The sequence below is a fragment of the Chelonia mydas genome, chromosome 18 (genome assembly GCF_015237465.2).
Source record: "Chelonia mydas isolate rCheMyd1 chromosome 18, rCheMyd1.pri.v2, whole genome shotgun sequence".
In the NCBI taxonomy this organism is placed as follows: Eukaryota; Metazoa; Chordata; order Testudines; family Cheloniidae; genus Chelonia; species Chelonia mydas.
Window position 1 is genome coordinate 2,186,741 of NC_051258.2, and position 69,625 is coordinate 2,256,365.

The following is a 69,625-nucleotide window of genomic DNA, read 5'->3' on the forward strand; positions in this document are numbered from 1 at the left end:
GGGGAGAACCCAGCTCTCTGACTGCCCCAACCCCTAGGCTTTGCCGCAAGGAAGGCAAAAAGCCCCAGCCAGTCTGGGGATATGGGGAAAAATTCCTTCCCAGCCCCAAAGTGGTGACGAGCACAGCCTGCTAGATAAGAGACAGAGGGTGGAAAGGCTGCTGGAAACCAGCAAACAGGAGGTGGCCCTGTGCACAGGCTTCTCTCATGGCGCCAATTCTCATGCCAAATCCCGCAAGACCTCAAGCCTATGCTGAAAGTCCTGTGGGGGCTGGAAATCTCATGGGACCTGGCCCATCCTGTCCTTTAGCCCTCACCCATCACAGGAGCCACCAAAACACCCCCCATGCACACTAGGCTCAGGGTCCTCTTAAACCAGCTAGGGCCATAAAAAGTAACAAGAAAACATTTTACAAACACAGGAGAAGCAAGAGGAAGGCCAAGGCCCCAGAGGGCAGGACAAGAGGCAATGGGTTCAAACTACAGCAGAGCAGATTTCAATTAAATTTCAGGAAAATCTTCCTAACTGTAGGAACAGTCGGCCAATGGAACAGACGCCTCGGGAGGTTGTGGAAGCTCCTTTGCTGGACAGCGATCTGTCTTGGATGGTTTAGACACAACAAATCCTGCATCTTGGCGGGGGGTCAGATTAGATGACCCTTATGGTCCCTTCTTACCCTTTGGGTCTATGATTCTACGATTCAAGGACAGGGCAGGCCCATTACTGAATGAGGAGAGAAAGACAATAACAGAAAATGCAGCAATGGACGAAGTGTTAAATGACTTTTTGGCTTCCGTTCTCACCCAAAAGGGTAGCAGTGACCGGACAGTTCACATAGTGAATGGGGTAGGGTCAAAGGGAAAGAACAAGTGAAGAATTACTTAGGTTATGTCTTCCCTAGAGACTCTGCACCTTTGCCACTGCAGTGCTTCAGTGTAGACAGTCACTACAGTTATGGGAGGGGTTCTCCCATTGCTGTAGTTAATCCAGCTCCTCATGAGACAGTAGAGAGGTCAGTGGAACAATTATTCTATCAACCTAGCGCTGTCTACACCAGTGGTTGGATCAGCTTAATTACATCACTCTGGGGTGTTGATTTTTCACACCCCTGAGCGATATAGTTGGGTCAAACTAAGGGCATGGCTTCACTTGGGAGTTAGGGTGCCCTGGGCTGCTTTGATGTGCTGTAACTCACGATGAGTCCACACTGGCAAGGCACGTAGAGCGCTCTGACTCCATGGCGACAGCGCTCCTGGTACTTCACCTCGGTGAATGGAATAACGTTTGGCGTGCCCCCCGCTGGAGCACCATGGCACCAGTGTAGATGCCCTGGTCTGTTAGTGCGCTCTGATCGGCCTCCAGAAGTGTCCCACAATGCCTCTGCTAGCCACTCTGGTCATTGCTTTGAACCCTACTGCCCTGCCCTCAGGTGACCACCCATCAGACCCGCCCTTTAAATTCTCTGGGAATTTTGAAAATCCCCTTCCTGTTTGCTCAGCCAGGCGTGGAGCGCTCTCAGCACATCTTTCCAGGTGACCAAGCCTCCACGCGCCAGCCGATCCCCAGTATGGAGCAATGGCGAGGTGCTGGACCTCATCAGTGTTTGGGGGGAGGAAGCTGTCCAGTCCCAGCTGTGCTCCAGCCATAGGAATTACAATACCTTCGGGCAGATATCAAGGGACATGCTGGAAAGGAGCCATGAGCGGGACGCACTGCAGTGCAGGGTTAAAGTGAAGGAGCTGCGGAATGCCTACCGCAAAGCCCGCGAGGCAAACAGCTGCTCCGGCGCTGCCCCCTCGACCTGCCCTTTCTACAAAGAGCTGGACTCTTTCCCTTGTGTCCCCATGTCACCTCCAACCCACTTTCCCCAACATCCGGGTTCTTATCGCCACCAGCTGCCTCCAACACCTGTAGCTTCTCCACCCAGCCCTGAAAACTACGACCCCGACCCGCTGCACTCAGCCCCATCACCAGGCAGTAGAGCCGTCCTGAAGTGCAGCACTCTTTGCACGGCACTCCAGACAGAAAGGCTGAGTATGAGAACAGGACATATGCAAACCTGTGATTGTACCGTTCCCCCACCCCCTTGCCCTTTCCGTTTCCCAAGCAGCTGTGTTTCTTTTCAATAAATGGATGTTTTTGCTTTGAAAACATTCTTTATTATTGCCTAACGTAAAAGATACCTTAGCCCAGGAAAGCAACAGGCACTGCAAGTCAGTGTATCATATGTAGCAAACACAGATTCCTACTAACATTGGAACCGCTGCTAGAAGTTCCTACTAACTTCGCTCCCATGCAGGGCACCAGACATTACTGGTGTCTTTCAGCCTCAGATTGCTCCCTCAAGGCATCCCTAATCCTTGCAGCCCCGTGCTGGGCCCCTCGAATAGCCCTGCTCTCTGGCTGTTCACATTCAGCCTCCAGGTGTTGAACCTCCGAGTTCCATGCCTGAGTGAATCTTTCACCCTTCCCTTCACAAATGTTATGGCGGATACAGCACGCGGATATCACCGCAGGGATGCTGTCATCGGCCAGGTCCAGCTTCCCATGCAGAGAGCGCCAGCAGCCCTTTAAATGGCCAAAAGCACACTCCACAGTCATTCGGCACCGGCTCAGCCGGTTGTTGAACCGCTTCTTGCTGCTGTCAAGGCTCCCTGTGTAGGGTTTCATGAGCCACGGCATTAAAGGGTAAGCAGGGTCTCTAAGGATCACAATGGGCATTTCGACTTCCCCTGTGGTGATCTTCTGGTCTGGGAAAAAAGTCCCGGCTTGCAGATTCCTGAACAGGTCAGTGTTCCTAAAGATTCGTGCGTCATGCACCTTTCCGGGCCAGCCTGTGTTTATGTCAATGAAACGCCCACGGTGATCCACAAGCGCCTGGAGAACTATAGAGAAATAGCCCTTCCGATTAACGTACTCTAAGGTTAGGTGGGCTGGTGCCAGAATTGGAATATCTATCGCCCCTCCGCAGTTAGGGAAAGCCATTTGTGCAAAACCAGCCACAATGTCACGCACGTTACCCGGAGTCACGGTTCTTCTGAGCAGGATGCGATTAATGGCCCTGCAAACTTGCATCAACACGATTCCAACGGTCGACTTTCCCACTCCAAACTGCTTAGCGACTGATCGGTAGCTGTCTGGAGTTGCCAGCTTCCAGATTGCAATAGCCACCCGCTTCTCCACCGTCAGGGCAGCTCTCAATCTCGTGTCCTTGTGCCGTAGGGCGAGGGCGAGCTCCTCACACCGCCCCATGAAAGTGGCTTTTCTCATCCGAAAGTTCTGCAGCCACTGCTCGTCATCCCAGATTTGCATGACGATGTGATCCCACCACTCAGTGCTTGTTTCCCGAGCCCAAACACGCCATTCCACGATGGTGAGCATGTCCATGAATGCCACAAGCAATCTCGTGTCATATGCGTTAACTCGAGTCAATATCATTGTCGAAGTCCTCACTGTCACTTTGGATCTTAAGGAGTAACTCGACTGCCAAACTTGATGTGCTGGCGAGACTCGTCAGCATACTCCCCAGCAGTTCGGGCTCCATTCCCGCAGACCGAAAGGGAAGACAGAGCGCGCAGTACAAAAAACATTGAAAGATGGTGCCAAATATGGATGGAAGCACAGGAATTGCTGGGATGCGAACTGATGCATCACGGGGCGCTGGGACAGGACCCAGAATATCCCGCACTCCCCGCCCCCTTCCCACAAGCCACAGCGCCTGAATGGGAAGAGGTGCTCTGGGGGATAGCTGCCCACAATGCACTGCTCCCAACGCCGCTGCAAGTGCCGCAAGTGTGGCCACGCCAGTGCGCTTGCAGCTGTCAGTGTGGACAGGCTGCAGCGCTTTCCCTGCTGCGCTCTCCGAAGGCTGGTTTAACTCAAAGCGCTCTGCATCTGCAAGTGTAGCCATGCCCAAACCATGCCATGTTTAGTGTAGACCTGGCCTTAGACAAGTTAGATGGCTTCAAGTTGGAAGAGCATGACAAAATATATCCTAGAATACTTAAGAAACTGGCTGGGCTGGAGAGATCTCTGAGCCACTAGCAATCATCTCTGAGAACTCAAGGAGGACAGGAGAGATTCCAGAAGACTGGAAAAGAACAAATATAGTACCTACCTATAAAAAGGGGGAATAAGGACAACCCAGGGAATTATAGACCTTAGCTTAATTTTGGTACCCAGAAAGGTAATGGAGCAAATAATCAAACAATCCCTTTGTAACCACCTAGAACAGAGGTGGTCAAACTACGGCCCGCAGGCCACATCTGGCCCACGGGACCCTCCTGCCCCACCCCTGAGCTCCTGGCTGGGGAGGCTAGCCCCTGGCCCCTCCCCCACTGCTTTCCACCTCCCCCGCAGTCTCAGCGTGCCGCTGTTGTGAAGTTACCTGGTGCTCTGGGCAGCGCGGCTATAGCGCCACCAGCCACCGGCGCTCCAGGCAGCGCGGTAAGGGGGCAGAGGGCAGGGGGGTTGGATAGAGGGCAGGGGAGTTCGGGGGTGTGGTCAGGGGTCGGGGCGGTCAGAGGGCGAGGAACAGGGGGGTTGGATGGGGCAGGGGTCCCGGAGGGGGGGCAGTCAGGAATGAGGGAGGGTGGATGGGGCGGCAGGGGGCAGTCAGGGGTGGGGAGTCCGGGGGTGGTCAGGGAGCAGGGGGTGGTGGATGGGGCAGGAGTCCCGGGGGGGGGGGGGGATGGGGCAGGAGTCCTGGGGGAGCCATCGGGGACAAGAAGTGGAGGGGTTGGATAGGAGGCAGGGGCTGGGCCACCCCTGGCTGTTTGGGGAGACACAGCCTCCCCTAACCAGCCCTCCATACAATTTTGGAAATCCGATGTGGCCCTCAGGCCAAAAACTTTGTCCGCCCCTGACCTAGAAGATAATAAGGTGATAAGAGTCCACATGGATTTGTCAAGAACAAATGATGTCAAACCAACTTAATATCCTTCTTTGACGTGGTAACAAGCCTTGTGATGGGGGGAAGCGGTAGATGTGATTTATCTCAACTTTAGTACAGCTTTTGATACTGTCTCATATAACCTTTGGAGAAGCAAACTAGGGAAATATAGCCCAGATGAACCTACTATAAGGTGGGTGCACAACTGGTTGGAAAATTGTACTCAGAGAGTAGTTATCAATGGCTCACAGTCAAGCTGGAAGGGCATAATGAGCGGGGCCCCACAGGGATCTGTCCTGGGTCTGGTTCTATGCAATATCTTTATATATGATTTGAATAATGGCACAGAGGATATACTTGTAAAGTTTGTGGATGATACCAAGCTGGGTGGGGTTGTAAGCATAGGCGCTGACTCCGTGGAAAATTGGTGAGTGCTCTGCACCCACCGGCAGCCAAGCTCCCCCCCCACCTCCGCCTCCGCCTCCTCCCCTGAGCGTGCCCTGTCCCCACTTCTCCTCCCAGCACTTGCTGCCCCAAAACAGCTGTTTTGTGGCTTTACAAGCTCTGGGAAGGATGGGGGAGGAGCGGGAACATGGTGCGCTCAGGGGAGGAGGTGGGGCCAGGGTGGGGATTTGGGGAAGGGGTTGGAATAGGGGTGGGAAGGGGTGGGGGAGGGCCGGGGGCAGGGCCGGGCGCAGAGGGGGGTCGAGCACTCTCCCACGCCAGTAGGAGTCGGCGCCTATGGTTGTAAGCACTTTAGAGGACAGAATTAGAATTCAAAGTGATCCTGACAAACTGGAGAAATGGTCTGAAATAAATAGGATAAATAAAAATTCAATAAGGACAGATGCAAAGTACTCCACTTAGGAAGGAATAATCAGTTGCACAAATACAAAATGGACAATGGCTGTCTAGGAAGGAGTACTGCAGAAAAGGACTGGAGGTTACAGTGGGTTACAAACTAAATATGAGTCAACAAAAGTAAAGGACAATGTACTACTGTTGCGCAAAAAAAAAAAAAGCAAACATCAAACATCATTCTGGGATGTATTAGCAGGACCGTTGTAAGCAAGACATGAGAAATAATGCTTTCACTCAGGACTGATAAGGCCTCAACTGGAGTACTGTGTTCAGTTTGGGGCACCACACTTTGGGAAAGATGTGGACAAACTGGAGAAAGTCCAGAGGAGAGCAACAAAAATGATTAAAGGTGCAGAGAAAACATGACCTATGAGGAAAGATTGAAAAAACTGGGTTTGTTTAGTTTGGAGAAGAGAAGACTAACGGGGGGGACATGATACCAGTCTTCAAATACCTAAAAGGTTGTTATAAAGAGGAGGGTGATAAATTGTTCTCCTTATCCACTGAAGATAGGAGAAGTAGTAATGGGCTTAAATTGCAGCAAGGGAGATATAGGTTAGACGTTAGAGAAAATTTCCTAGCAGTAAGGATAGTTAATCGCTGGAACAAATTACTTAGGTTGTGGAAGCTCCGTTACTGGGGTTTTTTAGGAACAGGTTAGACAAACACCTGTCAGGGATGATCTAGATAATGCCTAGTCCTGCCTCAGTGCCGGGGACTGGTCTAGATGACCTAGCACGGTCCCTTCCAGTCCTACATTGCTACGATTCTAGGATTTACAGTCTAACAGGGTCTTCTTTAGCCTTACACTGAGATTCTGGCAGGTTCGTTCTTACAAAGGTAGTACTTGATCCCTGAACGCCTCACTTGCCTGAGGAAGGGACTGCTGGACTGGAGCGCTGGGTGGGGAACGGGAGTGGTAGAAATGTGATGGAAAATATCCATTGCATAGTGATCAATAGCCATATTTTAAAGGCGATTTAAAAATCTTTTGACAAAATAAAATGCCCCATGGATTAGAACATTCTGTAGCAAGTGGCAGCTGAGCGGATACTCAGAATGGGGTTCTAATAATATTTTGTGCTTATCCAGCACTTTTTAATTAATTCTGGATGCCCAACTCCATGCTCAGCCCACTATCCCACAGCTGGAGCTGTGAGCATGCTGAGAACCTGAGACAGACACTGAAAATGCTCCAACAAGCAAACGGAAACCTACCTTTCTCTCTGCCACAGTGAAGTGCATATAATTACTTTGGTCAGAGTCTTTCCCAAAGGAATTCTTTAAACCTTATAAAATAAATTAACGCCACCCTGCCTGCTCCATGCCCATCCACCCCCAAAGAATGTCCCTCTGATAACTACCCCATGTGGACAGTAAGCAGTGCACCCATGGACAGTAACAAAGCAGCCGACAGAGGAAAGAACCCATTTGGAAGCATGTGGCTGCAGATGGGCACAGAATTTTGCTCCTTTGAAGATAATTTGCTGTGATTCTTAACTTTCTGGCTTAGCACCTGCTTCTGTGGTAGCTAGCACATTTTTTGCACTAGACAAATACTAAATAACAAAGCCAATACAATGCTCATGAATAACAGTGCACAGATATTGCAGTGATGGAAATGTAGAGAGAGAGAGAAACTGATTCAGACTGTGGCCCCAATCCTATAAGGAACTGCACTTGGGGGGGTGCGGGCTGTGCCCATGTGAAGCATAAATTAAAGTGGATGGGGCTTTGCATGGGCTTGTGGGTTTGCTTGCCAGGAGTGACTTTGCAGAACCAGGACCCAACTCTCTATCCAACTTCCCAAGCAGGTTCTAATGAAGAACTGTGCAGGGAAAATTACTTTTAAAATTTATGCAAATTACTTTGACTATATCTTTCCAACAGTAAGAGAAGCTGGGACAGTGCCAGGAAGGGCGTCTTTCATCAGGACTAAAATGGGCAGCATTTTCTCATGTTTCAAATAGAGCTGGGGAATAGGGGGCAGGACACCTGGGTTCTATTCCCAACATTGCCACTGACTCCCTGTGGAGAAAATGCTTCAGTGCCTCATTTTCCCCATCTGAAAAATGGGGATAAGAATGATTATTTAGGTACTAGCAGTGGCCCAGGCCCCCACTCTGCTAGTGCTGTAGGACAGTCACAAAGGGTGTCCCAGCGTAGCAGCCCTGTTAGTCCTATTCGCAGAAAGAACAGGGCTGTGCTCGCCAAGAGCGTGTTCACTTCCCCTCTTTGGTGAAGCGCTTTAGGCGCTGCGGAAAAGGGGGGCTATTGTCATGCAAAGCGAACTGTTCTCATGGTGCATCAGGAGGCGACATGGAGAACCGTGCACAATCCTGGCTTCCCAAGACTCGGGGCGAGGTGACAGATCAGCGCTCCGCTGTGGTCGGCTTTGGCTCTAGGGCCAGGAAGGGAAACACTGGGCAACTTTTTTTTTTTTTTTTTTTTTGGGGGGGGGGGGGGGGGGATAATCAAGGAGAGTCAAGAGACTGGGAGGGGGAGCCAAGCCCGGCCTCCACAGCCCTGCAAACTCTGCCGGGGCACTGCTCGGCTGCAGCCCCCCGTCTCCCCCGCTCGCAGCACCAGCTCCCCCCCCCCCCCCCGTTTTCTTTCCCAAAGGCTCCCTCCCCCATCTCTTACTAGAATATTGTGTCTGCCCATTTTTGGGAGCTCTCTGCCAGGCTCCGGAAGGAGGGATGGGGGGGGCGAGGAGGCTCCCAGACACCAGCGGAGAGGGAGGAGGAGAAGAACCCCCCGAAACCTCCCCCCCAAAGGGGGTCCGTGCACTTCCGACCGCGGCGGCTGGAGCTGCGCGGCTCTGGTGCTCGCGGAACCCAGAAGTGAACGGCAGGCGACCCGGAAGGTTTGAACTGAGCCTTTCAGACACGGCAAAGACCATCCCAAGCGCGGCTCGGGGCGGGGGGCGGGCGGGGGACGCGGGTTCTTTTTTTATGTCTGTTTGCCAAAAACCAAAACAAAATCCAAAAAACCTGCAGTTAAGGCAAACCAAGGTCTGTATGCAACAACCCTCCCCCCAGGAGAGCCGTGGGGGCGGGGGTGGGGGCTCCCTGCTAAGAAAGGAGCATGGAGGGGGAGCCGCAAAGAGGGGGGGGATTTTTTTAAGATGGGGTCGCAAGAAAAAGTTGCATGTCGCTCTTGGTCTCCTTTGCAAACTGCAATCGCATGCCAGTCTCCGGCGAGCGCCGCTGGGCTCGGGCTCCGGCTGCTGGAGTCCGGCAAGAGGAGGGCTGGAGGGGCTTTTCCCCCTCTCTCTCCCTTTTTTTTTTTAAATCTGATGCATGCATTTGATCCCGATGAGTGTCGGCTGCGTGGGGGGCTCTGTCTTTTCAGTGCCCCCCCCGCACTAAAGCCTGGGCGGGTTGAGGAGGAGGAGGAGGAGGAAGAGAGGAAGCTAAAGGGGGGAGCTCATTTTCTTCCTTGCAGACGGATCGCTGGCTGGATTGCAATTCGCCAAGGGAGCATGATTGTTGGTATAGGAAGTGTCTGCTTTTTTTTTTTTTTTTTTTTTTTTTTAAAGCCGGGTTATTCAAAAAACCCCTTTGGTGCAATTCTCCGGTAAACAATGATTCATGGGGCTTAATGCAAATAGACGGATTGCAAATGGAGCTTTCCCTTTGCACTTTGCAGCTGCCTGATTGTTTTTGAGTGGCCAAGCCTCAGATTTCTGTCTTTTTTTGCAGATCTGCAGAATATGGCGTCCCTGTCCTGTTTTAAAAATAAGCCAGGCTGCCATTTTTGTTTTTCTTTTGTCTGAAAATTTTAATAAAACTGTCTGAGAATGTGGGAGAGGCAGCTGAAAGGCAAAAGGGGCACCTAAAGGGGTGTTTTTTTCTTTGCTTTGCGTTTTTGTGTTGTTGCAAAGATCTTCGCTTGCACGGGGGGGATACAATGTAATTGGATTTTTAAAAAAGGAAACAGTCAAACATTTCTGTGGAAGGGGGCTTAAGATTTAAAGTTAACTTATGCAAAAGTTTTTTTAAACAGCCTTTTAAAAACAAAAACGCAGTGAAAAACCCTGCTCTGTATTTTCTCTTTCTCCCTTTGGATTATTTAATGGAAAAGTTAATTGAATCTGAATGTAGCTATTTTTTTAAAAAACAGATTGTTGTGAATGTTGCGTGTTGGTTAAAAGGGATTCAGTTTTTGGGGGGTGGTAATGAAAAAGTGTTTGTTTTTTTAATTTCGATGGAAGGCAATATTCTAAGCGGAATGTTTAACCAGGAGTATTTTGCAATTGCACTTTAGCAGGAATGTGGTGTTTTCAGAGTGTGGAATCTGCAGTTTTAGAAACTGACACAATTTTTCGTGCCGTTGTCTGGAGAGGTCTGTGCATATGTGAACATGTATTTAGCGTGTGCTGTGTGCATCGTGTGTACATGCACTTACTCGAATACACACCTAATGTGAAGTGCATGTTGGATTGTACATACGGTCTGTTCTAGAATCTTTAAAAGGGAGTCAGACTAGGAGAAGTATTCGAGGATATAAATTATTTATTTTTAGACAAGCTGCTCGTTCAGAAGTATTGTACCAAGTGTAGTCAAGAGCACACATCCTTCTTATATGGTATTGTAATCTTGCACTTTTATTTGCTGCCCGTCTTGGAAAAGTGAAGGACAATTTCTCAGCTGCCTGTTTGAGCTGTTCTGTGACTGATAGCAGATGGGTCAGCTGAAACTAAAGTCACATTTTGGGGAAGAGGCAAAAGTTTTTTAAATTCTGATTTAGAAGATTGGAGGGGGGGTGGATGAAATCTGGCCCCAGCCCTACGGCTGGTTCTGCTTTTGTCCAAATATTCCTAAATAGTTTAGTCCAGTCCTGTTCCTGGGATAACTCCTCTGACTTCTGGGGAGCTACGACAGGGAGAAATTTGGCCCTTCGTTTATTTTCTCTGAAGAGAATGCGGCATTCCCAGGGATGTGTTAGTTTGAAGGCAGTATCTGTTGTCCCCAGGTGTGTCTTTCTGGGCTCATTTCCGGGGTGTTTTCTGTGTATTTGGGATGTGTGTATTGGGGTGTGTGTGAAGTTGTCCTCCTTGTCCCCTATAGAACAACACCTTGCGCGCAACATCTGTGCTCTGCTATCTCTGGAGATGGACAGATGTCAGGGGAAGCACCGACAGTACATACAGAGGTGGGCGCACTGAGTTATGCTCAATGACAGATTTCTGTGTGTCTTAGTAACCCACCAAAGTGCATGAAGCTGTTCAAAAGTAGGGCTGTGACAAGTCAGACCCCATGTCCATGCTGGAGATCTTCCCAAGCCGCCCACATGTGGACCTTGGTGAATGTCCATTGAGGGCTTCCTGCTGATTGCTGGATCCAGCCCCTCTAGGAATCCTTTTCATTGAAGTCTGTGGATTGTTCAAATCTTGATCCTAAAGCTGTCTGAAAAAACTATTTGGAATGAAACAAAACACCTTCCTCAACTGCAGAAGTACATCAAACTGCAAGTTAGCCATCAGCACATCTAAACATTACCCACAAGTGCATGTGTGTATAATGTCTGTCTGTCTGTCTGTCACAGAGCTGGGAATCGGTGGATGTGGGTTCTAGTCCCAGTTCTGCTACCAACTTCCTGTGGGACCTGGGCAAGTCATTTAACTTCTCTGGACCTCAGTTTCCCCATATGTAAGACTGGTACAGTGATACTTGTCTCTTTGTAAAGCGCCTCGAGCTCTCTGGATGAAAAGGGCCTCTACAAGTGCTAAGTGTTGGTGGTGTTATCTATGCACTGTGCAGCTGTGGAGAACTACCGTGCTGCATCTACACACCCTGTTGCTAGATAACATGGCATTGTAACTTCACCCACTGTCCTGATTTCTGCTGTGTCAGCAGTGAGCATTGGGAATTTGATGTGTCCAAAAGACGCTTTCCTAATTAGCACAAAAATTCTGCGTGCAGGGAAGTTTTTGTGGTGATGCAAATTGCTAACGAGGCCTGGTGCCCAGAGCTAGACACTAACATGGTGTGGACTTCTTAGATGGCTTTGTTGTTGTAATGTTCAGGGCTTAGGCAGGAGTTCTGCCTTGTCAGGAGTGTGATAGAAATGCCTGTGTGTGTGTGTTAACTTTCCGGGGAGCACCCGAGGGGAGAGAACAGGGCTAAACTGGAGGGTTTGCTTTGGCAGAGAGGGCGCTGTAATGAAGATTTCCCTTTGGCCTGTGCACTCTGATTCCACTAAGCGTTTACACTTCCTTGTTGATGTGGGGTGGTGGTGTTATTTATTTCTATTACAGTAGCACAGAAATAGTAACACCTTGAGTGTGATACACCCTTGCTCTGTCATTCTGCTCCAGTAGTGTTTTACACCCATGTTGTATTATAAATAAATAAATATATAAATCATAACTCACCGGGGAGCAGCTTTGCTGGTAGTACTGGTAGAAGCACTAGTGTAGACAGGGCTCAGGTGTTTTTAGCGGCTTATTGTCTGACCTTGACAGTATGGTGTTAGCCAGCCTTACCCGGTTCGTACCAGTGCTTCTGCTGTTGCCAGTGGAGATACACCAGGAGTAAATGGTGCTGCAGCCAGAGGGAATCGGTGTGAGGGCTGGGATTAGGACCCAGTAGTTCTTGGATCCCTGCTTTGTGATCGGCCATTCTGGAGTGGAAATGCACAGCATTCCAGTAACATCTCTCCTGGGATAAGTCACTTTCATTCTATAAATCTTCCCTGGTGTGGACTGGGCCTCCACCAGAGCTTGTTGGTGCCATGCACTGAACTTGTTCAGGGATATGCAAGTCTGACTTTGGGGTCTAGAGCAGAGGCGCCAGACCTCAGGAGCTGGGCAAATGCTCTGAGCTTTGTAGCTTTGCTTTTATTTTAGTCTGATACTCTTGATGGGGCCTGCTGGTGTCTCAGGTTCCCCTCAGTGGCTGCTGAGTCTTGTGGCTATTGTAGGTCACCCCTGCCAGTCTTGCTGTGTCTGCTGGTAGAAAGGGTCTAGTTAGGCCTCTGCTTTCTCCTAACTATTCACCACCTGTTGGATGCCTCCTGCTGCCAACCCCAATGCTTTGACACTGGCGAATTCAACCCAGAGCTTAATGTGGCAGGTAAATGGATTTTAAACACAAAACCTCACCATTCAGTTCTCTTGCGCTCTGAGCCTCTGCATTAGAAACCCTGCAGCTGCGCCAGCTCTGAGGATGGGTTTCAGAGTAGCAGCCGTGTTAGTCTGTGTTCGCAAAAAGAAAAGGAGGACTTGTGGCACTTTAGAGACTTAGAGATGCATCCGATGAAGTGAGCTGTAGCTCACAAAAGCTTATGCTCAAATAAATTGGTTAGTCTCTAAGGTGTCACAAGTCCTCCTTTTCTTTTAGCTCTGAGGATGGTAGCCCTGAACTGTGCTCTTTGCCTGTGTGCCTCCATAGCTCTGCTAACTAACCAGCTTCAACCTCTGGCTGCAGATTTTCCCCATCTTTCAAACGCATCTGAAGCAAATACAGGAATCGTGCTGCATGCCTTTTCCCGGGCCTTGATTTTCCTAATAAACAGTGTGGGCAGAGACTGGCCATTTCACCCTGTGCTGGATAGTCACATTTTCCCAGTGCTGGCGCTGACACAATTTTCCATATACACGTTGTAAGGGAGGCCATTCGCCTCAATTGTACCTTATTGTCTCATGTCCCCTTTGCTCCTCGGTCTGTGTGTTTGTTTTCTCTCCTTACAAACTGTGAGGGCAGAAGAACTGGGGCAGACAGGGTGGGAGGGGGTCTGGTCACTCCCACATTGTAAGATTCACAAGTCTTTCTGGAGGTCACTGGGAGCCAGTCGTCTGCACAGCGTGTGTTCCATGTGGTTTGTGGTGGAGGCATTCCTGTATTACAGGAAGCCAGATTCAGGATCAGGGCCCTGTTGCGCTAGGCTCCCTCAGCCAAAGCGGGAAGGATTGGTTCGTGCCCAAGAGGGCGCTCTTAGTTTCTGTGATTTGCGAGGTGTGCACGTGGAGAGGGCAACTCTTCTAAAGCTCTGGAAATAGAGGCGTCCTTGCTGGTGCGAACCAGGGTTAACACAACCATTAGCGATGGGGGTAGCGTGGGCAGTGCTGTGCAAGCTCTGCCAGCGTCCTTCAGTCCTGATCTGCAGCGTCCACAGCTGTCCCAGCCTGGCGCCTCACACCACCCCGAGAATGTGGGCCTCTGCCTGCCAAAGGGGAGCTGGAGCATGGCCTGGCGGTGAGGGGGCCAGCCTGAGGCTTGAGAGACAGGAGTTTGATTCCTGGCACTGCCACAGACTCCCTGGGTGGTCTTGAGCCTCTGTGCCTACGTTCCCCTCTGTTCAGCGGGGCGGGTGCTATTAGCCTGGCCCTGCCTCACAGCGGGTGTGAGAACAGATCCACTAACGCTTGTGAGGTGCTCAGAGACTGCAGTGATGGGGGGCCATGGGAGTGCCCAAGACCGACAAAACCACTGCCTTGTCCTAGTCCTGATGGGCCACCTACAGCAGGTGAGTTTTCTCGCTAGCCTGTGTTTGTGCTGTGGCTATTAGGGTTGTGTCAGCCTCCAGTCTGGTCTGTGATCCCCCCAAGAGCTGCCTTGTGTGTGTTTGTTTTTAAAAACTCTCCCCAGAGGTGCCGGAGAGGTCTGGCAAGGGCTTGAGGAGCCAGTATGCTGGCAGCAGGCTCATGTACGTGCTCAAGGCGGCACAAGGAGATGGCTCCGGCTTTGGGGCTTTTCTGATCGTGTATGGTACACTGGTGGTGGTGGCCTCCAGAAGTAGGGGAGGAGTGGGTGCGTGGGTGACAGGGCCCCTTACCCCTTGTAGGGGAGCTGCTGAAGACCTCTACATTGCCAGGGGGCTGGGAATGCACCCAGCTGTCAGGGAGGAGGTGGGCGCATGAGAGGGGGAGGGAGTTTGTTTTGGGGCTTTTATCGGTTTTGATCAGGAGAGGAAATCGGAATGAAAACACCTTCAGGGGGCAGAAACACAGGGCTTAATTTGGTTCCATCTTCGGTGGAATTCTTCTGGTGCAGGATCCCCACGACTGCTTCTTCCGAAAAGTAAGATCTTGAGGCTGGGTTTTTAGACTTGTTCCCCCGGGTTTTCTGGCTGGGATTCTGTTTTTGGTTTCGTGGCTGTTATTCTTTCTGGTGTCTCTGCCTTGGTATAAATTCCTTCTGCATGGGAGAAGTAGGGTTGTTGTGTATGTAGGAAGAGGACCTCTCGTGTGATTTCACAGCCATTGCCATAGAGAGCCACATGGTGTCTCCTCATCAGCTGCTTTCAGGAGGCCACGAGTTCCCATTGCAGAAAGGGCTTCCCAGTGCCAAGGCCACCATAGCTGAAGGCTAATTTGGGAAGGCCAATTCACTCCCAAGGTGAACCATTCCTCCCTGTGCCTGTTCGCAAGGATCGTACAGCCTTGTTGAATGCTGGCTGCCAAAATCGTGGCGCTCTGGGAAAAATTAAAACTCTGATACAAATCCCTTTCAGGAGAGTAAGCCAATTCTCCCTCCACTCCCCATCCCACTCACTTCTGCCTGGGGCTGAGCTCCGAATGGGGGGAAGTGGGGAGGAGAGTGATATTCAGCCCATTCTTCCTGGGGTTCCCCCAGTGCTTTACATGGAGTGAAGAGCTGAAGCCCCACAATGAGGTAAGGTCACAATCGTTATCCCCATTTTACCAGTGGTGAAAACGAGGCACAGAGCAGGACAGTGACTTGCCAATGGTTGCGCAGTGAGTCAGTGGGAGAGCTGGGAATGGAACCTAGGAGTCCTGATATCTAGTCCTCTGTCGTAACCACTGGATCAGTCTCTTCTTGGATAGGGTGAGAACTTGCAGAGGGTGTGAGTGGTGTGGGGAGAGAGAAGGGACTGAGCTGATGGATGGAGTGCAGAGAAAAGGCTGCAAGAAATGTGTTGGCAGTGCTGGGGGGGGGGGGGGAGGGGGCACCTGCTTTGGGGTATTGGTAGGCATGGCTCTGGCTGGGGTCTGGTCACGGGAGCCCAGTGCTGCTGTGGAGAGGGCTGGGGCGGTAGCCTGCTTGTGACCGCTTGTTTGTGGTATTCCTACTGACTTCCGAGGCTTTTCCTCGCCCTGCTGTGCCCACAGCAGGGAACAAACAGGAGCATTTTTGGGAGCTGATGGGTGGTGCTTTGGAACTGGTGCTTTGGGCATGTGGCATTTGAATGAGCATGATCTGCTGTCAGTGAGTTAGCCCAGTTCCGAGTCCCAGAGAGAAGCTGGGTCAGTGCTTGTTCAGGCCGGGCATCTCAACGTCTCCACGGAAATGGGACTACAGATCCCATTCCCCCATCCCTACGGTTTTACATCCTCCCTTCTTTCCCTGGACTGGCTGTGGCCTGGGGTTGCTGCTCACTAGCAATTCAGTCGGTGGCTCACCCCTTTCTCAGTGCTCTGGTGTGGACTCCGGAGCGCTGTGCCACAGGAAATCGCATTGGCTTCTCTGAGTCCGTGCTGATGAGCTCCTGCATGGTGCTCAGGGATGCTCTGTTGACACAGCCTGCCATGCAAAAGACAGCCCCAAGTTCTGTTAAAGATCCCATGGCACTTTCCCCAGGAGCGGTGTGTTTCGTCCAGGTGTCCTGGCCAGACTGCAGCTGGGGATAGTTTCTCCCTGCCCCCCTAGATCCCCCTGCAGTTTAAAACAGATACAGGCTCTTCCTTCCTTGCCCCCAGCTGTTGCGTAGGGCTACTGGGTGCTGTTAATCAGCTGCCACCTTCCCCCCAGAGGTGGCTGGATGGGTCAGTGGTACCGGTGTCTCAGCCTCTCCTGCTGTGACGACTCCACTAGTCAGGAGCATACGCAGCCATGTGCTGCCTTGCAGTTTCCATGAAAAGAATCTCTTGTTTCTTTTTATTTCAGCAAAGACGAGACACAGGGGGCTGCAAAAGTAGAGGAGTCCCCGATAGAAGTGTAGCTTGTGTTAACGGCAGTGGTAGGAATTGGTGAAGGCTAGTGTGCTTCTGGGACTGGGGCTTTTGCCCGCCTGCGCCAGGAGGGATCGTCCACCTCCGCCAGCCTGGAGCATCATCTACACGTCTCCCCAGGCAGCTGCGGCCACCTGGCTTCTGAGGCCAGCCTGTGAGTACTGAAACGCGAGTGCACATAACGTCTTCCCTTTGCGGGGCCATGACAGGTCCCTCTGCTGCAGCTGCCTTCTGAACCCCTTACCAGGGCTCCATCCCCTCCCCTTCCCTCCCCTGGGGCTGTGTAGATCCCCTTGTGCCAGCTGCTTTCCACACTCTCTTGCCTTGGGGCTTCTATTCACACCACTGCCCTGGGGCTGCAACAGGTCCCCTCTGCTGCAGCTGCCTTATCTGAACTCCCCTCCCACCCTGGATCCATGACTTCCACCCAGACCCCATAGCCTGGGGCCACCACGGGTCCTCTCTTATGCCCTGCCTGCAAACCATTCTCCTAACTCCGGGCCCTATCAGTGCTGTTTTCCACACCCCTTTTCCCCCTGCTACCCAGAATGCTTCCAAACTCCCTGTGGCTACCCTAGGTTCCCTCTCCCCAGCTGTTGCCCTGTCCTGAGGGGCTGGTTTTCTGCAGTGCTCTGTCTGTTATCTACCTCCCAGTCACTGAGTGAAGACCTGGGAGCAGATCTGTGTCCTTGCCCGCCTGGGTGTCTGGGTGAGGCATAGGGAGGCGAGATCTCCCATGCCCACCTGTGCCAGGCCTGGGGCAAGTATCCATGCTATCTGGACTTCGGGGCTTGAATGCTTCTTTATCCAGCGATTCCTACTGGCCCCCTGCTTTAGGAGCATCCTGCCCCCAGTTTGCCCTCTGTGCTCAGCAGAAAAGATCAGCCTCTGTCTCTACGGAGCAATGCTGTCCCCTTGTGATGGGGCCGCTCCCTCCACGGGCTAGAGCGTGCAGTCTCCAGCCCCAGCATGAGCTCTGCTCTCTGCAGGGGCAGCCACATCCCCCCACACTGCAGCTTGCTTCCCTCCCCCAGGCCTGGCTCTCAGGAGCCCCTTCCCCTGCATCCTGAAGGCTGCCACGGAGAGTGCCGGCCTTGCCCATGGCTCCTGTCTGGGAGCATCTCACAGGCAGCGAGGACTCCAGGGCCCGTCCCCCTGTGTGTAGGGAGGGGCAGGAGCTGAGCTCGTAGATGAGCCGCTCAGGAGCCGTGGGTGAAGGACAGCTCAGGTGTCCCTGGAACCCAGGAATCCCCCGTGGGCAGTTCCCCCATGTGGCTCTCTTCTGTCCTGGCTGTGGCTTCCATGAGGCTAGTGCCCTGCACTGCTCCCACTCTGGAGGATCCTGGGGCAGCCGACAGCCAGCAACCCCGGAAAAAGAACTGCTTGGCCCCAGCTTCGGCCTTTCCAGCAGCAGGGCTGTTTCCTTCTGTGCCTGGCTAGTCCAGCCCGCTCAGCAGAGGCAGGCTGCGGGTGGGAGGATGGCTCGGGGTTGGGACTCCAGTTGGGAGCGAGGAGGCGAGAGCCAGGGTCCTACAGGGTGCACTGAGTTCTCAGCAATGCTGTGTCTGCCTTGAGAATAGGCAGGGTGAGGAGCTGATCCCGTCGTGGGTGGAAGCTCGCACGCCTGTCCATGCCTCGCTATGCATACCTAAGTGTGTGCATGCCTGTGTCTGCTTTGTGTGTGTGCGTGACCCTGCCTGACTCTGAGCGCGTCCCTGTGAGCGTGCATCTCTCTGCCTGTCTCTGCGTGCCTAATGGCCTGGGCTTACTTCCTGCCTCCCGCTCCCCTACGTGTGTTGTAGACGGAGGGTGCGTGGCACCGGGCGCTGGCCATGCCAGGCATTTGGGGCTCTCTTGTGGAAAGACGCCGCCTGGGCCCATCTCTCCTGACTGCCAGTGGCAGGGCTGGCTTTTCAGAGCAGTCCGGTGGCTGGGGTGCCCTGCCTGAGTGGTGCGGCCAGTGGCGGTGCTGGGTGTGGGCGAGAGAGGCCGAGGGGGCGCTGTGAGCTGCAGCATCTCCCGCCGGCCTGGGGGAGGTATCTCCTGCAGTGCTTCCCACCCTTTATCATTTCCATTTTAATGGCTTTTTTTGCTGTGTGTCAGCTTCCATTTTTCATATTTAGCTGGAAATATAGAGAGGGAATTCATATATCTTCCATCTGTTTTATTTACCTCTAGACCCTCCCCTCCCCCCCCCCACACATATACATCTCCCTCCCCCCAAATCTAAGCTGAGCCTCAATCTTTTCAGCCTGTGGTGGGAGGGGGGGCAATCCCATCTGTTCTAAATGAAATACTGTAAAATAGAGCTGGGACAGAAATCGATTGCTTGACATTGTTGTTCTGTTTTGATGATTCTTCTTGGCAGGTTTGTAGATCTCCAAACATTACAGGTTTGGCCATCGTAGCAGCAGCATTATTAAAGAGACCTCCCTTTCTGGGGTCAGGCCCATACAGCAACCCTTCTGGAGGGTCTTTCTCTGTTTGCAAAGGCTGTGTCTTCCTTTCTGTGGATTTTTTTTTTTAAGTTGCATTTTAATCTTAAAAAGAAAAAAAGCTTCCAGCAACCGCAATGTTTACAACCAACCCTACAATAATAAAAGCCAGTCTATGCAGCCTGGAGCTCACTGGTTACCCCACGATAACATACTGGTGTGCTCATTACCAGCTGTCTTGAGAGATCCTGCAAAGCCAAGCCAGTTTTTTTGCAGCTTGACTCCTCCGAGCCACCCTACAGAAATAGATCGGTGGAGGTGGGGAAGCAGGTATTGGTGATGGAGACAAGTTTCCATGTCAGGCTTGTGCGGCAGGGATTGTATGGCGGTGGGAGCATGGGAGTATGCAATTCAGAGCCGCTCCTGTAGTGTAAGCCTTTCCATTCTGACGAGTTGATGCTGTCCTCAGACGTTCACTCTCTGCCCAAAGGTGATTTTTATTGTGGTTGAAAGTTTGGGCAAAAATGGTTCAGCTGTTTCTGAGTCATGGAAAAATTATACAATTTCCACCTTGTTTTTAAGAGGCTGTAACGATGTTTATTTCTGAACAGTGTTGGCACATCAGCAGGTTGGGATTGAAAAATGAAATTCGACTGGGGGAGAGTTCCTAGGTCTGACTCGGCCTTTCAGAGGTGTGATGAAAATCCATTTTGATTTGGTTCAATTGTAAAGCATTGAAAATACACATGACATGTGAGTGGCAATTTTTTAATAACAAGAGTTGTCTTCTCTTGGCCCTGTGCATTGCAAAGCGGAGTGAACGCTCTTGGAAGGTGCGGATGGAATAAGGCAGCACCATGTGAACGTGTGCTGAATGAAATGCAGCTCGTATTTGTATTATGGTGCCACCTAGAGGCAGCAATTGAGATCAAACCCTGTTGTGCTAGGTGCTGCATAAAGTACATGGAGGTCTTGGCTCCCATGAGTTTGTGGTCCATACAGGCAAAGGAGAGAGGAGGGAGTATTATTCCCATTGTGTACATGGGGAACGAAGGCACAAAACCCTGATTCCGCAAAGAATTTAAACTCGTGTTTAAAGCGAAGCGAAAGAGATTGAAGGCTTGATCCTGTGCTCATTGAACTCACTGGGAAAGCTCCCATTGACTTCAATGGATCAGGGTCTAAGTGACTTTGCCAAGGTCATTCAGTCTCTGGCAGAGCCAGAAATTGTGCCCAAGTGTTTGGAGTCCTAGGTTAGTGCTTTAAGCAAGATCGTCCTCTTTTTGAATTGTGCCACGATTCTCAGAATGTAAATGTCCTTAGAGGGTGAATGCACATCTTGTGCTAAGCAGAGTCACCTGCTGCTCACTCACAAATCCTTCCACACTGTAGACTTCTTTGGGTGGGTGGGATCGGGGCAGGAGGGTCCTTTGGGGGCTGAGATCTAGGAAATTGACTGAATGAAAATCTATTCAGGGAATGTTAAGATTGTAAAGTGAGGGCTCAGCAGTCAGGAAATGTCATTGTAAAGGTTGTCCCTGCTCCCGTAACTCTGCCCATCATGGTACAGGCTTTAATTGCATAACCACATGCTGGTAATTCCTCAGGAGCCCTGCACAGGGAATAAGACAGGACATGTAAGGAATGAAGCATGGGGGGGCTAGTGGTTCTGTGCCTTATTTTGGGGCAAATTCTGTGTGACAATATGGAGTCAAGTTAGTGAAGCTAAATGTTGGTATAACTGGGAGTGCATCGGGCCCTCCGCAGACAGGGTGAGCAATGTGTTTGGGGTCTGGCGAGGTATTCATCAACTGTGCCATTCGGTGCTCTCCTTCCCTGCTGACCACCGAACGGTGATGTTGTCTTTCTGCCTGAAATACAGCATAGACCATTTCAGCTCCTGATACGCCTTTCTGTAAAGTCATGCCCAGGGATTGAAAAATGTACGCCAATAACCCAAAGGCTGAGGGTATGTCTGCACTGCAATTGGGGATGTGAATGCAGCATGTGTAGGCGTACCCAAACCAGCTTTCATCTAGCTCACGGGAGTCCCAATAACAGTGAAGCTGTGACAGCGTGGACTTCAGCGTGGGACCCTGGGTACCTTCCCAGGCAGCCAGCCTCTGCTGTCAGTACCCACGCTAGCTAGATCAGGTCTGTCTGCATGTGCTGCAATGACCCCTCTGATTGCTGAATCTATTAGCCATGGTGAAAAGTACCTGTGAGACCGCGCCCCTGCAACCTAAGGGCAGGTCTTCACTATCCCCCCCATGGGCGGGTAGTGATCGATCGATCGGGGATCGATTTATCGCGTCTCGTCTAGACGCGATAAATCGATCCCCAAACACGTTCCCCCGCGACTCCGGAACTCCAGCTTGCGAGAGGCGGCAGCGGTCGACTCGCCGCCGTCCTCACGGCTGAACCTAGTCGACCTACGCTGAACTTCGCGTAGCTGAAGTTGCGTCTCTTAGGTCATCCCTCCCCATAGTGTAGACCAGGGCTAAAGGAACAAGGGTCTATCCCACAACTTCCCTTGCATGAGCTGTCCCATCGAAGTAAGTGGGGCTAACTCACGTAATTAGTTGCTCTGGTGCACAGGTGTTTGCAGAATCGGGCCTTGGGATAGCTGTGCATTGAGCTGTAAGAGTGGCCATCAGCTCCCTGTTTAATAATTCCTGTTACAAAGCATAACTCCTGGGAGGGCGGGTTGAACAGTTGGCCGATGTGTTCCCAATACAGGGGATGAGTGATGTCATCGATGTGCTGATGAGCTGCAGAGCTGATGGAATCCCTGTTTTGCCAAGTAGATTATTTGCTAATAACAGTGTAATTAGCTGAGTAATATACGAGAGCGCTGCTGGGCCATCCCCTTGTCCTTTGTCCCTTGCACCTTTGTTCCTCTTCTGGCTTCACTCCATTCTCTCCTGTGGAGTATCTTCCAGTGGTGCCCTCAGGGTCTCTGCTTTTCCATCTCTCTCCCGCTGCTCCCTTATGGGCCAGTTTCTTAGAGCCCTGACCAGGTGTGCCCAGAGCAGCGAGGCAGTGGCTCCTATCGTGTGGCCACTGGGTACTCTCTGCTTGCCCATTGTATATTACGCTGGCTGCCTGTGCCCCCAGGGGGACAATGTGGAAACTGGAGATTGCCAGGGGTGTAGGGAAATTGTAACTGGGCTACCTCTCCTTCGGCTACGTCTCCTGCCTGGAGCCAAGGAGCGGGGTTGGCATAGGAAAGGCTGTGCAGCCTTCGTGAAACTCAGGATCTGCTCCCTAGTTTCCCTCTCTGCCTTTTCCCTTCTCTACATTGTACATGTTCCCGCCTCCCTTAGGGGTAATTTTACTTGCTTGTGTTATGGTTGCGTCTAGCGGCCCAGTTGGGATCAGGTCTCATTGTGCTGGATGCTGACCAGAGACAGGGTACATTGGAGTTACCAGTCTGGATCAAACCAGGCGTCCACCTAGCCCAGGAGCCTGGCTCTGAGAGTGGCCAGCACCAGCTGCTTCAGAGGGAAGACACACTGCAGTCGCAGCTATGGAGTAACCTGCCCCCAGGGGAAGCTTCCTCCTGCCCCCCAGTAGCTCATGCCCCAAGGAAGGAGCGTTTGTATCCCTTCCAAAGCATCTTTTAGTATTTATGGTTTTAACTCTGATTGTCCTTTTATCCCTATAAATGTCTAATCCCTTTCTGAATCCTTGTAAGCAACCGACCTTGACAATATCTTGTAGCAGTGAGTTCCATGGGCTAATTGTGTTGGCAAATATAGGACATGGTCCCAGCCCCACAGCGCTCAAGTTACGACAAGTCAAACAAGTGGGCTAAACAATAGTGCAGCAGAGTGATTATGGTCACTTAGCCCCTGCTAGGGAGCAAGATGAGACCCAGTTCATTTTTTTAAGTCTCTTTTTTTTTCCTCCCACGCCCACTGTTTCTCTGCTGTTCTTCTCCTGTCTGATTTATCCTGCCTGTCTCTCCCTCCCACTCTCATGCCCACTTATGCAGAGGGCTGCGAAATTTTACCAGACACCCAGTAGCCACAGGATTAACCTGCCACTCTCCTGCTCCAGGCCCTTTTAGCTGTTGTGAGGATAGGGTGGTGGCTTAGGGCAGGTAGCATAGTGTCTACCTGTCTCTAATACTCCTTGCACTTCCCAAGCAGAGTGAAATTGACCTGATTTTTGTCAGTTTCACAGCTGCCCAAGCTGCCTGCCCACTTCTGAATAGCAGCATCCAAACTGCAGCTTTGGTTAGCTTGCACTGAGCTGTAACTTGGCAGAGTTCTGAGCAACTGTGGAGGCCCTGGTGCTATCTGTCCAGGGCCATCCTTAGGGGCCCTAGGCCCTTAGGCTGTCCTTGGGGCCCTACGCAGTATTATTAAACTGATGCCCTATGTACCACTGAAGGTGGTCCCCAGCCGGCGGCACTGACCCCAGCATGTCAAGTGGGCACAGCCACCACCCCACCTGCGGACCCCCAGAATCCCCCCCCATTGCTGACACACATCAGCGGTGGCTCAAGGTAGGCTTCACGCTGTCACATGGGGGCTGCATCTTGCCGGAGCCCATGGGCCTCCTGCAGCCCCTAGCCACTCCTGGCTCACCACAAGCATTTTGACAGGAAGTACCAAGCAGTAATAACAACAATAATACAAGTGTGTGTGTGTAAGAAAGCCAGTGCGTGTGATAGAGACAGAGTGAGAGACGGTGTGTGTGTGTGACTGTGTTGGGGGACTGTGTGACAATCTGTGTTGGGGGATTGTGGGAGGCAGAATGTATGTGTGTGTGAGAGAGACAGTGTGTGTTAGGGAAGTGTGAGAGACAGCGCACTGTCACTTTAAGCCCCCCCTTCTCCCTCCCCCACTCAGCCCAGCTCTTTCCACCACCACTCACAGGGAAGTTTTTCTCCTCCTGTCCTGGCCCTGGGCTGTCCCCACCAGAGACCAAGTGGGGCAGGCAGGGTCCAGGGAGGGCCTCTGCTTTGGCAGCAGTGGGCCATGCTGCCGTGCTGCTCTGGGCTCCCCGGGGCTGGGGCAGCAGAGCCAGAGGCTGGAGCCCTCAGCTGGCCGGCTGAGGAGCGAGTGAAGGGGGCGTTGGGGTGGGGAAGAAAGAAGCCCGCCAACCCAGTGCGGGGGGAGGGGCTGGAGAAGAGAAGAGTCCAGCCACAGCGAGCGAGGGGAATGGTGCCCCAAATTTTCCGGTGCCCTGTGCAGCTGCATATGCCTGAGGATGTCCCTGTGTCTGTGTCACAAATATAAAGGGAAGGGAAAACACCTTTAAAATCCCTCCTGGCCAGAGGAAAAATCCTTTCACCTGTAAAGGGTTAAGAAGCTAGGATAACCTCGCTGGCACCTGACCAAAATGACCAATGAGGAGACAAGATACTTTCAAAGCTGGAGGGGGGAGAAACAAAGGTTCTCTCTGTCTGTGTGTTGTTTTTGCCAGGAACAGAAAAGGAATGGAGTCTTAGAACTTAGTAAGTAATCTAGCTAGATATGTGTTAGATTTTATTTTGTTTAAATGGCTGATAATTCCTGCTTTTGTGTCTTTTTGTAACTTAAGGTTTTGCCTAGAGGGATTCTCTATGTTTTGAATCTGATTACCCTGTAAGGTATTTACCATCCTGATTTTACAGAGGTGATTCTTTTACTTTTTCTTCAATTAAAATTCTTCTTTTAAGAACCTGATTGCTTTTTTATCGTTCTTAAGATCCAAGGGTTTGGGTCTGTGTTCACCTATGCAAATGAGTGAGGATTTTTATCAAGCCTTCCCCAGGAAAGGGGGTGTAGGGTTTGGGAGGATTTTGGGGGGAAAGACGTTTCCAAGCGGGCTCTTTCCCTGTTATATATTTGTTAGATGCTTGGTGGTGGCAGCAATAAAGTCCAAGGGCAAAAGGTAAAATAGTTTGTACCTTGGGGAAGTTTTAACCTAAGCTGGTAAAAATAAGCTTAGGGGGTTTTTCATGCAGGTCCCCACATCTGTACCCTAAAGTTCAGAGGGGGAAGGAACCTTGACAGTCTGTCTGCAGACTCAGGCAGACATGGCTGGATTGGTTGTATTTGATTCAAAGTTGGCAGATTTTCTTCACAACCACAAAGAGTAATTTTGGTAATGGAATCTGAAGTTCTGCAGCAGTTTATCGTATTGCCTGGGAAAATTTCTGACTCAGTATGTCTAAGCATCTGAAAACACTGTGTGTGTGTTGGGGGGTGTTTGTCTTAGTAATTTTTAGCTGTTGCCTGGCCAACAAGCAAACATTATAGTTATGAGTAGGCCTGGTTCTGTGATCCTGGTCTGAAAGCAATTCCTGTTGCATTGTTGAGAATCACTTGATAAGCTCAGGCCCAGTGGGGCAAATACACTGGTGTTAGCTCAGAGTAGCGCCATTGAAATCAGAGCCAGGATCTGGCCCAGAAAGACTGATTCCCCCTTGTGGGGCCCGATACCTGCAGCCCCCGGTGGCCCTGGGGGGAAGCTGAGCAGACCCTGCAGACATGCATTCAGCACTGTGTGAAGCAGCGCACAGGGCTTGGTACGGGCTCTACACTCGGGATTGCAGGGCTGGGCCCACACGTGTTGCCAGGTTTGCAGATGTTCTTAGTGTTAGGAAAAGTGCCTCTGAAGCCCTGAGCAACCACAGCTGCTACTGCCTTCTGCGCTAGAAGCTCAGGACTGTTGATATTTCAGCAGTAGCAGGGCTGGACCCTTGGGCTCCAGTGTGTCATAGAATATCAGGGTTGGAAGGGACTTCAGGAGGTCATCTTGTCCAACCCCTTGCCCAAAGGGGGACCAATCCTCAATTTTTACCCCAGATCCCTAAATGGCCCCCTCAAGGATTGAACTCACAACCCTGGGTTTAGTAGGCCAATGCTCAAACCACTGAGCTATCCCTCCCTCACTCTGTGGGTGCTCAGCAGATCCAGGACCGAGTGCATAAAGCAAAAGGAAGGGCATAATCTGGGGCAGAGCGTTTACAGCTGCAGAGTTCGCCCGGGGTGTGTAGGGATAGTAATGTTCTGTGGGGCCGGGTAGCTGGACTGTGGTCTAGCCCTGGGTGGCTGGGATGTGAGAGTGCCTGGAACTGCTCTTTCCTGGAGGAGTCAGGTTTGGCTCTTCGGTGGATCTTTGCTGGCTGGTTCAGGTGGGGTTGGAGGTGGGGTGTCAGGTGAGGTGAGACCCTCCAGCTCCATGATGGCGCAAGCACCAATGATGGAGGAGGCTGATTTAAGGCAGCCCAAAGGGGATGTAACAGGGGTAAGATGGGAACCAAGCAAAGGGACATGGGGCCAGGGGGCTACTGGGAAAAGCTTCCCAACCATCTGCCCAAGAGAGTCCCATCCCTTGAGTAATTTCAGGCTGATCTGGAGAGAGCCTTAAGAGTAGGCTGTAGGGGCAACTCTGCTCTACCCCCTTCCCCCTGAAGGAGAAGGGATCCCAGCAGTGGGTTTCATCTTCAGCCGCTCGGTGGGGTGTGTCTTTGGCAGGGTTTGGCTGCTGCGGTGCTGGTACGGCAGCACTGGGCATTTGTTTTCCCCTCTGGATTCCAATCCCTGCTTCTGCCAGGGTGGAGAGATGAGGGGTGGGAAGAGATTAGCCTGCTGCCGTGCAAGGGGTACGCAGGTGTATTGGGGCCCCCAGGAGTGGCCAGAGTGGGACCTAGAGAGAAGTGGTGGGCAACAAGAGAGAGATTTCCCAACCCAGGAGATGTGAGCCAGGTGAAGGGCAGTGACCGACGGACTCAGCCCCTGCCCCAATGAGCTGGAGAGGAAAACTGAAGGGGGCTCTGGCCAGCTGACATACATAATGAAGCCCAAAGCTTCTCCCTTTGCACTGCCCCTAAAGGACTAGTACAGCAGGCCCTAGAAAGCTCCCAGGCCTTGTTGGGTGGAGCTGGATAGCCCTTGGCACGTCATCTACAAATCAATATTGTGTGAGGTCAGAGGTGGTGAGACGTGCCAGCACTAGAGACTGCAGCCCTCTGTCCACACGCTTCCCTGGCATCCAGCCCATGTACCTCAACCTGAATGGATCACGAGGCAGTTTGGTTCTTGTATGTTTCACTCGTGGGGGATTTTGCACAGCACAGCTGCAGTCTGAGTAGTAGCCCTAGTAAATCTCTCATCTTTTTGTTTGACTCGGGGGACACCCAAAGCTTTCATAAAAATCAGATTTGTGAAACTGGTGGGCGGTGCAGTGACTTGCTGCTGAGCTGATGGCTAGGAGGGTGGTTCCTGAAATGGGCTTTCCCTTGGTTCTGAGTTGCAGGATCCAGGGAAGGGATAGTCTAGTAACCCTGACAGCTGCCAGGGACAGGACAAGCAGGCCCTGTGATAGCTCCCCCACAGAAAGCTCAGCCAACGCATCTCCATCCTGATCTGCAGCACCCCTGCTATTCCAGTCCCACACACATAAGGCTCCCCTGGTGTGCCTCAGTTCTAACGGGCAGGACCCCCTAGTTGTCCCGCTTTGAGCCCCACATGGTGAGTCACTGGCCCTCAAGCCTGGCCTGCAGGCCCCCAGCTACAGAGGTCCTGGGCCTTTGCAGCACACAGGTGACTCATTTCATGGCATTGTATGCAGCTGTAGGCTTGGAGGATGCAGACAGATGTTCCATACTGACCTTCTGAGACCCACCAAATTCATTTCCTGGGTGATTGCCTCACAGGGGTTTAATAGTCACCCTGTCCTCCTCAGCTGCCCCTAGCCTGGTTTGCAGGTGTCAGGGAGGGGGGGCCTTGCTTGCTGGCTGGCAGCTGCTGGGTTTGCTGGGGTGCCTGTGGCCCAAACAGCACCAGGCGGTGAAATGAGGTGCTCAGCAGGCTGCTGGCTCTGGGTGATGGGTCCTGGGGAAGAATGCAGGATGTGAAGCAGGCAGGCTGCTACCCTTGGCAGGTAGGAGCCAGTCGGCATGGTTTGAAAGGAGGCCAGAGAGTGCAGGGAACTCACAGCCCAAGATACACCCCAAGCTGAGGGGTCTTGGAGCAGTGGGGAGGGGGAAGTAGAGTGGAGGGAGGGGTGCATGGCAGTGGGGGGGAAGGAGTGCAGGGCAATGGGGGGAGGAGCACAATGGGGGAGGGGTGCAGCACTGGGGGGGGTGCAGGGCAGTGTGGGGAGGAGCACCGTGGGGGGAGAGGGTGCTGGGCGGGGAGAGGAGCACAGTGGGGAGAGGGGGTGCAGGGCAGTGCTGAGAGGAGCACAGTGGGGAGAGGGGGTGCAGGGCAGTGCTGAGAGGAGCACAGTGGGGAGAGGGGGTGCAGGGCAGTGCGGGGAGGGGGTGCAGGGCAGTGGGGAGGAGCATGGTGGGGGAAGAGGGTGCAGGGCAGTGGGGGGAGGAGCACAGTGTGGGGAGGGGGTGCAGGGTGGGGGGAGGAGCACATGGTGCAGAGCAGTGCAAAGGGGAGAGGAGCGGGGAGCACGGTGAGAACCGGGGGGACAGGATGTGGGGCAACACCCAGGGTGAAGGGAGCTTGAGAAGCTTTTCCCATCCTGCTTGGAACGTGGCTCCTTTTCCCGGGGAGCTGGGGCCCGAGCTGACACTCGCCAGGCAGGTGGTGGGTAGGGAGCAGCTGGTTCTGGCATTGGCTCTGGGCACGGCTCGCTGCACTGCACAGGGACTAAGGGCTGAGGACTGCCCAAGCCCTGGAGACTGAACTCCCCCTTCCCGGGTTTCCTGCAGGCCCTGCCCAGGCACTGGGCCGCGGAGGGAGTGGGGACTGTGTCTCCTCACTTCCCGGGTTGGTTTTGCTTGGTGGATGAAGAGCACCAGGCCTGGGCTGAGCTAGGTCCCAGCAGGGCAGGGCCTGTGAGCTCCAGGCTCCGAGCTAGGCCTAGCCTCGTGGCAGACTCTCCAGGGCTGGGCCTGGATGCCTATCAGTGGACGGGGCAGAGGACTCACTCGCTGTTTCTCTCCTGGGGCAATGCTTCCTGCCAGCGCTGTGGGGCTGGTGCCAGGCCCAAGCCCAGACATCCTGGCCCAGAGGGGAAGGGAGGGAGCTGCCCAGCGACCACTTTTCATTTTCAGGGTGCATTTTCCTTGCACTGGGATTTCTGTGTCCTGGGACTCCGCAGGGGACTTTTAGGCTGTGGCTCAAACTCTGGCTTTGTCCCTCATGGACCTGCCAGGGCTGGAGAGCTCTCAGGAGGGATTTGCCATTAAACTCCATTGTAACTTGCTGGTCTAGGAGCAGGACTCATGCCAGGTATAAAACTGTGGGGAAGGACGGATTGCCTAGTGGTTACAGCACTCGTCCGGCGCTCGGGACCCCTGAGCCCAGTTCCTGGATCAGCCACAAGTTTCCTCTGTGACCTTGGACAAGTCACTTAATCCACTTTGTGCCTTCTCTCCAGATGCAAAACCATGATCTGTGCCCTGCATTGTGCAGGAGGTCAGACTAGATGATCATAATGGTCCCTTCTGACCTAAATATCTATGAATCTATAACCCTTCCGTGCCTCCCAGCGGGGTGGTGAAGAGAACATTTGTTTGTGCCTCGGAGTCACCCAACACTACGGGGCTGAGAACACTGGAACTATCGAGGGAGAGGAGCTTTCCAATGGGACAGAGGAGATGGTTACAGTGTAGCTGGACACCCATAACTGGGTTAAAACCAGAACCAGCCCAACGTGTTAGCCCAGTTACAGTGAAGTGGGTAGGGTCCGTCTATACTAATTTTGTGTGTTGTAACCAGATCCCTCTGCTTTGGCTATAGTTGTCATGCAGACAGGATCCTAGGGGATGCCCTCTCCCTGCCCTGAGCTGATGGCATTTCAGATTCTCAAACCTGCAAGAATGATGTAGACGTTCAGGGTAAAATCCTGGTTCCATTGAAGTGAGTGGCAAAACTCCCATTAAATTCAGTGGGCCAGGATTTCACTCTTCAGGTAGTTTTTAGTGTGCGTGTTTCTGTGCTCCCTCTCGGTGGGGGAGTTAGTGAAAATGGATGGGTCTCCGTCACTTTTGTTTCAGCGTCAGTGTTTAGTTGATTTTGCTTTGTGGCTTTCCTGTGCTAGCAGCCTGCAGCAATGCTTGGGTTGCAAGTGCTGCAGGGGGAGCTTTCTTTGCGTCCATTGGAATTTCTGTTCCATTTTGCAGAGCTATTTCTCTAGGTCTTGGATTCCTTAGCAGCTTGTTCTTACCAAGCTTAAATTATGGGGCTAAACTTGACCTGACAGTTGACCTTTAAATAGGGCTGGTGTGTGCGCCCCAAGAGGCGGTTGGCGGTTTTGCTGTGTGGGATAGTTTGGCCAATACAAAGATGTGTGTTTCATGCAATGAACATGCTAAAGATGCCTTTGCATGTTCCCCGGTGATCCTTGCATCAGCCATGCAGGAGCCTTGCGATTTTGCCAGCCCACGTCTGTAGCACAGCTCAGGAGCATGATTAAAACCCCACATGACCAATCTGTGTTTTCAGTCGTGCTGGAGAGGAATGGGTGTAACCATGTTCACAGCATGGTAGAAATAACAGGGCAGAGCAGCCGTGAAGCTGGGCTGGGTAGCAGGAGAGGGCTGGCTTTGGGTGAGGGGCAGTGCAGGGCTTCTTTGTGCCACAAGGAGAGGCATGTGGCTCGTCACCTGCTCCTCAGGGGAGAGGAGCTGCTGTCCAGCCCTGTTAACTGGGCTGGTTCCAAGAACCTTTTCTAATCATAGCCCTGACTTCCTGTTTTCCAGAACCTGCGGCCTGGGCTGAGGAGGGACCCAGGGACATTTCAGCTTCCTGTTCTATAGGCCTTCCACTTACTAGGCTTCAGTGGGGAGCTCCAGCAGCTGGAGGGGGGCGATTAGATCTGGAGGTTGGTGATGTCCCCCTCTCCCTGGCCCAACCTGGGGGACATTTTCACTCTTTGCTTGTGTGAGAAACCATCATTAAATCAGATAGTATGTCCCCCAGATTTCCCATCTGTGACCCCCTAAAAACAGTGCCCTGCATCTCACTCGGGCTTTGTGCTGCTTCTGTTCTCTGCTTCTCCTCCTCACCTGAGGCAGTCTTGTCATGTTGATTCAGTGCATCCATCCATCCATCCATCTGTTCTCCCCCTTCCCTGTATGTGCCACATTTACTCTCTCGCTCATCCTCCACGCGATGTTTGGACAGCAGGCGGCACCCGTGGGTGTTGGAGTGCCCATGTGGTCGCTCTCTGTTGCTGGAGGAAGTCGGCAAAGCCACAGCCGGATGAGCTGTGCAGCATCTGGGGGGGGAGGGCACAGAGGCTGTCACTCCAGCTTTGGCTCCCTGCAGTTGGTGAACAAGCCTGTCTTGGCCACCAGCGTGGGAGTGGATGGGATCCCAGTCCCTCGGGGAAAAGCAGCTCGTGCCCTGCAGGCTGGATCCTGGTCCCGGGGAATGCCTGTTGGTTTGTGGGGAGCAGGCTGGATCCCTGCTAACCTGACCACTTGCAGCAGCAGCAGCATGTAGGCCTGGGCTGGGGGAGGAACACCCCGGTTTAACTGTCTGCCTTCTGCCCTCGCCCAAGCATGGCCGGCCGGGGAGACTGCGTCCTTCTCTTGAGAGTCTCCTTTTTATGTTTCTTTGCTTTGGGGGCCGGGGTGCTGGAACAAGGGGGCCAAGGGGCCATGGCTTTTCCACTTTTCACCATGGGCCTGGCCCCCTGCTCTTCCTCTTCCCCCCCGAGGCCCTGCCCCCCAGCCAGGCTGGAAGCTGGAGCCTGGCCCAGGGAGCCCAGACACCTGTGGAGAGCTGCGGGGGGCGGGCATGGTGGGGCCATGGAGGGGGCAGGGCCATGCCCCCCACTTTTAGGAAGTGCTCACGTCCCAGGGCTTTCCTATCAAGGCTGAGTTGGTGGGGCACTTCAAAACTCCCTCATGCTCCTGAATGGGACCTGCTCTAGCTAAATGCCTGCCAGGGATCTGCTTCTGATTACAAAATATAGGGGTCCCCCTTTGAGGGGGATGAGGGACAAGGGAGCCGCATCGTTTCGGAGACTGGAGAGGCAGAAGGGGGCTCCCCCAGTTAGGAAGGGGTGGAGTCAGGCTGGATTTGGCGCATTCTCAGGCCTGAATTTCAGGGGTTACTTCTTTCTCTCCTGGCCTGGTTTGTGTTGGGCTTTTCAGCTTCCCCAGCTCATGTGTCTGGCTTGGGGAGTCCTTGGCAGAGGAGAAGCAGGAGGGGAAATCGGAGAGCTGGCTTCTCTCCCTAGCACTGGCACTGAGACACGACGGCGGGGAGCACAGTGTAAGAATAGAGCAGCCAATAGACGTGCATAGGAACAAATCTGTTCCCAACGATAAATAGGGACTCTGGGAACATAGGAGGTGACTCAGCAGATCTGCAGCCCCCGCTGCTGCCCTGGGCCTTGAGTCAGGTCGATGTGGAGGAGCTGAGACTAGGTGTGGTACAGGCTAGGACACAGATATTGCACACCTGTGGGGACTCAGCACCTCCCAGGATCTGGCTCTCTTGGATATTTATTTTCACACTTACTTTGGAGGGAGATGTTGTTTTCATACTAGTTTTTTTTTTTGTAACTTTTGTTTTGAAATGCTGTTGTATTGTCCATAGTTGTTGTTCTGTATTTATAATATTTCATCCTGACTAGGAATCAGGGCTCCTGGGTTCCTAACTTCACTACTGACTCACTGTGTGACTTAGGGCAAGTCACTGCCCTGCGCCTCAGTTTCCCCATCTCAAATGAGGAGAGTAATACTAAATAAAGGCCAGGAACTTAACAAGATTCAAACAAGGGATTGGGCATTTATATGGATGACAAGAACATCTTGAGTTGTCATAATTAACAACAACAACAACAATTGTGGAAGAGATATTAACCCTTATGCTTTAGGGGTTAAGCCAACCTCTAATATTAGAGATCAGGATGAGAGTTACGTGGGGGCAGATTATCCCACGTCTGCTCCTTGGGGTTCTTACACCTTCCTGTGAAGCATCTGGAAGTGGACACTGTCACAGGATACTGGGCTAGATGGACCCCAGGTTGGATAGTTCCTATGGGCCTATCCTCGCCTTCTAAGGGTTTATTGGGAAACTTAATTCAATCCTTGGAAGAAAGGTGCACAGGGAGGAGCAAAGTACCAGGCAGCCTGCAGAGCTGCCATGCCCTTTCACTAGCCCAGGAGCAAAATCTACTAGGACATCCTTGATGATAGTGGGGAAAACCCTGCGTAGGAAAATCCCAGAGAGGGAGTGGACTTCTTCTTGGCCGCACTGAGACTGTGTAGATGTGTTCCCGGTGCTGTGGTGTCTGGGCGGCGCCAGTGCATTGCCGTGGAGACGCCAGTCCCCCACGTCCCCCGGGCTGCAGGAAACGCGAGCCAGCCACTCTGGTCAGTAGGTGTAGAGGTGCATTGTTGTAATAGCAGATGAGTGTAAATACCTTTCCTGGCAGCACGGTGCTGTAGGAATGAAATCCGAATAGCCCCACCAACCAGTTCCTCTCCCCCTTCCCGCTCCCAGTGCCTGCTCTGTCACCAGGAGCCGCATTTCCCAGCTCTCAGGGCTGCTGGCGTGAGGTTCAGCAGTGCCCTCAGCTGATCTGCTAATCAGTAAAAGGATCTCCGCAGCCTTCCCCATCGCCCGCCAGGATCTCTCACAGACTGGATGCGTGAGTCACGCAGCAGACGGGTGGGAGCTGGGGAGTGATTAATGGGACTGGAGGGGGCTGTGTTGAGAGCCACGGTTGCTCTGATGGCTGGGATTTGGAGTGAGGATGCAGGGGCCATCGGGGAAAATGAATGCTTATTACTGAGCCATTCCTGGAAAATCATTGTGTTCCTCAGCTGCCCCCGGAGTTCAGCGCAGAGCCAAGCTGCTGCGCCAGGCCATCCCAGGCATTTGGTGCCCTAACAGAACAGGGATTGCTAACATGCAGCTCCGAGACGGAGATCCTGGAAGCTGTACAGTGCAGCCTGCAGCCACCTTGTGATCCGGAAGGGTGGTCTGTGGGCAGTCATGCATGCTGGGATCCAGTCTCTCTGGTGTGCACTTTTGTGCTATGGATGAGGGCAGCTGGAAATCTGTTCTGTGCCAGCTGGGTGCAGCATACTGAGTCTGGGAAAGATGCAGAGTTGGTCCCCAGCTGGACAAAAATAGGGCACCTTGCTTCCTTGGGATTGACCTATTGGAAAGTGTTTTAAATCCAGGCTTCCTTAGCATTTGAACACCCTTTGATGTCACAAGAGGTGTCTCCTTTGCAGCTCTCCCGGCTCGGAGCCAGGAGCACCTGTACTCTAATTCTGCCTCTGCCACTGGCTCAGTGTGTGGCCTTGGGCCAGTCACTTCTGTTTGCATTGCCCAAAAGCCCATTATGCAGTGTGGGTACAAAAGCAGATGAAGACACAGTCCCTGCCCTGAAGGGCACATAATCTAATTTAAACCAGGACTTCTAATAGACAGTAGGAGGGAAGCACAGAGGACAGTGATAAGGGTCCCATGGATGAGCTCTGTGCATTCCTTAATGGGGCTGAATCATTTGAAAGCACTTTCTCTCCTTCTATTGCTAAGTAGCTAATTTCAGCTCTGCCCAGCTGCCCTGCAAGCTGGCCAGTGTTACTGGGAGATTGTAGGCATCTGTGCACAAGTGGGTTTTGGGGAGGGTAACAGTCGTATGGATCAGGGGTGGCACTTCTGGCATAAGGGTAGTGTGTGAGAAAACAGATGGTGGGAGAAGCTGAGAGATGGCACTCAAGGCTGTCATCGCTTGGGGAGTGAAGGGGGCAGATAAGAGAGCAGAGTTAGGCAGGGCCTTGATATGATGGCAAGAAACCTGAATCTTCTGCACAGTGGAAGAGTTCACAGAAGGGGTGACATGGGGGGTGTGATGGGCAAAGAGGGTTATTTTAGCAGCAGCATTTTTTATGGACTGGAGATAAGAACAGGTGTCCATGAGGCCTCAGGCTATCATAGAATCCTAGAATACCAGGGTTGGAAGGGACCTCAGGAGGTCATCTAGTTCCACCCCCTGCTCAAAGCAGGACCAATCCCCAACTAAATCATCCCAGCCAGGGCTTTGTCAAGCCTGACCTTAAAAATATCTAAGGAAGGAGATTCCACCACTTCCCTAGGTAACGCATTCCAGTGTTTCACCACCCTCCTAGTGAAAAAGTTTTTCCTAATATCCAACCTAAACCTCCCCCACTGCAACTTGAGACTGTTACTCCTCGTTCTGTCATCTGCTACCACTGAGAACAGTCTAGAGCCATCCTCTTTGGAACCCCCCTTCAGGTAGTTGAAAGCAGCTATCAAATCCCCCCTCATTCTTCTCTTCCGCAGACTAAACAATCCCAGTTCCCTCAGCCTCTCCTCATAACTCGTGTTCCAGCCCCCTAATCATTTTTGTTGCCCTCTGCTGGACTCTCTCCAATTTGTCCACATCCTTCTTGTAGTGTGGGGCTCGAAACTGGACACAGTACTCCAGATGAGGCCTCACCAATGCCGAATAGAGGGGAATGATCACGTGCCTCGATCTGCTGGCAATGCTCCCACTTATATAGCCCAAAATGCCATTAGCCTTTCTGGCAACAAGGGCACACTGTTGATTCATATCCAGCTTCTCGTCCACTGTAACCCCTCGGTCCTTTTCTGCAGAACTGCTGCCGAGCCATTCGGTCCCGAGTCTGTAGCGGTGCATGGGGTTCTTCCGTCCTAAGTGCAGGACTCTGCACTTGTCCTTGTTGAACCTCATCAGATTTCTTTTGGCCCAGTCCTCCGATTTGAGTTTGGCTGTCTGGGTGGGAAAGCATGGAGATGCTGAGGAGCAGTAAACAGCAGGGCTTGGACACGGCTCGGATGTGTCAGGAGGGGGAAGATGTCCCTCAGGCCTGTAGTCAGGGAAGATGGTGGGGTTTGAACAGTGATGGAGAGAGTGGAGTGAGGCCGGGCTGAAAGACGTTAAGTTGAACCTGACAGCAAGACATCCCGGAGATGTCAAAGAGCCAGGGACTGGGTGGAGGGAGATGCGTCAGGAATGGGAAGGCAGCTGTTGAGTCATCAGTGAAAAGATGGTAAATGAAACCATGTGAATGGATTAGAAAGATCACTCGGAAAGAGGGGGCAGACATCCTGATTGGCTGGAGTGACCCACTGTCATTTCTACCGGGGATGGTCTCTTAGCAACATTTTTAACATCCATAATGGGTCTTGGGAGTCCCATTTGCAATAAATAGCCATAGCGGGATTGGCGTGCCCAAGTCACAAGCTAATGGCCCTAGTGTCTGGGCTGGGGTCGGGGGATATGATTTCCACCCAAGGGGCAAATGTTGGGGAAAAATCCAGCCTGTCACCTGGATAGTTGCCCAATGTCAACTATGATTTTTTTCCACCCCCTACTGGAGAGGCAGTATGGCCTAGTGGCTAATGCCCAGGATTGTGACTTGAGAGACCTGGGTTCTGGTCCTCGCTCTGCCACTGATTTACTGGGTGACCTGGGCGAGTCAGTTCCCCTCTTTGTGCGCCAGTGTCCCCACCTGCATGGTGGTGATGGGCACACTGACTGCCTTTGGAAAGCGCTCTGAGATGTGCAGGTGAAAAGCTGTTCACTAGATAGTATTTTTTTTTTTTCAAACCCAGTTTCTGAGAGTGCCCCCTTTAATAGTGAGGCTTCAGCGAGGCCCTACCTGAGAGTCTGGATAATTTGCAAGTGATAACCCTGGTGATACCGGTACCTGGTGTGCTCCTGTGGTTGCTGATACAGAGCCTCTTGTATCCTCTGTTCATTGAGGAATCCAGTTATCGCCTTTTTCTCCTGTGTCAGCAGGTATCTGGCACGTCTCGGGTATTTCAGGCAAATCTCTCTTTCTCCGGCCCAGACAGACAGTCTGTTTCCACAGCTTGTAATTGTGTCTCTGCTGTGGGGTAACAGTTTTTGCTGCCTTCCTGCTGTTCCCAGGTAGACTGCATGTCCAGACAGCAGTGTGGACAGTGGCTTTGTGTGTGTGTCTTAGGCAAATTTCTGTCTCTCTTGCTTTCCTTCTAGTGCGTATTTGTCTAGTCTGTTCTTTTTGTAGCTTTGAGCAACTGCAGTCTTATGAGAGGCAAAACCTTGTCTGGCTGGTAGCAGGTGTGCTGGTAAAACAGATCCTTTTCTCTGGATATTTCTGAGTTCCAGCAGGGCTGGACGCAGACCTCTGTCTCGGTTAGTTTCTTTGAGGGAGATTTTCACTGTCTGGATAACTCTCTTGGCTGTCCCGTTACCCTGGGATACACTGGCAAGGAGGTGATGGCAGGTCAGGGCAAATTCCTGAGATTCTGCGCCTGAGAGTGGGTCAGTAATTAGAGGCTTTGGTAATTTCAGGTCTTGCTGATTGTGATGGGATCTGGGTAAGCACTGAGTGCTGCTTGTGTCCGATAGTTTGACGTCTCCGTGAATTTGCTAGTAATGAATAAATGGGTACTTTGCCAACCTGAAATAAATCTCTCCCCAGCTTTTGCTTCAGTCTCTTTGGCGCGTTTTGATATTGTGTTGCCTCGTTTTGGTTTTGCTCTTGGGAAATGATTACATGCATTACAGCAAGCAGGCATGTCTCTTATTTGAGCAATTGTTTCAGGCAAGAACAAAATCTCTCTTGGCCTTCGCTTGCGTTTCTCGATACCTTGATGATGGCAATGTGTTTTTTCGTTTGTTTGTTTTTTTGCTGAGCATCTTTTCTCAGAGCTTCTGGAACAGTCAAGTCTTTTTCGTTGCCTTCCCTAACTGGCCAGTGTGGTTTCAGTTTCAGGTCTCATGCTGCTGGCCTTTCCTTGTCAAACTGATGATTCACGCTCACTCTGTTTCAATGTGAGATTTTTGCTAATTTTTTAAATACTAATAGTCAGATGCCTCCCTACTTGACTTTCACGTTCATCAGTCTTGGCATCAGGTGATGTTGATCTATTTACTTCCCTAGTAAGGGAATCCAGTTCTTGACTGATTTATATTCCACATGGAGGTCACGTCTTTGATTGTAGTTAGTGCAAAAGAAACTTTGTGATGGCTTGTGATCAATTCTACAGTATTGTTTCCTTTCCCATGCAGCTAATCTAATCCATCCTGTCTCGTATGACTTTCAAACAGTCAGTCGCAATACTCAACCTCTCCTTTTCAATCTGGACAGTTTCCTTCTCCTTCGTTTAGGGTTCTCAGTGTAAATGCAAGTGGCTACTGTTCTGGTATAAGGGGCTTGCATTCGGTCTGTCAGAAGTGGCAGCTGCAACTGGCTTAATTAAACCCTCTTTTAAAACTAGCAGATTACTAATCAGTGATGCAGGCCTTGATCCTGGAAAGGGTTATGTATACGTTTATCTTTTACCCATGTGAATTGTCCTATTGACTTCAGTGGGACTGGTCATGTGCTTAATAAGGTTAAGCCCATGTTTAAGAGCTTCACAGAAGTGGGGCTTTAAACTGCTATTTATGTCAAGTCATTATGTTGTTTTCACTTTTCTGAGCTTCCTCTAAAATGGCTTTTATTAGCCAATGATAGATTTGGAATGAATTTTTCCAAATAATTTATCATCCCCATAAATTTTTGCCTCCACTTGACATTGTGAGATGAGGCATTTCAGTTAATCTGGATCAGCCATTGAGGTAAATTTCAGTTGGACTTTGGTTTTTGGGTTTTGAAAGGGTTTTTGAGTTTTGGTGTGTCTCCCTCGCTGTCTGCCAAACTTGCCCAAGTCTTTCATTGCCCAGCCCAAATTAAAACATTATTCACTTTATAACTTGAGCACCTTGTAATCCTTGAAAAGTCTGTGCAGTAACACTTTGAAATACTACAGGAGCAGAACTAATACCTACGGGGCGAATTCACTGCAACTTCTAATATCCAAATGACATATTACAAGTCACTAGCTTAGTGCTTGATTCATCTGACTCCTCTTGCCAAAATGCATATCCTGCATCTAATACTGAGAATGTTGCGTTTTTTTCTTGAGAGAGTTTAGCTGCTGCTCCTTGAACAGTTTTCAGTGGATTACGTTTCCATTTATGTCTTTATTTAAATCATACGGCTCAGAGCATATCTGCGCTTATGTTTGGCTTTTCAGTTACAGCCCTAGAATGAACCCGAGATGTAGGTTATTTGGATTTTTTACAGCCCCAAGCTTTTGCATTTTACAAAGCTCAATTTTTATCTTTTCATTCAGGGCAAATGGATTTGATTTTATTTATTTATTTTATTTATTTATTTTGTCCTGGATGGATCACCAGTGTTGCTGATTCCTGTGTCCTATCATGTCACGTTCAACCCATATGTGATATCGTGGCATCTGCAGCAAACAGCCTTGAAACGGAGGCTAGAAAATTAGGTTCGTTAACTACATCAGGCGGGGAAGTGAAAAATCCACACCCCGAGTGGCTTAGTTAAGCCAACCTAAATCCCCATGAGGACAGCAATAGGTCAATGAAAGAATTCTTCCTCTAGGGGAGGTAGATTCCCTATGTCGATGGGAGAATCCCTCCTGTCGGTGTAGGTGTGTCTACACTGAAGAACTACAGAGGCACCGCTGTAGCGTTTTAAGTGTAGACAAGCCCTGAATTTACGGTTTTTAATCCTACCCCAGCTGGAACATCAGTATTAACTGCTTGGAAAGTTATGAAGTGATCCTAGTTCTTAGAACAAGCTGCCATTGTTCCGTGTCCTTGGATTTAGGTCCGGAATAGGACATCAGCTTTCCTTTAGGTCGCTAGGCAGGATTCTTAGCTACTCTCCTATGTAGTTTACTTGCAATAACACTGCATTTTACTCCAGCAACCAGTTTAAAGGCTGCTGCTCTTTCCTCCCACTTGCTGAAGCCATCCCTTGAGGATGGGGCTTAGAGAATTATTTGTGGGTGGAGCTAAAATGTGACTCTCTGGGAGTGTCAGTGGGTGACTTGGTGACATGCAATGCCCAATATCCAGGGATGCTCCTGATTCTGGCATGCTCTCCCAGGCACCGAGTAACGGGTGTGTGCCACGGGGCCAGGGCTGCCAATTCTCTTACATTCATAGTAAATGAGGCACTCCCATGCGGCCCCTGCTGAGACTGGGCCCGTTGTGCTAGGCACTGCACAGACACACAGGAAGATACCAGGCAAGCCTCTCGGGCAGTCCTGCTTTTGCAAGGTCCAGTACTTGCACAGAATTGGACCTGAGGCGTCAGACAGGGCACGCCATTTTAAAGAGCGTGCCACTCCACCCCAGCTGGCCTGACCTTGCACACATGGTCACGCTGGCGGGAGTGGAGCAGTGAAAAATGCCCCTCCCCTCCATGTGCCCTGCGTGCGAGGTCCCACTGCACAGGAGGTGGGTGCCATTTTTAAGAGCATGCCGCCCTACCCCCACATAGCGTGACCTCGCACGCACTGTGCATCCGAGGTCACCTGGGTAGGGTCTTGGCAGGGGCAGGCTTACACCATTCCCAGAGGTACCGGAGTCTCTGGGTGAATGGCCACCTTATAGGAGACAGACCCTGCCCCAAAGAGCTTGCAGTCCAGTGCAAAGCATGATGGTGAGTTTGGGATGTAGGAGCTGGAACAGATCCTCCCCAAACAGCCATTGGCTGGGCCCAGCCTGGGTTCGCACTGGTGACCTACAGGCCCAGGGTTCTTAGAGCCCTGAGGGATCCAGTGCCCGTAAGCACCCACGTTACACCTTGGGGAATGAGGCTGCTTGGTGGGAAGATGAATGTATTAAATCAGGTTCTGCCCTTTTGTGGCCCTGTCACAGGCAGGGTCTGCTCCTCTCTGGGCACAGGAAACATCTCCCGCCTCTCTGCTCTGTCTCCAGCTGGTTCTGAAAGGGACAGCTCCCACTGATAACAAACAAATGCAATAGTGAAACACCTTTTAATAGACCATCCAAATTCACTGCTGGAAGCAGTGCTTTGCCATATAAAATTCTTCCCACAGCTAAGCCAGCTTCCCAGGTAAATATATTTTTTCTCCTCCATAGTGGGTCATCAACAGGGTTTAAACCCACACTCTTCAGATCCACAGCACAGACCTGTTTCCCGTCAGCCCTAGAAGTAACTGCTTGGGAAGGTGTGTTATTCCCCTTGCGTGGACCGGCCCGTACATAGGGAGACAGCACGCGCACTGCTGGTGGGCTACAGGTGTGTGAGCTGGCAATGGCTCACCTAGGCAGCAGGATTCCTGGCTCTGGGAGCAGACGGCAGTTTAGGGATTCCGGACAGCAGAGCCGAATGTCACGACACTCCCCAGCTGGGATACGTGGGGGACTGAGCTTAGGAGCAAACACAGGAGCTGTACCACTGAAGCTCGCAGCGATGTAGTATCGGAGTCACAAACGTCTATGTGGACGAGTGGCTAGAGAGTAACACGAAGCTGCCCGTTGTTACTGTGGGTTTCAGAAGCCTCTAATTTGCCATGTTCCTTCTAACAGTCTGTGGGTCTGTCTTCACTGCAGTTATCCCATATGATTGGCACTTGGGTTGGCATAGCCCAGGCGTGAGCAGCTGCGCTGCAAAACCCCACCTGGCTTACCATGTCCTCACAGATGCTGCACTCCCTGTGTGTGTCACCGGGATGTCAGGGGAACATCCACATGGTGGTTTGTGCTGCAGCAACCTGAGCCGTTCTGTGATTCTTTCCCTGTGAGTTGTGGGAGAACTTCTCTGTCCTGGCATGTGAGGGGCATGGTGGGAAGGCATTGGAGGACTGGCAGCACCTGTGTGGCATCCTCGTCACAAAGTGGGTAGGTCACCAGTGTTAGCGGAACCTGGGTTCTAACCCTTCCCCCAAGCTGGGCCAGCTAGCGTGGGGTGAAAGCAATGCCACACTCAGGCCAGAGGGATTTGGGGGGGGGGGGGGGGGGGGGGGGGGCAGGCAAGCATCTTGGTAAGAAGCCAGCATAAGGCTTGGTCTGCACTACAGAGTTAGGTCAACATAAGACAGCTTATGTCAACCTAACTACGTCAGCGTCTACACTACAGCCGTGCTCCTGCCGATGCAAGTGCTTTACTACACCGACATAGTATCAGAGGGGTAGCCGTGTTAGTCTGGATCTGTAAAAGCAGCAAAGAGTCCTGTGCCGTGCATCCGACGACGTGGGTATTCACCCACGAAAGCTTATGCTCCAATACGTCTCTGAATCTTGCCCATATGCTCAGGGTTTAGCTGATCGCCATATTTGGGGTCGGGAAGGAATTTTCCTCCAGGGCAGATTGGCAGAGGCCCTGGAGATTTTTCACCTTCCTCTGTAGCATGGGGCACGGGTCACTTGCTGGAGAATTCTCTGCTCCTTGAAGTCTTTAAACCACGATTTGAGGACTTCAATAGCACAGATAAAGGTGTGAGGTTTTTTGCAGGAGTGGGTGGGTGAAATTCTGTGGCCTGCGTTGTGCAGGAGGTCAGACTAGATGATCATGATGGTCCCTTCTGACCTAAATATCTACGAATCTATGAATCTCGTAGTCTATAAGGTGCCACAGGACTCTTTGTCACTCCTACACCAACATAGTAACTCCTCCTCCACGAGAGGCGAAGGGCTTATGTTGGTGTAGTTAGGGTGAGACACTGTGTTCCTTACATCAGCTGTTGGCTGACTTGTCAGTTGCACGGCTCCACAACGCCCCGCCGCTCCAAGCCGGGGGTGGGGGGCAAGAAGCTCGGGGGCAGCTGGGCTCCTGTCATGGAGCCTTGGCGCTCAGCACCGCACGCTGCCCCTCTTCAGTCAGTGGAACCACCAACAGAAGAAGGGTAGTGTGGATATCACCTAATGTAGGTCAACTTAAAATTGTAGTGTAGACATGCCCTAACTCTGCAGAGCAGACAGACCCTACGTGGCAAAGTGGAGGAGACTTGGCTGTGTTACAGGAGGGCCCTGATTCTGTTCCTAGCTCTGCCTGAAGTGGGCAGGTTCTTACACCAGGTCTTAACAGTTCACTTGCATGATCTACACGAGTTAATGCTGCTCAAGTTAACGGAGCTCAAGGGAGAGAGGCCACGCTGTGAAGTCACACACAGCTTGCCCAGAGTGATTGGATTAGCAGCGGTGTGGTTGTGCTAACTCCAGCGATAGCCCAGACCCTGATGGGCCAGCCAACTGGAGTTAAAAGTGCTTTCATACTCCTGAAGGGGTTTTATGTGTGTACGGGACAGTGGGGCAGAAGGGGAGTGAAAACAAGCCCTCGAGCTCCGTTATCTGTTGCCATGTCTACGCTACAGGGCCCATGTCAGCGTGACCCCTGGAATGTCAACAGAAGGAGCTTTTCTGCCCAGAAGTAACAGTACCTCCCTGAACGATGTGTCAACAGAAGCACTTTCTCCTGTTGGCTGAGCTGCACTGGGGGCTCCGCCAGCATGTGTCACCTAGGGGTGTGACTAGCCAATGTAGCTCTGCAAGCACAACTTTTAGTGTCAGCCTGGCCTGTAAAATGGGTGAATGATGTTATGAGAGCTGGGTTCAGAATAGGGGTGAAAAAAGGGCATAGAACTTGCAACAGCAGGCAGCGGAGGAGCTGGGGCTAGAACTCATGGTCTCTGAGCTTGTATTTTAGTGGCCCTTCCCATGTCTCCTGGGCATGGCACGTAGGAGTTTCACTCACTGTACTTTGCTTCCCTGAAATCTTGTGAAAGCCAAGACTTCTCACGTCCTCACAGGAATCATAGAATATCAGGGTTGGAAGAGACCTCAGGAGGTCATCTAGTCCAACGCCCTGCTCAAAGCAGGACCAACCCCAACTAAATCATCCCAGCCAGGGCTTTGTCAAGCTGGGCCTTAAAAACCTCTAAGGATGGAGATTCCACCACCTCCCTAGGTAACCCATTCCAGTGCTTCACCACCCTCCTAGTGAAATAGTGTTTCCTAATATCCAACCTAGACCATCTCCACTGCACCTTGAGACCATTGCTTCTTGTTCTGTCATCTGCCACCACTGAGAACAGCCGAGCTCCATCCTCTTTGGTACCCCTCTTCAGGTAATTGAAAGCTGCTATCAAATCCCCCCTCACTCTTCTCTTCCGCAGACTGAACAATCCCAGTTCCCTCAGCCTCTCCTCATAAATCATGTGCCACAGTCCCCTGATCATTTTAATTGCCCTCTGCTGGACTCTCTCCAATTTGTCCACATCCCTTCTGCAGTGGGGGGACCAAAACTGGACGCAATACTCCAGGTGTGGCCTCACCAGTGCCAAATAGAGGGGAATAATCACTTTCCTCTATCTACTGGCAGTGCTCCTACTAATGCAGCCCAATATGCCATTAGTCTTCTTGATAGCAAGGGCACACTGTTGACTCATACCCAGCTTCTCATCCACTGTAATTCCCAGGTCCTTTTCTGCCAAATGGCCGCTTAGCCAGTCAGTCCCCAGCCTGTAGCGGTGCATTGGATTCTGCACTTGTCCTTGTTGAACCTCATCAGATTTCTTTTGGCCCAATCCTCCAATTTGTCTAGGTCACTCTGGACCCTTTCTCTACCCTCCAGTGTATCCCCCCATCTTAGTGTCATCTGTGAACTTGTTGAGGGTGCAATTCATCCCATCATCCAGATCATTAATGAAGATGTTGAACAAAACTGGCCCCAGGACCGACCCTTGGGGCACTCCGCTTGATACCAGCTGCCAACTAGACATGGGGCCATTGATCACTACCCGCTGAGCCTGACGATATAGCCAGCTTTCTATCCACCTTATCGTCCATTCATCCAGCCCATACTTCTTTAACTTGCTGGCAAGAATACTGTGGGAGACTGTATCAAAAGCTTTGCTAAAGTCAAGATATATCACATCCACTGCTTTCCCTGTATCCACAGAGCCAGTTATCTCAAGAAATATGTATAGCGGGGGCCAAGATCCTATTGTTTGCATGATTGTTGGCAACATTAACATCTCATCAGACAGCCCAGATTTTATTTATTTACTCGTGTCATTTTTTGATCCACCTTCAGTTGCCACAAGGTGTCCAGGTGCCGCTTGGTCCCACAGCCGTCTCCGTGCGGGTATCAGGTCACTCCCATGGCTGCCTCCTTGCAGGGAGGAACTTACGACTGAGAAGGGGAGAGAGAGGAATAGCTCAGGGCAGACAGGCAGTGGGTGGTGTGTTATGATCCTGAAAAATTATAACTCAGTTAATTTCTGATCTGCAAGTAAATAAAGAAATGCATATTCATCAACTATGCAAATTAGACAGTGGCATTTGCATTAATTCTCCAGCTTTGTGGCCCTTTAGCCTTACAAGGTATGGACGTGAAGAACCACGTTTTCAAGTAGCTTCTGATTTTTGGGTGCCTACCTTGATTTCTGGTCCCAGCTTGAGACACTTATGGCCGGACTTGCAAGTGCGCTGAGCACCCACATCTTCAGATGTTGTCAATGAGAGCTGTAAGTGCCGGAAATCCGGCTCAGGGTGTCTCATGTCGGGCAATGCCAAGTCAAGGCACCTAAAAGCAGAGGTCACGTGCGAACAGAGCTGTCAGTGAGGTTTTGAGGCAGAATGTGCGAGGGTGAGTGTAGATAGCGTTCAGGCCTGGGCCTGTGAAATCCTCCCTTCCTGTATCCCCAGAGGGACTCCCTGGTAAGGAGGGAGAGCTGCTAAGAGATCTCTTACCTGACGACTCAGCTGAGCATCGCCTGGAGAGAGATGGCCATGGTGACCCTGCACAGGTGTTTGTGGGTGTAAAACCCAAGGAGGGAGAAGGAATGATTGTTCCGGCTGGTGGTTGTGGGTAGGATGTAGGCCCACCTGTCTGGCTCCTCATTCCCTGCCGGGGGGATCAGTATAGTGCAGAGATGGGGTGCAGGATTAAAGAAAAACCCATGCCATGGCCACCCTTGTGCTCCCCCAGTTGCAATGACCAGAGGTGAGTTAGGGGCCCGAATGTTGCTGTTGAGGAATGGGATGAGAGGCAGCAAGGCGAGGCGTAACCTCAGGGCTAGGCTAGCTGTGTTAGCCATGGGTAGACAGCGGGACAGAGAAGACGTGCAGGGCCAGCCCCATGGAAATCCATCCTGCTGAGGGAGTGGGAAGAACGTTAGGGGTCTGTGCTGTGAGGAGAGGGACCGTGTTCCTCCTAAATGGGCATGTCGGAGCTATTCGGCTGCACCATCGTCTCCCTGGGGACATTCTGGGAACCTGCTCGCTGGGGGCTCTGCCATTCCATTGCGCAAAGCCCAGGGAGCCGATTGCAGGGGACTCTTCTCTCTCTCCCCCCTCCCACCCCGTGCTGGATTAGATGGGCCTTAACTAGTCTCTGCTTCTCTACTGAGAGGAGCTGGTGAGATCTGGTGGGGCACTGGGTTCCTGCTGAGCCATGAAGGGGTATGAGGTGGTGTGGGCTGTTATTGATTCATTGTCTTCCAGGTCTGTGGTGATCCTCCATCGTCCCACACTCTCTGTGCAGGGATGGTCTGGGGAAGGCACCCTCCATCTTGGTTACCCCCTGGGAGCCACAGAGCTTTCCTGCATGGGGCTTAGGGGTGCCGTCCTCGTCCCACTCTGACCCCTTGGGGACTCCTCCCACATGGCCCTGCTTTGCCTTCGACCCTCAAATGTTGTGTTGTTGCCACCGTCTTTCCAGCCAAAAGGATCCTAGAGCAGCTGCTCCTTAGCACCCTCCAGCTCCATCAGGATCTGGGTTTGATTGCCAGGCCTGGGGGTGCTGCGGCTCACCCCAGCCAGGCAGTGTCCCTTGGCTCCCAGGCCCTTGAGCTGGAGGTGGATGGCTCCAGTGAAGGGACCAGAGGGTGGTCTCTAGGGGGTGAAGGGGGAATCCTTATGGCTGAGGGAGCCCTGCTGCCCGAGATGGCGACTACACTGAACCCCAGGGCCATGCTGGTGGGGGAGAGGGGCACCCTGCTGCCTCACAGGCCCTTTCATAAAAGACCAACACAACCGAGCCATCGCCCTTCTTGGGGCAGGAGGGGCAGCCTTCTGCTGCTGTCAGCTGGCACCTGGGGGCAGGACCCCCACAGTGTCACCTGCTGCCTACAGGGGACAGAGGGGCTGCCCTGAAGCAGAGGCCCCGACACTGATTTCATGCACTGAGCCTGACGAGATGGGCTGGGGCGTGGGCCTGGTGTGCAGAGCGGGAGAGGATAAACCATGCACAGATGTGTTGAATAAACCCACCACATGCGCCCCTGCCCCATGGAGTCGGTCCCAGGCCCGTAGCTCTGGATAAAACTCTCGTGTCATGTCAAAGTTCCAGCTCTGGCACCATCTGTCCTGCATGGGGAGGAGGCTGGGCCTGGCAGGGAGTGGGTGGGTGCGTGACCTGGCCAGGCCTTGCTGTGTGGCACCTACTGAGCTGTGGAGGGGGTAACGGAGCCCAGCAGCAAGTGCCACACTGTGACCCTCTCTCTGTTTGCCTCCTTGCAGAATGGCGGAGCCTCGCTTTAACAACCCCTACTTCTGGCCGCCCCCTCCCACCATGCCCAGCCAGGTAAGACCCCCTCCCTACCCTGCAGCAAGAGAAGCGAGGAGGGGCAGCTTTTTGCAGTCGTGGGTGAGGTCCGGCTGCAGAGCAGCACGATCCCAGGTAGTGGCTGTTGGGGGCTGTGGCAGGGCCAGCCGAGACCCCGGGAAGAGCAGTGGGCAGGGCCATGGCGGGGAGGGACTGACCCCTGGGGAGAGATTAAGGTTGCTAAAGTCCTGTGGCAAGTGGCGATGAGAGACCACGTTTCAGGACCCACGGAGCTGTTGGGCTGGGGAGCCAGGGAAGGGAGCCCCCTTGCGAGGCTCAGGGGTAGACGAGAAGGGACAATCCGGCCCTGAGCTCCGGGGGGTAGGGGGGTGCGCGAGAGAGTGCATTAGATGAGCTACTGCCTCTGCTCCGTCTGCAGCATCTATGGCAGATACCCCAGCTGTGGCTGGCTGGGCGAGGGGCAGCCTTTGGCAGGCCTCCCAGCGCAGAGCAGTGTGCCAGCTAGCTTGGTGGGGGGGGTGGAAGCTCAGGGCCACATGCTGGCACAGGATCTGCCAGTGCTGGGGGCCCCTCTGCATGTTGGGACGCATGCAGCTCCAGCAAGAGTCTGGCCCTCTTTCCCCCAAGCAGTCGCAGAGGTGGGGCCGCGGGTGGGAGCACCCTTCCCCTCTCCACAGGTGGATTTGCAGGGGAGGGGCCATGCCCCAGAACAGTGGCACAGTTGGGGGGTGGGAGCTAGTGTCCTCTCGCCTGTGCTGTGCCGGGGCTGGCAGCTTCCCCGTGGGGCCAGTACCTGCCATGCTCCCGTGCCTCTGGCAGTGACGTGTGCATCTTGCTTTCCTCGTCCCAGCTGGACAACTTGGTTCTGATCAATAAAATCAAGGAGCAGCTGATGGCAGAGAAGATCCGGCCCCCTCACCTGCCCCCAACCTCGGTGTCCTCCCAGCAGCCCCTGCTGGTGCCCCCCTCGCCTGCGGAGAGCAGCCAGTCCATCATGTCCCTCCCCAAACTGCAGCAGGTCCCAGGGCTGCACCCACAGGCCGTCCCCCAGCCTGACGTGGCCCTGCATGCCCGGCCGGCCACCAGCACGGTCACAGGTAACCACAGCCCAGCAGCACCGTGGGGAGCAGCGTGGGGTGGGGGAAGGGAAGGAGAGGGGCTTCTGAGCAGGGTTAGAGGGGTAGGGATGTGCATCTCTGCTCAGGCAGGAAGGGACAGGACTCCCCTCCAGAGGAGGGGAGCCCCCTGTGTTTGAGGGAACCCAGATTACCTGGCAGGATCCCTAGGCAGAGGCTGGCTCTGCCCCCCACTCTTAGGCCATGCTCACCCCCTTGGCAGGACGATCTGTTTCACCCGCTGCCCTTTCTGCCGACGGGGTACGGAACCTCTCAGTGCTATGTTTCTGCCACAGGGAACCCCCGTGTGCTATGTTGCAGCTGCAGGGGGTCCCCTCCTGCCTCCATTATCAGGGGCTGGGAGTTTTGGGGGGGCAATGGGTCAGCCCCCCCTCCCATGGCTCGGGTCCCCTAAGTGGGATCAGCTGTATCGGGGAAGCCACGCCTGTCTGGGGAGCTTCCTGTGATGGGGGCTTAGTATCCCAAAGCTGGCTGCCCCCTGGGGGAGAAGGGCGAGCTCCATCCCTGCTGAGCTGCGTGCCAGTGACCCCCCACCCTCCCCCTTTACCTTTCAGGTCTGGGGCTGGCCTCCCGTGCCCCCGCGGTCAGCACCTCGGAATCCAGCACTGGCACCAGCACCCCCTCCACCCCAACCTCCACCAGCCAGAGCAGACTCATCGCTTCCTCGCCCACCCTCATCTCAGGGATCACCAGCCCCCCACTCCTGGACTCCATCAAGACAATCCAGGGCCACAGCCTGCTGGGGGCGCCCAAGTCAGAGCGAGGGCGGAAGAAGATCAAGGCGGAGAACCCGTCGGGGCCGCCCGTCCTCGTGGTGCCCTACCCCATCCTGGCCTCAGGCGAGACCGCTAAAGAGGGCAAAACCTACAGGTTGGAACATACGCAGCAAAGTGCCACTTCTTCAGCCCCAGGAGCCCTGGGCTGGCAGGCAGCCCGCACACCAGCTTGGCTCTGCTGGCTGCTCCCTTCCCTCTGCTGAAGGAGGGGCACCTGGCATGGGAACAGCCCCTTTCTGTTCGGGTGCCACCCTACGGCCTTCGTTTGGCCAGGCCTCTACTGAGGTGTGGCCCCACCCTCCATGCACCACCCTCTGTGCCAGTGTGGGGCATGAGCACAGGACTGGCACCAGGACTCCTGTGTCCTAGTCCCATCCTTAGGAGGGGGGTGGGAATCAGGGTGGCTGGGTTCCTTCTGTTCCTGGTTCTGACACTGATTCCCTGGGTGACCTTGGGCAAGTCGCTTCCCTTTTCTGTGCCTCAGTTTCCCCATCGGTGGAATGTGGGGCTCACAGTTGCCTGTCTTGTGGGGGACAGTTGTGTGGACTGAAAGGTCAGATGGTCCCTTGGCTACTGACCCAGTGCTGGTGAGCGGAAGTTGTGCTCCCCCCTCCAGCTGTCCTCAGTCTCCGCATTGCTAGCTTCTGCAGCCATGACGCTGCTGTGGGACCCATCAGAGACTGGCTGCCCTGCCCCACCACACTGGCTTCCCATGGGCTTTCCCCTTGCTCCCTGCAGCCTACAGAACAGTGTGTGCCCATCACCAGGGAATGGGACAAGTCCTGGGTAGGAAGCCAGGCCTGTTCGGTGGATCTGGCCCATAGCAGCCAGGCCGGAGTTACTCCCGGGGCAGGCCGGGGCTGCAATGGCCTCATGTCCCGCACTGTTCTCAGACCCCGGTCCCTGTAGCACTGCAGGGCACGCCGTCCTAGAGCTGGCAGCATGTCTCCAAGGTGCAGGGCCTGGCGGGGGGCGTGCTGCTTGCCATTCCCTTGCCTGATGCCCCTGGGCCCCTCTCGCTGTCCCTTCCCAGGTGTAAAGTCTGCCCCCTTACCTTCTTCACCAAGTCGGAGATGCAGATCCACTCCAAGTCACACACAGAGGCCAAACCCCACAAGTGCCCGCACTGCTCCAAATCCTTCGCCAACGCCTCCTACCTGGCCCAGCACCTGCGCATCCACCTGGGCGTGAAGCCGTATCACTGCTCCTACTGTGAGAAATCCTTCCGCCAGCTCTCCCATCTCCAGCAGCACACCAGGTGAGGGGTGGGGCTGCCCAGGGAACGGGGCCCAGCTGACTGGGGAGCGTTGCAATGGCCAGTGCCTGGCTGGCTCTGAGCAGGTGCCACCTGCATGCCCCGTGGCATCGCAGAGCAAACAGGCCTCTGACAGGCTTGTCCAGCTGTCACTCCTGTCTGGCTGAACTGCTTTGTCCCACAGCCTTTGTCCCAGAGCAGCTGGGAAGCTGTAGCCTCACCAGTTCCTCTGTCCCCCCGATGGTCCCGCAGTGCAGTGCTTTGTAGGGGGAGATTACCCCTAGCCACCTTCACCCATCAACAGTGCCGGGCACTATGGGTAGGGGAGGGACCAAATTCATGGTCCTTTTTGGTCAATTTCATGGTCATTGGATTTTAAAAATGGTAAATTTCAAGATTTCAGCTATTTAAACCTGAAATTTCAGGGTGTTCTAATTGTAAAGGGCCTGACCCAAAAAGGAGTTGGGGGGGGTCACAAGGTTATTGTAGCGGGGGTTCATATGGCTACCTTTACTTCTGCACTGGTGCTGCCTTCAGAGCTGGGCACCTGGAGAGTGGTGGCTGTTGGCCGGGAGCCCAGTCTGAAGGCGGAGCCGGCAGCAGCACAGAAGAAAGGGTGACACGGTATGGTATTGGCAGGGCGCTGCCTTCAGAGCTGGGCACCTGGCCAACAGCCACCCACTCTCTGGCTACCACTTCTGAAGGTAGCACAGAAGTAAGGGTGGCAATACCGTGACCCCTGTAAAATAACCTTGCAACCCCTCCTGCAACTCGCTTTTGGGTAGGGTTACCAACTTTGGTTGGATGAATTCCTGGAGGTTTCATCACACGATATTATCTTTAATTCTTGGAGAGTCCAGGACAATCCTGGAAGGTTGGCAACCCTGCTTTTGTGTCAGGACCTCCAATTTGAGAAACTCTGGTCTCCCCTGTGAAATCTGTAGAGTAGAGGGTGAAAGCACCCAATAGACCAGATTTCACAGGGGGAGACCAGGTTTCACAAGCCGTGACACGTTTTTTCATGGCTGTGAATTTGGTAGGGCCCTAACTATGGGATAGCAGCCTCAGGAGTCCCAGAATGCACTGGGATAAGCACAGCCTGGATATGCCACTGCTGTCCTGACAGGAGCCAGCTACTGGTAGCCCCCCGCTTCATCTGTACCATTGAGGTGTGTCCAGCCTGGAGCACCCCAAGAGCCATGTAAAAATTCACCAGAACCTATGAGACCTGGCTCAGTGGTGATAGGTCTGCACCCCTTGCACCAGTGTTTGCATGCACAGGGTGTGTGGCACGTGCCCCTGGTGTCTCATGCCAGGTGCCAGATTTTGCCTGTGAACAGGTGCCCAGCCATCCTGTTGCATGGAGCTGTGGAATCTAGAATCATAGAAGTTTAGGGTTGGAAGAGACCTCAGGAGGTCATCTCGTCCAACCCCCTGCTCAAAGCAGGACCAACCCCAACTAAATCATCCCAGCCAGGGCTTTTTCAAGCCAGGTCTTAAAAACCTCTTAAGGATGGAGATTCCACCACCTCCCTAGGTAACCCATCCCAGTGCTTCACCACCCTCCTAGTGAAATAGTTTTTCCTAATATCCAACCTAGACCTCCCCTACTGCAACTTGAGACCATTGCTTCTTGTTCTGTCATCTGCCACCACTGAGAACAGCCGAGCTTCATCCTCTTTGGAACCCCCCTTCAGGTAGTTGAAGGCTGCTATCTAGCCCAGGCTTTCCGATTGGGCCTGTCTGGGAGAGCGTTTCTCTGGCCACCTCAGGACCCCTAGAATGATACAGGGTTTGACTCCTATTCCCACCCTTGGCTTCCTCTCCCTTTGCCCCTGGGTTCCTGCACTGCCCCCTAGCGTGAAACATGAAGGAGCAGGCTGGCCCCTCTACTCTGGGCGCCTGCGTGGAATGAAGCCAGAGGGACAATTGCCTCCTGTGAGCCCTTGGGACAGGCCAGCCATCCCCTGCCTGCCTCCTTGGACTGGCCCTATAACCTTCCTCCCTCTTTCCCTTAAGGGTGCCACCTGTCCAGGTTTGCCCAGGATCGTCCCTCTCTTGAGGTAGCTGTACTGGGAGATCTGTCAGGGTGCTCAGTACGTGGCCAGTCTAATGGGCCCAGGAGCATCCTGGTTGTCCTGGGTTTTTGCACCTCAGAGGTGGCAGCTCTGCCCTGCCTCCGGGCTGGACAAGTCAGACTCCATGATCTTGCTGACCAGGAAATAACTAAACTGCCAGGTGGTGCCAGTGCTTTTGCGGTGTCTGTCTTCACCCCGGAGTTAGCTTGTGTGACTCCTCTGGAGAGAGCCCAGCTCCAGTGAGCACGGCCAGGCTGTGTCAGAGCTCTCCCGCTGCCAGGTCTGCCCTGGCACTGCCCGCGCTTGTGTGAGGCGCTAGGACTTTTGGGGGCACAGCCCAGGGCGTTCACGCTGAGGGGGCTGGGCGGCTCTGTCAGTACTTTCCCAGGGGATTGAGGAAGAACTCATCTGTCCTTCCGGGAACGGGGGAGCATGGTGGGAAGGCTGTGGCAGACCGGCAGCACTTGAGTGGCACTAGTCTGTGGCCCCACAGCAGGGGAGGTGACGAGTGGTGCACGTCTCGGGCCAGCCAGCTTGAGCTAAAAGCACCACTGGACTTGAGTGAAGGAGTTTGTGCGAACGGGACATTCGGGTTCTAACTGCAGGGAAGGCAAGGGGAGGCTTGCCCCAAGCTGGCGTTGGCTAGACAGCATGCTGGGGGCCCATTGCCCTGCAGCTGGGGTGGTCCGGCTCCACCCCATTGCGGGAGGGGGCTGGCTCCTGCTTTTGTGTTTGTGGCTCTCGCAGGGCTGGAATCCAGCATGCTAACAGACGCAGCCCTTTTGGGGGACAGAGCCACTTTGCACTCCCTTGCTCACTGAGTGGGGCAGGAGAGAAGGGGGCTGTCCAGGTACCCTGTGTGTGCTGGGGCCTTAGAGGGCTGGTGCATCCCCACGGTAGAGTAGGGCAGGGGGGTTGATCCCATTCTAGGCAGGGCCTGGGTTGACATGCCTGTTGATGTTGCAGAATTCACACTGGCGACAGACCCTACAAGTGCCCACACCCTGGCTGTGAAAAGGCTTTCACGCAGCTCTCCAACCTCCAGGTCAGTGCCCTGGCTGGGTGCCCGGCATGTGCCCAGCCCAGTGGGGTCAGCCCACAGGGGGCCGAGCCCTTGGAGTGGGGAGACACAAGTGGTTGCAGGATGGGGATGGAGTGGGGCAGAGAGCTCTTGATGGGGGTGGGGAGCAGAAACTAAGAGGCTGATGGGGGAAGGGGAAGAGGAGTAAACCCCTGGCCTAGGGCATGGAGCTGGGCAGTTGGAGGGAAGGGGGAGACATCTCTTCCAACCCAATGGATGTGATTCCAGGGAGCAGCGTCAGTGTCTGGGGACCTAGGACTGGGGGAGGTGGCGCCAATGCCCTGAGCCCTGCAGGGGGCTGTGGGGATCGATAGTCGTTGGCCCCTGTCCCACAGGGGTGTCTGGTCTGCCATTGGTGTGGATCCTGGGAGCAGAGCAGGCTGCTCTACATGGTCCCCCAGCCGCTGGGCATGGGGGGGCACGGCCCAAGAGCTGCCATGGATTGTGCCATGTAACGCTGCCCGTGCCTCCTCCCCGCCCTCACAGTCACACCAGCGACAGCACAACAAGGATAAGCCCTACAAGTGTCCGAACTGCTACCGGGCGTATTCGGACTCGGCATCGCTGCAGATCCACCTCTCCGCCCACGCTATCAAGCACGCCAAGGCCTACTGCTGCAGCATGTGTGGGAGGGCCTACACCTCGGTGAGTGTGGCAGGAGGCGTGGGGAGCCGAGCACCAGCCAAGGCAGGGATGGGGCCAGAGGTGCCACTGGCAGGGTTTGTTCCAGAGACGGCTCATGCCCCCAGCCTGCGCCAATTCAGCCACGCGGGATGAGAAAGGGAGGGTGTCTCTGCCCACAGCCAGGTGCTCAATGGCTGAGGAGCTCCTTAGCGCAGCAGTCATCCCAGCACTGGGAGGGAGGCTCTTACGGTGCTGCAGGCATCAGGCTTCAGCCACTCGCAAACCAGCTGGTAAGAGAAAATTGTTTTCTATTGGCTAGAGCCTGAAGCCTGGGCTTCTTCCCGCCAGATCCCTTGGGAGAGCCAATCAGCTTGTCACCTCTGAGTTGTCCTGTAGCTCTCCCAGGCAGGTGAATGAGGATGGATTCCGGGTGGGGGCATGGGGTGCGGGCTCCCTTCTGGGCACAGAGGGTGCCGGGGATGGGTCAGTTCCATCCCCACTGGAGGCAGGCAGTGGGCCCAACCCTCCTAGCTGCAGCGCTTACCCTGCTCCCGGCTCTTTCCCCGCAGGAGACGTATTTGATGAAGCACATGTCCAAACACACCGTGGTGGAACACCTAGTGAGCCAGCACTCGCCTCAAAGGACGGAGTCACCCAGCATCCCAGTGCGGATCTCACTCATCTAATCTGGGGCTTCCTTGCCCACCCCTACCCTGCGCAGCTCTCCTCCCCCCAATTCCGGATCGCCAGGGGGCAGCTTGGAGACGATCACACGGACCACCACCCCCCAGCACCGCCACCGAGTGCCCGCGCCTGCCGAGTCACGGGGAGCGACTGTGAAGACACTCATCTTTTGGGAGAAATTAATGAATGAATTAATGTTTGGAAAACACCCCTCGGCCCTGGCCCCACCCCCAGCACCCTGCCGGGAGAGCCAGGGACTCGTCCACAGTTTTGGTGACATCCAAAGACTATTTCAGAGCACTTTGAATCTCTGTTTGATTCCTTCATTTTCTTTCTTTTTTTCCCTTCTTTCTGCCCCATCCTCCGTACTCCTTTCTGCTCTCTTTTGGATACAAGTAGAGAGAGAGGGATAGAGAGATATATATATATATTGGCCAAGAAGTTGGTGCTGCTAAAACCGAAAACCCAAACTGGACAGAGAAGCGCTGGATGGCGTGGCAGGCAGGATCCAGGGCCTGGCGCTCGGGCCCCTTCAGCCTCAGGATGAGACTCTGGGACGTACCCAGCCTGGCGCTTGGTATCTGCTGCCCCTCCTGGACTCTCCGTTGGGAGCCAGCGTGAGGCCAGTTGAGGAGGGAATGGGTTAACCTGTTGGCTGGAGAGGTGGGATCTGCTGGCGCGGGGACAGGTGCTGGAGCAGCAGCCGCAAGAGGGAGACCTTTGTTCCACAGACGTCGCTGTTCCCCACTGGGGCTCGTCCCTCTGCCACTTTGTCTAACCTCGTTGGGACGTTTTGGTTGTTTCCTTTTGTTTGTTTCATTTGTCCCGGTTGGAGCTGCACAGGACTGGCTGTCCCTGCGGCCACGCCATGGTCCGTGCACATTTCCCCGGCGGCGCGAGGAATCGCTGCTGGGGCTGCGCCCAGCTGGGGGTAAGTGTGGTGGCTGCCGGAGGAGGCGCTCAGCCTACGACAGGGACACAGCTGGGGCTGGCCAAGTTCATGGAGAGCAGGGCTGGTCATGCCTGTGTGGAATCCAGAGATGCAGCCCATGAAGACCACAGGTCCCAGCATGCCGTGCTCTAGTGTGAGCTAAGCAGTATCCCGCCAGATCGGGAAAGCACATTGCCTGCTGGGAGCTGTAGTCTGTAGGATTGGGGCAGGAGTCGGGCAGACTGTGGCCAGTTCTGGTATAGGCCCAGCTGTGGGGCTCCCCTTTCCAGACTCCAGCTCTGCTAGGCCAGCCATGGTGTATGGGAGTGGAGGAGCACTTTGGTCATGGTGCTGAGGATCTGGGTGGGGGGGTTGGGAGCCTCAGCTGCCCACGATCTGCTACCTCCCCCCGAGTCCACCTGGTGCTAACTAGGGATTGTCCTGAGCTATGAAGGGGCGTTCGCTACAGAAGAGCGAGTGTGAGAGGTGGGTGCAGGGGGCTCGCTGCAGGTTATGCTCTTTGACGTGGATTACTTTTCAATCTCTCTTCCCCACTATGGGCATCTAGGGCTGCTGCTCCGGAAGCCCGGGCACCACAGCAACCTACCAGGGTTTCCAGAGTAGCGGCAGCCTGGGGTCTCCTCTCTCACCATTACCTCCTGGATCCTGTGTTTGCTTATCAAGGGGCTGGGCCCCAGGCAGAGTGTTGCATGTGGGAGAGGGGAGTCCGCCCCATGGGAAAGCTCCCTCCAGACCCCCAGCTACCACCCCCTGCGCAATGCAGTACAGCGGGCTCCTACACGCCAGCTCTGGCCCTCCCAGCTAAGGGTTCCCTTAACTCTGCTCCTCCCTCCAGGTTCCCAGCAGGGCACTGGCAAGCGCTTTCTGCACCTTCACAGGATTCACATAGAAACCTCGTCTGGTGCCGGTCCCTGCCTCTCGCTGGGTCCCTGAACCCTGCGGCGAGGCTAGCGCTGGCTCCGTGCCCTGGGTCTCTGGGGCTTTGGAGCAGTCCGTTGCTGTGGCGCCTGCCGTGTCTGTGCAGGATGGTAGTGAGCCCACCTGCAGAGCACCTGTTGGCGGGCACAGTAACAGCTGGAGACAGCTGCCTGGGGCAGGGACTCCCACGCCAGCCCGCAGATGCGCCTGGGGGCTGGCCTGGTGCTCATTGGAAGAGCTGCTGGCGGGGCACAGCTCCCATTCGCCCTGTGCACACGAGGGCCTGTGACTGGCTCCATTTCTGACCAGCTGCACCTGTCAGCACTTCCGATGAAGTGAGCTGAAGCTCACGAAAGCTCATGCTCAAATAAATTGGTTAGTCTCTAAGGTGCCAAAGTCCTCCTTTTCTGTCAGCACAAGTCACTTGTTCTGAACTTGGCTGACCCTACCTGGGCTCAGCCGGCACCGTGGTTTGGGCTTTAGCTTGTGCTGTGTGAAACAGGGCCGGTTAGAATTAGATTTGAGGGTCACTTGCAAATGGCTGTATTGAGCACAGTAGGGCTCTGCAGGACTTGGGGAGATGAGCAGGAGAGTGCAGGGGACAGCCTGTGTTGCCCCTGCTCCCTGTTGCTGGCATCGGAGGTGAGCTGTGACATTAGCACCGCTTGGATCTGAAATTCTGATCTGTTGGGGTCTGATTCTGCTGCCATGACAAAGCTCTTCCAGAGGTTAGTGGGGCAGGATCAGACCGTGAGCCCTCCTGGGATGCAGGTAACAAACCAGCTCCCTCCCGAGCAAACTAAAGCACTAAAGGGGAAGAGGAAAGTCTGTGTGCCCTGGGGGCTATGCCCAGTAGCAGGGACTGGCAGTGCCTGAGGGGGTTGGCTCGCTCTGTCCTGGGACCGTGTGCCTGGTCAGACAAGCAATGGGAGAAACGCAGAGAGGTCTGTATTTCCGGAGCGGCGTTCCTTCCCCACCTCCCCGGCACCGCCTGGAAATCAGCCCCCCAGCAGTGCAGTCCCATGGCAGGGACCTTGGAGCAAGCTTAGGAGGGAGAAATCCAGCAACGTGAGACACGAGGCCCTTCTCTTCCCTGGGGTCACCCCACTGGGTACAGTAGAGGTACCCCAGGCATGGATCCCACTGCCCTCCATGTGATTCCCTCAGGACAGCTGGGGCACCAGCTTGATCTCTGGCCTTTGGGGGCACTGGGCTGTTTTGGGAGCTGCAGAGCCCGCTCTCAGGCCAGATGGACCGGAGGGGGATTCCCCTAGCCGAAGCAAATGCAGCAGGAAGAATGATTCGCCATGTGTAAATACCTCCAGTGCAGCAGCTTTGGAGGGGCCTGGCCCAGCCGGAGTCAATGAGGGCAGCGTTTCTTGGGCGGGAGCTCAGAGCTAGGTCAGCTCAGCAGGGCCACGGTAGGGTCTAGGTAGGAGCTGGGACTGATGGAGAGCTCACCACTGCTCCAACTAGAAGCACTGGCTGGCTGCTCACACGCTAACCCAGCTTCTCCCAGCAGGAGGCGCTGTGCATTGCCAGAGAGAACATCCTCCCAAGCAGGAGGTGATACAGCTGTCTGTGGCCACTGAAGCCTTTCACTGCCAGAACAGAAACCCTCCCAACCATGAGAGATTTATAAAAGCAGAGTGGATCTAGCCCATCCCTCTCCCCTCCCAGCAGCAAACCATAGATCCCTTCCTGTTGAGTGAAACCAATTCAATATAGTATTAAAGCAGCAAGCAGATGGGCTTGCCCAGCTCCTTGCCAGCCTCCCTGTTTGGAAAGCCATGCCCATGCCTGTGTGTGGATGGATGGATACATGGAGTTATATGTGTGTGTGCGTGTGTGTGTGTATACACACATAACACCTATGTATAGAGAAGGAAGAATGCCCCACCTCCCTCAGCCCTCCAAAAAAGACTAGACAAAAACTCATATATATTATGTACTCTTTGGTTCCGTTTTGGATATTAACTGTGTTATTTTTATACACTTTTTAAGCCTTAACTATATCATTGTTTTACCAGGTTGTTTGTTTATTGCCTACTCTGTTTATTAATTTGATTCTCTTTTTACCCTGCCCTCTGCCCTGACCTTTGTTTCTGAATTGATGTTGTACGATATTCAATATTGTAACCTTTTTGTCAGCATGTTAATACTGTGTAAATATGCCTCTTATACATACTGTTAACACATCTTTTTTTTTTCTTTTTTTTTCTATATGAAAATCCAGGCCACGTGTCTCTAGATCTAGTTATTACCTTATTAAAAAAGAAAAAGGAAAAAAAAAAAAGGATTCTCCCTCCCCCTTCTCTCTGTCTCGCATTGTGGTTAACGGAAAGACATGAGGAGGCTGCGGCTTCCATATCGAAAGTTTGCATTATGTTTAAAAGAAAAAAAGTTTTAAAAAATTCAAAACAATTTTTCTCTTTGTATTTCTGTTGTGAAACAAAATAAACTGTACATGCAAACTTCTGAAGGCCTGGCAGCTGTGAGGCTGGTTTGTTCTGAGATAGCCAGGGTGGTAACTGGGTGGAGACCCAGTTGGGGCCATAGTACAGCAGTGAAATCAGAGCTCCTGGGTTCTCTCCTCTGTGCTGTATGACCCTGGCCGAGTCACTTTGCCTCCAAATCAATTTCCCCGTGTGTAAAATGGAGATGATGAAACTGGACCACTGCTGAACGGTGCTTTGAGATGCATGGATGAGACTGGAAGGGGAAGTGTGATTTGACCGTCTTGGGCACTGTGTGCAGGGTGCTGTACAGGGTTGGGAGTGTAAATTACACAAGGCACAAGAGGCTCCCATTGGGGTGAGCAGAGAATGCAGACTGAGTCCTATTTTTCACCCCCTTACATGGATGTGAATAATGACACAAGGTGTGAAGCAGAGGGAATCAGCCCACAGCCATCCATCATCCCTGCTCCCCTCCTGTCCTGGCTTGCAGTAGTAGAACTTGCTGTCTCTCAGCAGCTCACCTGGCAGAGAGAACCCACTGAGCAGGCTCAGGGGAAGGTGTGCACTCTTCAGATGCACCTGTAGGGCTTTGTTACTTCGAGGGGGCTCTCAGACAGTGAGTGCGTAGAATCGCAGAACTGTCAGGCTGGAAGAGACCTTGAGAAGTCACCTAGTCGAGCCCCCTGCACTGAGGCAGGCCCAAGTAAACCTAGACTATCCCTGACAGGTGTTTGGCCAACCTGTTCTGATAAGCCTCCAATGGTGGGGATTCCACAATCTCTCTGGGAAGCCTGTTCCAGAGCTTAACTACAGTTACAGCTGGCAAGTTTTTCCTAATATCTAACCTAAATCTCCCATGCTACAGCTTAAACCCATTATCTACCCCTTCCCATAACACAAGAAACAGGGGTCACCCAATGAACAGGCAGCAGGTTTAAAACAAGCAAAAGGAAGTATTTCATCACCCAGCGCACAGTCAACCTGTGGAACTCCTTGCCAGGGGATATTGTTGTGAAGGCCAAAAGCATAACTGGGTTCAAACAAGAATTAGATAAATTCATGGAGAAATTCATAAGACCATCAATGGCTATTGGCCAAGATGGTCAGGGTTGCAACCCCATGCGCTGGGTGTCCCTAAACCTCTGACTGCCAGAAGCTGGGCTGGATCACTTGGTAATTGCCCTTTTCTGTACATTTCCTCTAATGCTTCTGGCACCAGCCACTGTCAGAAGACCAGATACTAAGCTACATGGATACTAAGATGTTGCCAAGAAGGCCAACGGCATTTTGGGATGTATATGTAGGGGCATTGCCAGCAGATCGAGGGACGTGATCGTTCCCCTCTATTCGACATTGGTGAGGCCTCATCTGGAGTACTGTGTCCAGTTTTGGGCCCCACACTACAAGAAGGATGTGGAAAAATTGGAAAGAGTCCAGCAGAGGGCAACAAAAATGATTAGGGGACTGGAACACATGACTTCTGAGGAGAGGCTGAGGAAACTGGGATTGTTTAGTCTGCGGAAGAGAAGAATGAGGGGGGATTTGATAGCTGCTTTCAACTACCTGAAAGGGGGTTCCAAAGAGGATGGCTCTAGACTGTTCTCAGTGGTAGCTGATGACAGAACAAGGAGTAATTGTCTCAAGTTGCAGTGGGGGAGGTTTAGGCTGGATATTAGGAAAAACTTTTTCACTAGGAGAGTGGTGAAGCACTGGAATGAGTTACCTAGGGAGGTGGTGGAATCTCCTTCCTTAGAAGTTTTTAAGGTCAGGCTTGACAAAGCCCTGGCTGGGTTGATTTAGTTGCGGATTGGCCCTGCTTTGAGCAGGGGGTTGGACTGGATGACCTCCTGAGGTCCCTTCCAACCCTGATATTATATGATTCTAGCTGTAGCTCACGAAAGCTTATGCTCAAATAAATGGGTTAGTCTCTAAGGTACCACTAGTACTCCTTTTCTTTTTGCGAATACAGACTAACACGGCTGCTACTCTGAAAAATGATCATTGGTGTGACCCAGTAATAACATTCTTATATACTTCTTGTCCTACTGTCAGTGGACATGGAGAACAATTGATCACCATCCTCTTGATAACAACATGTGATAATAACACGTGACTGGATTACTAGCAAAGTTACCATAGACAATAAAGGGGAACTGATGCAGTTTGGGATACGTAAAGAACCCGTCTGAGATCTTCTGACCAGTTTGAATGAATTCAAGTCAGTGAGCCTGATGCTATTCATCACAGGGTACTGAAGGAATTGGCTGAAGAAATCTCTGAGCCATTGGCAATAATATTTGCAAACTCATGGATGACAGGAGAGGTCCCAGAGGACTGGAGAAGGGCTAACATAGTGCCCATCTTTAAAAAGGAGGAACTGGGGAACTATAGACCAGTCAGCCTGATCTCGATACCTGCAAAGCTGCTAGAGCAATGTCTAAAACATTCAATTTGCAAATACCTGGAGGATGAAGGGGTGAGCACTAGCAGCCAGCAAGGATTTACCAAGAACAAACCCTGCCAAACCAGCTTGAATCCTTCTTTGACAGGGTGACTAATTTGGCGGATGGAGGAATGTGGTGGACATAATATACCTGGACTTCAGCAAGGCTTCCTACACAGTCCCATATGACATTCTGATAAGTAACCTGGAGAAATTCAAGCTCAACAAAACTAACTTTAAGTGGATAAATAATTGGCTAAAAAACCACAAACAGAGTCACTATTAATGGAATGATGTTGGATTGGAGGGAGGTTTCAAGTGGGGTTCCACGGGGATCTTTTCTGGGTCCAGTGTTATTTAACAACTTTATTAATGACCTGGATGTAGGTATACAGAGCACACTGATCAAGTTTGCAGATGACACAAAGCTAGAGGGAGTTGCCAACACTTTGGAGGACAGAGCTAAAATTCAGAGGGATCTGGATAAATTGGAGAACTGGGCTATAGACAGCAAAATGAAATTCAATGAAGACAAATGTAAGGTGCTACACTTAGGGAACAAAAACCGAATGCATAAATACAGAATGGGGGATAACTGGCTTGGCAGCAGCACTGCTGAGAAAGATCTGGGCGTTATGGTGGATCACAACCTCAACGTGAGTCAGTAATGTGATGCTGTTGCAAAAAACCCAAATGCAGTTTTAGGTTGCATTAACAGAGGCATAGCATGTAAGTCACAGGAGGTGATAGTTCCGCTCTACTCAGTGCTGGTTAGGCCTCAGCTGGAGTACTGTGTCCAATTTTGGTCAGCAATGTATAGAAAGAATGTAGAGAAACTGGAAAGGATGAAGAGGCGAGCTACAAAGATGATCAAAGGGACAGAATGCAAGCCATACGAGCAAAGGCTGAAGGAACTGAGTATGATTAGTTTGGAAAAGAGCAGACTAAGGGGAGACATGATAGCAGTCTTCAGATACTTGAAAGGCTGCCACAAAAAAGATGCGGGAAAGTTGTTCTCACCACAGAGTGCAGGACAAGAGGCAGTGGGTACAGACTACAGCATGGCAGATTTCGATTAAACTTCCTAACTGTAAGAACAGCAGAACAATGGAACAGACACTAGGAAGGTTGTGGAATCTCCTTCCCTGGAGATGGTTTAGACACAACAAATCATCCATCTTGGGAGGGGGTTAAACTAGATGACCCTTGCAGTCCCTTCTAACCCTATCAAGCGGAGTGCCCCAAGGGTCGGTCCTCGGGCCGGTTTTGTTCATATCTTCATAAATGATCTGGAGGATGGTGTGGATTGCACCCTCAGCAAGTTTGCAGATGACACTAAACTGGGAGGAGAGGTAGATACGCTGGAGGGTAGGGATAGGATACAGAGGGCCCTAGACAAATTGGAGGATTGGGCCAAAAGAAATCTGATGAGGTTCAACAAGGACAAGTGCAGAATCCTGCACTTAGGACGGAAGAATCCCATGCACCGCTACAGACTAGGGACTGAATGGCTCGGCAGCAGTTCTGCAGAAAAGGACCGAGGGATTACAGTGGACGAGAAGCTGGATATAAGTCAACAGTGTGCCCTTGTTGCCAAGAAGGCCAATGGCATTTTGGGATGTATAACTAGGGGCATTGCCAGCAGATCGAGGAATGTGATCGTTCCCCTCTATTTGACATTGGTGAGGCCTCATCTGGAGTACTGTGTCCAGTTTTGGGCCCCACACTACAAGAAGGATGTGGAAAAATTGGAAAATGTCCAGCGGAGGGCAACAAAAGTGATTAGGGGACTGGAACACATGACTTCTGAGGAGAGGCTGAGGGAACTGTAATTGTTTAGTCTGCGGAAGAGAAGAATGAGGGGGGATTTGATAGCTGCTTTCAACTACCTGAAAGGGGGTTCCAAAGAGGATGGCTCTAGACTGTTCTCAGTGGTAGCAGATGACAGAACAAGGAGTAATAGTCTCAAGTTGCAGTGGGGGAGGTTTAGGTTGGATATTAGGAAAAACTTTTTCACTAGGAGGGTGGTGAAGCACTGGAATGCGTTAGCTAGGGAGGTGGTGGAATCTCCATCCTTAGTGGTTTTTAAGGTCAGGCTTAACAAAGCCGTGGCTGGGATGATTTAGTTGGGGATTGGTCCTGCTTTGAGCAGGGGGTTGGACTGGATGACCTCCTGAGGTCCCTTCCAACCTTGATATTCTATTTTATGACCCTTGTCTCAGCCTGGACTCAGCCCTTGCCTTTCCCCAGTTTAGATTCTTTGTTTTTTGACTCCATGCATCTGAAGAAGTGGTGTTTTACCCATGAAAGCTTATGCCCAAATAAATCTGTTAGGCCTGGTCTACACTACAAGTTTATGTCGAATTTAGCAGCGTTAAATCGAATTAACCCTGCACCTGTCCACACAACAAAGCCATTTTTTCGGACATAAAGGGCTCTTAAAATTGATTTCTGTACTCCTCCCCCATGAGGGGATTAGCGCTGAAATAGACATCGCCGTTTCAAATTAGGGTTAGTGTGGATGCAATTCGACGGTATTGGCCTCCGGGAGCTATCCCACAGTGCACCATTGTGAACACTCTGGACAGCACTCTGAACTCAGATGCATGGGCCTGGTGTACAGAAAAAGCTCCAGGAACTTTTGAATCTCATTTCCTGTTTGGCCAGGCAAGCTCATCAGCACAGGTGACCATGCAGAGCTCATCAGCACAGAGCTCATCAGGACCAAACGGGAGGTACTGGATCTGATCTCTGTATGGGGAGAGGAATCCATGGTATCAGAACTATGTTCCAAAAGACAAAATACCAAAACATTTCAAAAAATCTCCGAGGCCATGAGGGACAGAGGCTACAGCAGGGACACAACACAGTGCCGCGTGAAACTTAAGGAGCGTACCAGAAAACCAAAGAATCAAACAGACGCTCCGGGACAGAGCCCCAGACATGCCGCTTCTACGCTGAGCTACATGCAATTCTAGGGGGGGCCACCACCACTACCCCACCCCTGTCCATAGACTCTGATGATGGGATACTCTCCACCATGTCTGAGGATTTTGCAGATGGGGAAGATGAGGAGGAGGAGGACGAGCTTGAGGAGAGCACACAGCACACTGTTCTCCCCGACAGCCAGGATCTTTTTCTCACCGTGACTCCCAACCCAAAAAAGCAGGAGAAGGGACCTCTGGTGAGCGTACCTTTTAAAATATAATACACATTATAAAAGCCAGCGTGTTTTAATGATTAATTTGCCCTGAGGACTTGGGATGCATTCGTGGCCAGTACAGCTACTGGAAAAGTCTGTTAACATGTCTGGGGATGGAGCGGAAATCCTCCAGGAACATCTCCATGAAGCTCTCCTGGAGGTACTCTAAAAGCCTTTGCAGAAGGTTTCTGGGGAGAGCAGCCTTATTCCGTCCTCCATGGTAGGACACTTTACCACGCCATGCTAGTAGCAAGTAATCTGGTATCATTGCATGACAAAGCCTGGCAGCGTATGGTCCCGGTGTTTGCTGGCATTCAAGCAACATCCGTTCTTTATCTCTCTGTGTTATCCTCAGGAGAGTGATATCGTTCATGGTAACCTGGTTGAAATAGGGGAATTTAATTAAGGGGACATTCAGAGGTGATCGTTCCTACTTGGCTGTTCGCCTGTGGCTGAAAATAAATCCTCCCTGCAGTTAGCCACATTGGGGAGAGGGGCATTGGTGCTGAGCTGTTCGCATTTGGCTAGCAGGGATCTTCCCTGATACCAGCCATGCAGTGGTGGGAGGGGTAAAGCGATCATCCCAGAGAATTGGATGGGGGGAGGGGTTAGTTTTGTTTCTGCTGCTGCACTTTAACACAAAAACCGCAGCACTAAATGGCCAACTCAATGTGCTTTGCTTGGTATGGGAAAGGAGGGCGCTGCTGTTATGAAGGTTGCAGAAGCCGAAAGACTGTGGCTTACCATGGCCACCTGCAAGCCGTTGCCTGTTGCCCGGCCCTGCATGTGCGATCTCCAACACCAAAGCCGCAGGCACTCAAAATAAGATGCAAAATGCGACCTTGTACCAAAATCACATGTGCTATGTAATGTGAATAGTGTTGTTCACCGTGAAAGAGTATAGCCATTGTTCTGTAAAATGTATCTTTTTAAATACTTCACTCCCTTTTCTTCCTCCCACAGCTGCAAATGTTTCAAGCCTCCCTCCTCCGTCCCAGAGGCTATCTCGGATAAGGCGGCGAAAAAAATACACATGCAATGAAAAGTTCTCTGAGCTCATGCAGTCATCTGGCACTGACAGAGCTCAGCAGAATGTGTGGAGGGACACAGTAGCACAGTACAAGAAAGCGGCCAATGAACGTGAGGACAGGAGGGATGATCGAGATGAGAGGTGGCAGCAGGAAGATCAGAGGAGGCATGAGGCAACGCTGAGGCTACTGCGGGATCAAATGCTCCGGTGTCTGGTGGACGTTCATGAATGGCAGCAAGATCACAGACTGCCGCTGCAGCCCCTGCTTAACCGCCCTCCCTCCTCCCCAAGTTCCATCGCCTCCTCACCCAGACGCCCAAGAATGCGGGGTGGAGGGAGGCTCCAGGCACCCAACCACTCCACCTGAGTGGACAGCCCAAGCAACAGAAGGCTGTCATTCAAGAAGTTTTGAAGTGGCCTTTTCCTTCCCTCCTACCCTCCTCCCACACCATACCCAGGCTACCTTTTGATTTATCTCCCTATTTTTATAATCAATTAATGAAGAATACATTTTAAATGATAGTGACTTTATTTCCTTTGCAAGCAAGCTGTGATCGAAGCGGGGAGGGCAGGTGGCTTACAGGGAATTAGAGTCAACCAAGGGGGCAGGTTTTCATCAAGGAGAAACAAACAGTAGTGTCACATGGTACCCTGGCCAGTCATGAAACTCGTTTTCAAAGCTTCTCTGATGCACAGCACTTCCTGCTGTGCTCTTCTAATCGCCCTGGTATCTGGCTGGGCAAAATCAGTGGCCAGGCAATTTTCCTCAACTTCCCACCCCCCCATAAACGTCTCCCCCTTGCTCTCACAGATACTGTGGAGCACACAGCAAGCAGTAATAACAGTGGGAATATTGGTTTCGCTGAGGCCTGAGAGAGTCAGTAAACTGCGCCAGCAACCCTTTAAACTTCCAAATGCACGCTTTACCACCATTCTGCACTTGCTCAGCCTATAGCTGAACAGCTCCTTACTGCTATCCAGGGTGCCTGTGTACGGCTTCATGAGCCATGGCATTAAGGGGTAGGCTGGGTCCCCAAGGATAACTATAGGCATTTCAACATCCCCAACAGTTATTTTCTGGTCTGGGAAGTAAATCCCTTCCTGCAGCGGTTTAAACAGACCAGTGTTCCTGAAGATGTGAGCATCATGAACCTTTCCCTGCCATCCCACGTTGATGTTGGTGAAACGTCCCTTGTGATCCACCAGTGCTTGCCGCACCATTGAAAAGTACCCCTTTCGGTTTATCTACTGGCTGCCCTGGTGGTCCGGTGCCAAGATAGGGATATGCGTTCCAGCTATAGCCCCACCACAGTTAGGGAATCCCATTGCAGCAAAGCCATCCACTATGACCTGCACTTTTCCCAGAGTCACTACCTTTGATAGCAGCAGCTCAGTAATAGCGTTGGCTACTTGCATCACAGCAACCCCCACAGTAGATTTGCCCACTCCAAATTGATTACCGACTGACTGGTAGCTGTCTGGAGTTGCAAGCTTCCACAGGGCTATTGCCACTCACTTGTGAACTGTGGGGGCTGCTCTCATCTTGGTATTCTGGCACTTCAGGGCAAGGGAAAGCAAGTCACAAAGTTCCATGAAAGTGCCCTTACGCATGCGAAAGTTTTGCAGCCACTGGGAATCATCCCAGACCTGCAACACTATGTAGTCCCACCAGTCTGTGCTTGTTTCCCAGGCCCAGAATTGGAGTTCCACGGCATGAGCCTGCCCCATTAACACCATGATCTCCAAATTGCCGGGGACCGCGGTTTTAGAGAAATCTGTCCATGTCCTCATCACTCCGTCACTGCGCTGCCGTCGCCCCCTCACCTGGTTTTTCAGGTTCTGGTTCTGCATAAACTGCATGATAATGTGTGGGTGTTTACAATGGTCATAACTGCTGCGGTGAGCTGAATGGGCTCCATGCTTGCCGTGCTATGGCATCTGCTCAGGCAATCCAGGGAAAAGGGTGCAAAATGATTGTCTGCCGTTGCTTTCATGGAGGGAGGGTTGACTGATGACATTTACCCATAACCACCCGCAACAAATTTTTGGCCCCATCAGGCATTGGGAGCTCAGCCCAGAATTCCAATGGGCAGGAGGGACTGCAGGAATTGTGGGATAGCTACCCACAGTGCACCGCTTGGAATGCTGACACTTGCCACGGTACTGTGGACACACACCGCCGAATTAATGTGCTTAGTGGACGCATGCACTCGACTTTATACAATCTGTTCCCAAAAATCGACTTCTGTAAAATCGAAGTAATTTCGCAGTGTAGACATACCCTTAGTCTTTAAGGTGCCACCTTAAAAACACCTCCTTGTTTTTGTTTCTTCAGGTGTTTTCAGCAGTCTCCCTTCTTGGGCAGGGAGGCAGAGGAGAAGAGTCATGATTGACTCACTTCCCAGCCTTAAATAGAATTTATATAATTTGTTTCCTTTGTTTCCAGTGGAAATATACCAGCAGAGTCTAAGGTGACGTCATCAGATGACCTTGCAGTGTTAGAGCAACCATGAGACAAGGTTTACTTGTAAGGTCCACAGGAAGGAACTCCAGGAAGATGAGAGATCAAAAACATCTTCAAAAACGTCTTCAAAAACCTATTTTCATTCCTAATGGCTCTTCCAGGCTGATTGCATAGTGTCTGGTGGGCATTTTCCAGGTGTAACCACAGTTGTAATTATTACATAGTCAATATTCCTAACTTCAGATACAGAAATGATACATGTATACAAATAGGATAATCATATTCAGTAAAACATAACCTTTCCAATGATACCTTACATGACCCACCTTGCATAAAACATATCTTAGTTATGCCATATTTATATCATAATATTTCTATGAAGAATATGTGGTATAGCGTCACACCTCTCCCCTTCAATTACTGCTGGAGGGTTGGTTACTGACCAATTCAAAGGCAGCGTGCCTAAAGTTCTCTGTTAGTCTTTAAGGTGCCACCGGCCTCCTCGTTGTCTTTAGTTCTTGGTTATCTAATTTCTCAGTGTTACCAAAAATTGTACTGTCACCTACAGATGTTTTTGCGAAGTTCTGGGTACCTTTTTCCAAGTTGACTGAAAGCCTTTTAGAGTACAGCATTGTTAATACAAAGTATATATTAATATCCTGTAGAATGTAGGTGTCTTGGCATTTAGTCACAAAGGCCATGAGGAGATGTGCCTCAGTTTCCCCTTCCACACAGCAGTCTAGATTGGTTATGCTTTCTCTGCCTTGCCAAGCTCTAAGCCTGTTTACAGGTACTAGCTGAGAAGTAGTATTCTTACAGGACTTCTTTGTTACCACTCTTAGTCTGTACCAAAGTTTCTTCCAAAAATCATGCATGTTACATATTTTTGAAGTATTTACCATCAGTACCAAATTCTTTGTCTTAACAGCCCTACACTCAGCTTGATGGCATGTCTGTGTCTGTCTGTCTATCACATGATGACTCAGGAGCACCATCTCTGACCAATTCCAAAACTGCAGAAATTGGTCTAGGAGTCAACAAGCAGAACCCTATTGATTTTGGTGAAAAATGGGAAGAGGGAAATGGGGGACACATTGAGCCGCAGACACCTCTGT

At 52.3% G+C, this 69,625-nt stretch overlaps 1 protein-coding gene across 1 annotated transcript; it reads left to right on the forward strand.

The window, feature by feature from the left end:
- Positions 1-8,865: 8,865 nt before the first annotated feature.
- Positions 8,866-59,390, forward strand: ZNF362 (zinc finger protein 362). Its single transcript, XM_027833525.3, is given in 10 exon segments — positions 8,866-9,112; positions 9,115-9,246; positions 10,825-10,909; positions 47,363-47,426; positions 48,259-48,505; positions 49,099-49,414; positions 50,354-50,578; positions 53,620-53,698; positions 54,221-54,379; positions 54,928-59,390. Coding segments are annotated over 10 exon segments (1,482 nt in total). The 5' UTR covers positions 8,866-9,054; the 3' UTR covers positions 55,045-59,390.
- The last annotated feature ends 10,235 nt before the right edge of the window (positions 59,391-69,625 follow it).